A 70,083-nucleotide genomic window follows, 5' to 3' on the forward strand; every position below is an offset into this window, starting at 1 on the left:
AGTCTAGAAGGGGGGAGACAGACATCAAAACAAGTAGAGAGGCATCAGTATAAATAAATAGAACCTCTTTTCTCTCCCCCATCCCCACTCCATCTCTCTCTCACTGTCTCTCGCCCGTTTTCTCTCTTTCTCTCCATCTCTGTCTCCCTCTCTTCCCTTTTTCTTTTCCCCCTCTTCCCGTCCCCCTCTGCATCTATATAAGCTAGATATTTGAAGTGAAATTGACTGGAATCAAATGGACATTCCTGCTCCCGCCTTCCGAGTGGGACAGGGAGAGGGGCTGCTGGAAATAACAGGCGACGTCTGAACTAGCCAAATACAGCGCCCTTTTTAGCGCGCATTTGTCGACCTCATTCACTCATTCAATCGTATTTATTGAGCGCTTATTGTGCGCAGAACACTGTACTGAGCGCTTGGGAAGTACAAGTCGGCAACATATAGAGACCCAACAACGGGCTCACAGTCTCCAGGCTGTTGGAGGTTTTGTTTTGGTGGGTTTTTTTAGTTTTTTAATTTATATTTCAAACACTCCAGAATTCGTGAACGGCGACACTTTGGAACTGGGTAGCAAGTCAGTGTAGAGGCGGGAATTGGGGGGCGGGGGGAGACCAAAGGGTCGGCGGTGATTTCGACCCCCTGCAGCCTCGAACTTCCCATTTAGGATCCGGATTTTTCCAAGTCCCGAGAAGAGGTGCTCAGGCCCTTGAAGGGCTCCACCCCCGAATAAAGCAAAAGGAAATGCGGATTTTCAGGTGTCCCGTGTGCGACCCGGGGACACGGGCTGTACACGCCAGGACTCTCCGGAGACTGGGCGAACGAAAGGCGAGCGCGGGAAGGTGAAGGGGGAGGCACAGTCAGCTGCTGCTTCTGGAAAACGTTCAATAAACCTGCACCACCGTTCAGAAAGAGGAAAGAGATCATTTAATATCAGTTTCCAAAATTGTCAGGGCCTGGGCCGCGTCCAGAGCAGATAATTTGGATCCGGGAGGGGCCGGGGAAATGGAAAAAAAGGAGCTGGACTAAGAGCATCTTCAATCTTGGAACCCACAAGCTTTTTATCCGGGGCATCCGCTGGGGTAGTGATCCTGGGTCCCGCCCACTGAGCCCTAAAAACATTTTGAGAATAATAATAATAATAATACTGGTATTTGTTGAGCGCTTACTATGTGCCAGGCACTGTTTTAAGCGCTGGGGTAGATACAAGGTAATCAAGTTGTCCCACGTGGGGCTTACAGTCTTAATCCCCATAATAATAATAATTATTATTATTATGGCATTTGTTAAGCGCTTACTATGTACCAAGCACTGTTCTAAGCGCTGGGGTAGCTACGAGGTAATCAAGTGGTCCCACGTGGGGTTTACCAAGCACTGTTCTAAGCGCTGGGGTAGCTGCGAGGTAATCAGGTGGTCCTACGTGGGATTTACAGTCTTAATCCCTATTATTATTATTATGGTATTTGTTAAGCGCTTACTATGTACCAAACACTGTTCTAAGCGCTGAGGCAGGTACAAGGTAATCAGGTTGTCCCACGTGCGGTTTACAGTCTTAATCCCCATCATTATTATTATTATGGTATTTGTTAAGCACTTACTATGTGCCAGGCCCTGTTCTAAGCGCTGGGGTAGGTACAGGGTAATCAGGTTGCCCCACGTGGGGTTTACAGTCTTAATCTCCATTATTATTATTATTATTATTGTATTTATTAAGTGCTTACTAGGTGCCAAGCACTGTTCTAAGCGCTGAGGTAGGTACAGGGTAATCAGGTTGTCCCACGTGGGGTTTACAGTCTTAATCTCCATTATTATTACTATTATTGTATTTATTAAGTGCTTACTAGGTGCCAAGCACTGTTCTAAGCGCTGAGGTAGGTACAGGGTAATCAGGTTGTCCCACGTGGGGTTTACAGTCTTAATCTCCATTATTATTACTATTATTGTATTTATTAAGTGCTTACTAGGTGCCAAGCACTGTTCTAAGCGCTGAGATAGGTACAGGGTAATCAGGTTGTCCCACGTGGGGTTTACAGTCTTAATCCCTATTATTATTATTGTTGTCGTATCTGTTAAGCGTTTACTCTGTGCCAAGCACTGTACAAGGTCATCAAGTTGCCCCACGTGGGGCTCACAGTCTTAATCCCCATTTTACGGCTGAAGTAACTGAGGCACAGAGAAGGTAAACGGCTCGCTCAAGGTCACACAGCAGGCCAGTGGCGGAGTCGGGATTAGAACCCACGTCCCCCGACTCCCAGGCCCAATAGCTGCGTTTTGGGGAGGGGGAGGGAGGTGTCCTGCAGGGGGTCGCCATCCCCCCGGAGCTCGGATGGAGGGGGTGGGGGTGGGGTGGGAGAGGGATGGGAAAGGAGGAGCGGTCGAGTTGGGCTCAGTGGGGGGATTTGGAGGGGGGGAAGGCCCGGTCGTAGTTCTTGGGGGCCCGGGTCTGCCCCTCTCCCGGCTCCGCTCCCGCCAACCCACCCAATCCCGGCTGTACCAAGGATCTCCAAGCGCCACTAGGACAGTTCTCGCTCAGTGGGTCTCCAGGGGTGTCTGAGACCCCCGTGTCTCTACGGCTCCAGAGCCCGTGTCTATGCGGACATCCTATCCAGCCAAATCCTTTTAGACTGTGAGCCCAATGTTGGGTAGGGACTGTCTCTATATGTTGCCAATTTGTACTTCCCAAGCGCTTAGTACAGTGCTCTGCACATAGTAAGCGCTCAATAAATATGATAAAAAAATCCATCAAAATCAATCAATCAATCAATCGTATTTATTGAGCGCTTACTGTGTGCAGAGCACTGTACTAAGCGCTTGGGAAGTACAAGTTGGCAACATATAGAGACAGTCCCTACCCAACATGGGCTCACCAGGCACTTCCCCCACCCACCCACCTCGAAAATTCCCGAGATCCCCTCCCTGTCTTCCCCTGACCATTTTTTCCCTCCTCCTCTTCTCCCCCTTCCTCTCCCCCATCCTCTTCCCCCCAATTTAAACTCGGCCAGGGTCTTCACGCCGAGACGAAGCCGAGGATTGCAGGTGAGCCCACTGTTGGGTAGGGACCGTTTCTATATGTTGCCAACTTGTACTTCCCAAGCGCTTAGTACAGTGCTCTGCACACAGTAAGCGCTCAATAAATACAATTGATTGATTGATTGATTGACGGTATCAGCCACGGACTACAATATCCATTCATGCATTCATTCAAACGTATTTATTGAGCACTTACTGTGTGCATTCATTCATTCATTCAATCGTATTTACTGAGCGCTTACTGTGTGCAGAGCACTGTACTAAGCGCTTGGGAAGTACAAGTTGGCAACATATAGAGACGGCCCCTACCCAACAGTGTGCAGAGCACTGAACTAAGCGCTTGGGAGAGTAATAATGATAATAATAATGATGATGGTATTTGTTAAGCGCTTACTATGTGCAGAGCACTGTACTAAGCGCTTGGGAAGTACAAGTTGGCAACATATAGAGACGGTCCCTACCCAACAGTGTGCAGAGCACTGAACTAAGCTCTTGGGAGAGTAATAATGGTAATAATAATAATAATAATGGTATTAAGCGCTGACTATGTGCAAAGCACTGTTCTAAGAGCTGGGGGGATACAAGGTGATCAGGTTGTCCCACGTGGGGCTCACAGTCTTAATCCCCATTATACAGATGAGGGAACTGCGGCCCAGAGAAGTTAAGTGATTTGCCCAAAGTCACACAGCTGACAAGGGGTGGAGCCTGGATTTGAACCCATGACCTCTGACTCCAAAGCCCTTGCTCTTTTCACTGAGCCGCGCTGCTTACACATTCCCTGCCCACGACGACATTGATATAAATAAATGAATAAATGACATAAACAGGTACGTACATATGTGCTGTGAGGATGGGAGGGAGGATGAATGAAGGGAACAAATCAGGGATGAATGAAGGAAGGAGGGCTGAGGACGGCTTAGTCAGGGAAGTCTTCTAGGAGGAAGTGTGCCTTCAATAAGGCTTTAAAAAGGGAGGACAGCGATTTTTTTAATGGCATTTATTAAGCGCTTACTATGTGCAAAACACTGAGCAATTATCTGGAGGATATGAGGAGGGAGGGCAGTCCCGGCTTGAGGTAAAATTCAGCATGGCTTAGTGGAAAGAGCCCGGTCTTGGGAGTCAGAGGTCATGGGTTCAAATCCCACCTCCACCCCTTGTCAGCTGTGTGACTTTAGGCAAATCACTTCACTTCTCTGTGCCTCAATTACCTCATCTGTAAAATGGGGATTAAGACTGTAAGCCCCACGTGGGACAACCTGATCACCTTGTATCAATCCCAGTGCTCAGAACAGTGCTTGGCACATAGTAAGCGCTTACTGTGAGCCCCACGTGGGACAACCCGATCACCTTGTATCAATCCCAGTGCTCAGAACAGTGCTTGGCACATAGTAAGCGCTTAACAAATACCATTATTATTATTATTATCGAGATAGACGAGATCGAGATATGGCAAGAAGGTTAGCACTAGAGGGACGATTTGTGCGGGTTGGGTTGGAGTGGGAGAGTAGGGAGGTGAGATAGGAGGCGACAAGGATTAAGTACTTTAAGGCCAAAGGTGAGGAGTTTTTGTTTGATGCTGATACAATACCCTCGCCTGTCTGTGTAAGGTCACCGCAAACCTAACGATTCTGTCCCAATGTCGCGATAGAAAAAGTAATAGTGGTATTTATTGAGCGCCTACGGAATGTAAAGCAGATACTCTGAGCTTGGTAAATTACAACAAAAGAAAAGGATACGATGCCTGCTAACGAAGGTTTTATAATGTAATGGGGATTCAATCCCTACATTTCATATTATTAACTCCACTTGGCACAGGAGCACAGGAAAGTCCTCAAGTGTGGGAGAACGGGAACAAACGGGAAGTCGATTGAAATAAATTAACGATCTCTCACGATCCTGTCTTGTGCTAAAACAGGACGTTCTTCGAGGTATTTGAACAAATCCAACGATGTCACGTAAGGTCTATATTAAGCATCAAATGATCAAGCTCCAATCGCGACGCCCGAGAATGCAGTCATTTCACCGAAACTCTCTCTCCAACCTTTGGTTGGGTTGTCCCAATCCATCGATTGCATTTATAGAGCACTTTCTGTGGGCAGAGCACCGAACTAAGCCCTTGGGAGAGTACAATAGTTGGTGGAATCGTTCCCTGTCCATAACGAGTTTACAGTCTAGAATGGAAAACAAGCATTCATAAAAATAAATAAATTACATATATGTACATAATAATAATAATAATGGTATTTGTTAAGCGCTTACTATGTGCAAAGCACTGTGGGATACAAGCTGATTAAATTGTCCCAATGGGGGCTCACAGTCTTCATCCCCATTTTACAGACGAGGGAACGGAGGCACAGAGAAGTGCAGCGACAGGCCCAAAGTCACACAGCTGACAAGTGGCAGAGCCGGAATTTGAACCCATGACCTCTGCCTCCAAAGCCCGTGCTCTTTCCACTGAGCCATGCTGCTTCTCTAATAAATGTGAGCCCCAGGGGGGACATTGCTTCTCACGTAGTAAGCGCTTAACAAATACCATCATTATTATCATCATCATCAATCGTATTTATTGAGCGCTTACTGTGTGCAGTAAGCATTATTATCATTATTATTAGTGTGTTCTTGTGGTAACGATGATTTTCCTTGGACATTGAGGTGAGTTCAACAACTGGGCGAGACTGAACCCAGCCAGTGTGAGGGGCCTGGGAATATCTTAAAAACGGGCAAGGTTTCCAGGAAAGGAGAGGAGACGGAAAGCTCGTTGTGGGCAGGAAATGTGTCTGTCCTTGTGCTCTCCCAATTTTTTAATAACGAGCAGCGGCCAGATAAACGAGATTGCGGTACAGCGAGTTGATTGGCGTTAAAAAAAGCGAAATGTGTAGGCTGTGTTTCATCGTTACTCTCGATGAAACGCGGGCGGGCTACCGTGTGCTACGACCTTTGCTATTTTTCCGGCTGTCACGAACTGTAGTAAGAACAAATCTCCGTCTTCTGGGGAAATCTGCCGGCGGTGACTGAGAGTTCTTGTTTCCTTATCAACGGTTGACCCAGAATTCACCCCCCGAGAAGGAAAAAATGTTTGCAGAGGACTCTGCGAGGAGGAAAGAAACCAACCACAGCGCAGCAATCAGGCTGCCATGTAACAACATCCCGAGAAACACATCGATAATTAATAAGTAGCTCCTCCTGCGCTCCGGAGGCGGCAAGGAACGAGGAGTTTGAAGGAGTTCAATCAATCAATCAATCAATCAATTGTATTTATTGAGCGCTTACTATGTGCAGAGCACTGTACTAAGCGCTTGGGAAGTACAAATTGGCATCACATAGAGACAGTCCCTACCCAACAGTGGGCTCACAGTCTAAAAGGGGAGTTCTAAAAGTTCTAAAAGTTCAGTCTAAAAGTTCAAGTTTAGGGGGGGAGGAGGAAGAGAAAGAGGGAGAGAGGGGGAGGAGGGAAAGAATGAGGAGGTGAGGAGAAGGAGAATCAGGAGGAAAAGGAGAGAAAAAAGAAGAGGAGGAGGAGGAAGGTGGGGAGGAGAAGAACTACTGAAAATATTCCTTGCCTGGAGGAATAATTTGCTCCGGTTCGATTTGATTGGGATTCTTTCCAGGAGTGACCTGGGTGTTTCAGACACTTCCTTCCGGGCTTGAGCAGTGGAGCGTCTCTCCCAACACCCCGGCTGGAGCCTAAAATCAATCAATCCATCAATCGTATTTATTGAGCGCTTACTGTGTGCAGAGCACTGTACTAAGCGCTTGGGAAGTACAAGTTGGCAACATATAGAGACAGTCCCTGCCCAACAGTGGGCTCGCAGTCTAAAAGATCGTCCCACTTCCCGCAAATCAATCAATCAATCAATCAATTAACCGATCAATGGTATTTATTGAGCGGATATTGTGCGCAGAGCTCCGTATTAAGCGCTTGGGAGAGTACAACAGGGGTGTAGACACGTTTCCTGCCCACAAGGAGCTTACAGTCTAGAGGGAGACATGTTACTATAGTGATGCCTATTTACTTGTTTTGATGTGTACATACCTATAATTATATTTATTTATATTGATGTCTGTTTACTTGTTTTGATGCGTATATATCTATAATTATATTTATTTATATTGATGTCTGTTTATTTGTTTTGATGTGTACATATCTATAATCCGATTTATTTATATTGATGCCTGTTTACGTGTTTTGATGTATATATCTATAGTTCTGTTTATTTATATTGATGCCTATTTACTTGTTTTGACGTATATAGCTATAGACCTATTTATTTATATTGATGCCTGTTGACTTGTTTTGATGTATATATATATCTATAATTCTATTTATTTATATGATGCCTGTTTACTTGTTTTGATGTGTATATATCTATGGTTTTATTTATTTATATTGATGCCTGTTTACTTGTTTTGATGTGTATATATCTATAGTTCTATTTATTTATATTGATGCCTGTTTATTTGTTTTGATGTGTATATATCTATAATTCTATTTATTTATATTGATGCCGTTTACTTCTTTTGATGTCTGTCTCCCCCCGCCCCAAACTCTAGACTAGGAGGAGCAGCGTGGCTTAATGGAAAGAGCCCGGGTTTGGGAGTCAGAGGTTGTGGGTTCTAATCCTGACTCCACCACTTGTCAGCTATGTGACTTTGGGAAAGTCGCTTCACTTCTCTGTGTCTCTTTTACCTCACCTGTAAAATGGGGATTAAGCCTGTGAGCCCCACGTGGGACAACCTGAATACCTTGTATCTACCCCAGCGTTTAGAGCAGTGCTTCGCACATAGTAAGCGCTTAAAAAATTCCATCATTATTTAATAATAATAATAATAATGGCATTTGTTAAGCGCTTACTATGTGCAAAGCACTGTTCTAAGTGCTGGGGAGATTACAAGGTGATCAGGGTGTCCCACGGGGGGGCTCACAGTCTTCATCCCCATTTAACAGATGAGGAAACAGAGGCACAGAGAAGTGAAGTGACTTGGGGGGGATACAAGGTGATCAGGTTGTCCCACGTGGGGTTCACAGTCTTCATCCCCATTTTAATAATAATAATAATGGTATTTGTTAAGCGCTTACTATGTGCAAAGCACTGTTCTAAGCGCTGGGGGGAAACAAGGTGATCAGGTTGTCCCACGTGGGGTTCACAGTCTTCATCCCCAATTTAATAATAATAATAATGGTATTTGTTAAGCGCTTACTATGTGCAAAGCACTGTTCTAAGCGCTGGGGGGATACAAGGTGATCAGGTTGTTCCACGGGGGTCTCACAGTCTTTAAGCCCTGTGTGGGCAGGGATTGTCTCTATTGCTGAATTGTATTGTCCAAGCGCTTAGTACAGTGCTTTGCACACAGTTAGCTCTCAATAATTACGATTGAACGAATGAATGAACGTTAATGGAAATAAATCTAAAGTCTAGGCCTTGCGGTGGCTGGAATCCCCCAGGCCGGGGGCACCCCGAAATAGGTCGAGCTCAGCCCCGTTGCTAGGGTGACACCGCCCCCTGCTGGACGCGGCTCTTCCTGACCTGACCCTTGTCCCTGACCAGCCCCGCAGGATTCCCGAGACTCAGTCTCCAGACACTACGGAATGAAATTCCCCAATCCCGCCCCTCCCCTTCCTCCCTTCAAGGCCCTACTGAGAGCTCACCTCCTCCAGGAGGCCTTCCCAGACTGAGCCCCTTCCTTCCTCTCCCCCTCATCCCCCTCTCCATCCCCCCATCTTACCTCCTTCCCTTCCCCACAGCACCTGTATATATATATATATGTATGTTTGTACATATTTATTACTCTATTTATTTATTTTACTTGTACATATCTATTCTATTTATTTTATTTTGTTAGTATGTTTGGTTTTGTTCTCTGTCTCCCCCTTTTAGACTGTGAGTCCACTGTTGGGTAGGGACTGTCTCTATATGTTGCCAACTTGTACTTCCCAAGCGCTTAGTATAGTGCTCTGCACACAGTAAGCACTCAATTAATACGATTGATTGATTGATTGATTGGGGAGGGCAGCTTTCCCCGGCCCGGGAATAATAGCAACAGCAACAATAATAACAATAATAATAATCATGGTATTTGTTAAGCGTTTACTATGTGCCAAGCACTGTTCTAAACACTGGGGTAGATACAAGGTAATCCACCACTTGTCTGCTGTGTGACCTTGGGCAAGTCACTCCTTTGTGCCTCAGTTACCTCATCTGTAAAATGGGGATTAAGACTGTGAGCCCCACATAGGACAACCTGATTACTTTGTATCTACCACTTGTATTAGAAACCATAATAATAATAATAATAATGTTATTTGTTAAGCGCTTACTATGTGCCAAGCACTGGGTAGATAACAAGGTAATCAGGTTGTCCCACATGGGGCTCACAGCCTTAATCCCCATTCTATAGATAAGGTAACTGAGGCACAGAGAAGTTAAGTGGTTTGCCCAAGGCCACACAGCAGACAAGGGGTGGAGCCAAAATGGAGAAGAGGGTGAGCCCCGGGAACCTCTTTAGTCATTGTCTAAACGCTGCTTCTCCCAATGCTGTCTTTCCTCGACGGAGGGGAAGGTGTCGTTCGATGGAAGATCTCTGTTTTTCTCCCGGCGAGATCTCCTGAGAGATATTGGAGCGGGAAGGTTCAACAGGGGGACGGCAGGTCCCTGGAACTACCCTGGGAAGTCCAGGGAAGATAACTGGCACGTTGGGATGAAATGGTAAAAGGAAAGGAAGAAAGTAACATACTTTATTAGTTGTAGTAGTAATGATAATAATAATGGTATTTATTAAGCCCTTATTAGTTTCCAGGTACTGTACAAATATCTGGGGGGAAATATAAGCAAATTGGGTTGGACACGGTCCCTGTCCATTCAATCATTCATTCAATCGTATTTATTGAGCACTTACTGTGTGCAGAGCACTGAACTAAGCGCTTGGAAAGTACAATACGGCAATAAAGAGAGACAATCACTGCCCACAACGGGTTTACCGTCTTTTTTTTGGGGGGGGGGGTGGGGGGGGGGGGGGGAGACAGACATCAAAACAAACAGGCATCAAGGTAAATAAATGGAATATATGTTGCCAACTTGTACTTCCCAAGCGCTTAGTACAGTGCTCTGCACACAGTAAGCGCTCAGTAAATACGATTGATTGATTGAATTATGGATTTATGCATATATACATAAATGCTGTGGGGCGGGGAGAGGGGGGAAGAGAAAACGGAGCGAGCCGAGGTGACGTGGAAGGGAGGGGGAGCTGAGGAAAAGGGGACTTAGTCTGGGAAGGCCTCTTGGAGGAGGTGAGCCTTCAGTAGGGCTTTGAAAGGGGAAGAGTGATTGTCTCTGTCCCACATTGGGCTCACAGTCACAACCCACATTTGACAGATACGGTAACTGAGGTACAGAGAATTGAATTGACTTGCCCAAGGACACACATTTAAGAAATTGAGTATATGAAACGGGAGGTTTGGGAGCATTTTTTTTTTCATGGAGGGGGCTAGAAAGCAAGGGGAGGGAAATGGGGGAGGAAGGGGGGAAACAGCAGGGAGGAGGAGAAAAATAGGGGCAGGAGACAGGGTACGGGGGAGAGGGGCAGGGGAAAGAGCCTTTTGCCAGTTTTCACTTCGTCTCCGGTTTGGAGATCAAGGCCAGGCCAGCTGGGGAAGGAGTCCCGGGCGGGGCCCCGGGTGGGTTTATAGGGGCGCTTTCATTTCTGGAATGGACCCAAGGAAAGGCGGAAACCGGCCGGGCCTGGCCTTGGCTGGAGAAGGGCGGGGGGAGTCGTTGGAACATGGACCTGGGACTCGAAAAGAACTGGGTTCTAATCCTGACTCCACCACTTAATAATAATAGTGGTATTTGGTTTTTTAATGACATTTATTTAGCGCTTACTATGTGCAAAGCACTATTCTAAGCGCTGGGGAGGTTACAAGGTGATCAGGTTGTCCCACGGGGGGCTCACAGTCTTAATCCCCATTTTACAGATGAGGTAACTGAGGCCCAGAGAAGTCAAGTGACTTGTCCAGAGTCACACAGTTGACAATTGGCGGAGCCGGGATTTGAACCCATGACCTCTGACTCCAAAGCCCGGCCCCTTTCCACTGAGCCAGGAAACGCTTACTATGTGCCAAACACTGTTCTAGGCGCTGGGGTAGATACAAGGTAATCACGTTGTCCCTTGTGGGGCTCATGGTCTTAATCCCCATTTTACTGATGAGGTAACTGAGGCGCAGAGAAGTTAAGTGACTTGCCCAGAGTCACACATCTGATAAGTGGCAGAGCCGGGATTAGAACCCACGACCCCTGACTCCCAAGCCCGTGCTCTTTCCACTAAGCCACGCTGCACTTGTCTGTTGTGCGACCTTGGGCAAGTCCCTTCACTTCTCTGTGCCTCAGTCACTTCGTCTGTAAAATGGGGATTGAGACTGTGAGCCCCATGTGGGACAGGGACTGTGTCCAACCTGATGAGCTGTAAGTACCTAAGAGCTCAGTACAGAGCCTGGCAAATAGCGCGTAACAAATACCATTAAAAATAGTCATTCACCTTATCAATCGATCAGTGGTATTTATTGAGAGCTTACTGTGTGTAAAACACTGAATTTGGCGCTGAGTCTTAGCCACAAGGGTGAAGTTAGTTATCACAACTGCGGAAGCACCTTGGAAGACTGCTTTTCCAAGGCAACCCTCATTACTGAGATTCAAGTCAAATTTAGGTTTAGTCTCTTAGCTCTTGAAGTGCCTAGACGCTCAGACGTGTCATTGAGTCGTCTAATCACCAATAAATTAAAATCATGGAAGCGCACCTAGCCAAGCAATTGTCTGTTTTTTACAACAATGGCTTAGGCTCCTTATATTGTTTCTCACTGTTTGCTTTAGTTTAGTTGGAGCGGAATTTATCAGCCTCCACTTGTACGAAACCTAGTATTATACTTCAGATACAAAGTGTTGAGATAATAGACTGGTGATGCTGAAAGTTCTGGGATAGCGCATGAACAATTAGGGAACGTCCCCTCTATCGCCTCCGAGAGAAACTAACACCAGGCAAGAAGACGAAAAAAGCAGAATAAGCCCGGAGCTAGGCACTTCAAAGGAAATGCTGCAGATAAACTGGTTTACTGTCCGGGTGGATGGAGAATTCCCTTGCCACTGTGGGAAAAAGAGGGATACCAATACAACGTAGCCTATATTTTTCGAAAACACGGGGCCCCCCAAATGCTTCTTGTCTTGGCAAGTTTCTGCTAGAGGTTAAATGCCTTTTATTGCAGGATGTATTCCGTGCGCTTCAGTGAAAGGTTTCCTGAATTGTCTCTCGGTCGGGTGCTCCAGGGGGAGGAGGTGGGAGAGAGAAGAAAGAGGAGGAGGAAGAGAAGGAGAAGGAGCAGGAGGAAGAAGAGGAAAAGGAGGCAAAGGAGGAAGAGGAGGAGGAGGACGAAGAGGAAGATCATTTGATTCTGAAGCAGAATAAACTGGCAACCCAACTTCTTGTGCCATTTAGAAATATCAGAAGTTGGGGTTTAGAAAAAAAAATAGAATGGATTTGCCCTCTATCAGAGGTTTAAAATATTATTTTGTTAAATAACAATAATAATATTTGTTAAGAGCTCGCTATGTTCCAAGCACTGTTCTAAGCACTGGGGTAGATATAAGGGCAGGTTATCCCACGTGGGGTTTACAGTTTTAATCCCCAATATACAGATAAAGTAACTGAGGCACAGAGAAGCTAAGTACTTGCCCAAAGTCACACAGCTGACAAGTGGAAGAGTCTGGATTAGAACCCAAACCCGTGCTCTTTCCCCTGAGCCACGCTGCTTCTCATAAGCTTTTTGAGCTAGTACATCTAATACGTAAAGTGCTGGGTACCCTTTGGGAGAAACGAACTCCGCAAGCAGTGACTGGTGTTATTATTCTAACAGTTCTCCTTTGCTCTTTTTGTTTGTAGATCGATTATTTTATTTTTATTTTGATTTACCCCTAGCCTCATTTTTCTATATTGATAAGCGCTTAGTACAGTGCTCTGTGCACAGTAAGCGCTCAATAAATACGATTTAATAAATGAATGATTCTGTTCTTATTGTATTATTCTTTTTCCTCCTTTGTCACCATTCCCCTTTCCTACCTATATTCTTAGACTGAGGGCTGTAGATAACCCTAGATGTGATGATGACAATTTATATTTGTTATGCACTTTGTTTAAACATGACATTACTGAGTTTAGCAAATATCACCATATTTGACATAACGTCTATTAACTTAAAAAAGCCATCAATGCTCTGGTCCTTCAATCAATCAGTCAATCAGTGGTACTTATCTGGCACCTGTAGAGCTATGTGCTAAGCGCTTCGGCTCTCATCACTGTTGTCACTGCCTGTAAAGAAGACTAATTCCGGGTATTACGAAGGATTGTTTTAAGGTCAATACTGGAAAGATGGACCAGGTTTTCATCTCCCACTTGGATAAAGAAGGACTCTTCCGGCTGGAAAAGTAGACAGGCTAGTGGAGTCGGGAGGCCTGGTTCAGGGCCTTATTGGGCTCCCCCGAGAAGGGTTTATGATGCAGCCCAGGCCCGATCCCAGCCCCAGGCCCAGCCCCAATCAATTAATCAATCGTATTTATTGAGCACTTACTGTGTGCAGAGCACTGTACTAAGCGCTTGGGAAGTACAAGTTGGCAACATATAGAGACAGTCCCTACCCAACAGTGGGCTCACAGTCTAAAAATCTAAAAATCTAAAAAGTCTCACAATCCCCAGGTCCAGCTCAGCCCCAATGCAGACGAGTCCCGGCCCAGTTCAACCCAGTCCCGCCCAGTCCCGGCCCCAGCTCCAGCCTAGCCCCGGGAGGGGGCCTCGATTTCTTTTCATTTCTAATACCCCCCAAAATATGCAACCTACGAGAGACTGAGCCCTGGTTTTTTTTTTTTTTTGCATTTTCCAAGGCCCAGGGCAGGAGACTTCGCTCTGGACTTGCAGCCAGCTCGGGGCGGCGGGGGTGGGGGATTGGAGAAGGGGGCAGAAGGCGGGTGCAGGAAGGGGAAGAACTTGTAATCGTTTGCAGTGGGACAATGCCGACTTTTGAACCTCTAACCATTAAGCAAACAGACCTTGCGCTCTTTGCTCCACTGCCCAAACAGGGTTTATTGACAGACGTTTCGCAGCAACGCATAGCAACGGAGGTGGCGGCCCGTCCTGGGACGTGTGTGTGTGTTTGTGTGTGTGTGTGTGTGTGTTTGTGTGTGTGTGTATGTGTATTGGGGGGGTCGGAGGCCTCGGGGGTCCGGAGAGGAGACCATCAGGGGGTCCGGAGTAACTCTCTCCAGCCTGTCCCCGCTCCGACCTGTGCTCCCGCCATCCCTCACCATGTCCTGATTAATAATATTATAATAAAATGATTATCATTATGACATTTGTTAAGCACTTACAATGTGTCAAACGCTGTTCTAAGCGTCGGGGTAGATACAAGGTAAGCAGGTTGTTCCTCGTGGGGCTGAGCCTTAATCCCCATTTTCCAGATGAGGTAACTGAGGCACAGAGAAGTTAAGTGACTTGCCTAAGGTCACACAGCAGACAAGTGGTGGAATCGGGATTAGAACCCCTGTCCTCTGATTCCCAAGCCCGGGATCTTTCCACTGTGCCACGCTTCTTCTCAGAGGTGGGCTCGTCCTCCCGCCCTCCACTCCCCAACCTCCCCCAGGGGCCCATTGCTGGACACTTTCTCTCCTCAGGCGGTAAGGGCGACCAGACCAGCCTGGAAGTCCTTCCAATCCGGGCGGGACCCTGCTCCGGTTAGACCTTACCCCCACCTGGGGCAGGGCCGGAGGAGCGAGGCCAAGGAAGGGCCGCGCCTTCTTCCCCACGGAACAGTGTGGCTTAATGGAGAGCGCAACGGCCTGAAAGTCAGAAGGAGCTGGGTTCTAATTCTGACTCCACTGCTTTGTCTGCTGTGTGACCTTGGTCAAGTCACTTTGCTTCTCTGTGCCTCAAATGGGGATTAAGACTGGGAGCCTCATTTGGGACATGGATTGTGTCCAAACTGATTAGCTGATATCTACTCCAACGCTTAGTATGGTGCTTGGCATATAGCAAGTGCTTAACAAATACCACACCCACAAAAAAAAGACGAAAGCTTGGCTCTTGCCTCCACTCCGGACTCTGTTTCCTCTTCTGTCCCCGGCCTTGATCCCTGACTCATTTTCCACTTCTGTCCCCAGTTCTGGAGGCTGCCTGGAGTTGACTGAGGGATTGCCCCAGTCCGATCAGACCCCCAAGTCCGGACAGCTTGTTGCTGAAAGCAATAAGTTGGGCAACAACAGTGTGCTAAGCCCTGAGGTAGATACAAGATAATCGGATGGGGCACACATCCTACCCCCTCATGGGGCTCATCATCTATGAGAGAGGTATCTTAGCCCCATTTGACAGGAAGAAACTGAGGTCCAGAGAGGTGGAGTAATTTGCCCAAGGTCACCCAGCTGGCCTGGGACAGAGCCGAGGCTGGATAATAATGATGGCATTTATTAAGCGCTTACAATGTGCAAAGCACTGTTCTAAGCGCTGGGGAGGTCACAAGGTGATCAGGTTGTCCTACAGGGGGCTCGCAGTCTTAATCCCCATTTTACAGATAAGGTAACTGAGGCCCAGAGAAGTTAAGTGACTTGCCCAAAGTCACACAGCTGACAATTGGCAGAGCCGGGATTTGAACCCATGATCTCTGACTCCAAAGCCCATGCTCTTTTACACTGAGCCACACTACTTCAGGCACCTCCTACCATGGGCCATTTGTGGGGCGGGGGGAACAACCATCTCCCCCTTCCCCAGATTTTTCCAACTCTGGATCCTGGCTGAAATACTCACATTTTTAAATCAAAGAGTCAAAGTCCAGAAAAGACACGGAATCTGAGTTCCAGTGAGAATCTTCATCTCACTCAGTTTCTTCTTTAAGAAAATATTTAAATGTCAAGCTCCCTCCCCCGCCCGCCCCATGGTTCTCCCCATCCCCACTCTCCAGGGCCTCAGTGGTTCCAGGAACCAGCCCCTCATCCCATTCCTTTCGGGCATCGGTGAGTCCTGCCGCACATCGGCCGTGCTCCAGATCACCTGGCCCCAACAGTCATTCCCCTGAGAAGTCAGAATCACAGCCTACTCCAGCCGGCCGACCACCGTGACTTTTCCCTGGACTGGCACTGCCCAGCTCAGTCCAGTTGCCCCCAGCCTAGCTGCAGTTGCCAATCCAGCCACAGATGAGTTGGTGCTGGAGATGGGGAGGTCTGGGCGACAGGGACTGTCCTGGACAGGGGCCTGGTCCTGGATTGGCAGAACAAGCTAAGAACAGGGGGGGTTAGGAGGTGTGTGTGCTTGCGGGGTGGGGGTGTTGCAGCTGGATCCATGAGCTGAAGGCCACTCCAGACCTTCTCCGGCCACTCTGGAGTACGGGCTTCCCTGTGGGTCAGCCTCCCTATGCCCCCTCGCCTCACTTGTCCTCAGTCTCTCTTCCCAGAAAAAAAGGGGGTGGGGGACCTTTTTGTCTCTCTCTTACTCCCAGCTGGGGTTCCCCCAATGCTTGTGGCTGCTGCCATGGTGACTTGGGAGGATCACTGGGTGACAGAGGGGCCTAGCACCCCGAGTGGCCCAGGCCCCGAGCCTTGCAGGGAGGACACTGGGCTCAGGGGCTCTGGGATGCTGGACATGGCATCTGGCTGTGACTGTGCTTGTGGCTGCTGCAGTTGCTGCAACTTCTTCTTGTTCATCTTCCTCTCCTTGGCCCGGCGGTTCTGAAACCAGATTTTTACCTGGGAACGGAGAGAAGAAGTAGGTAGGTGGGTCAGGAGGCGAAGGAGAGACATGCTGAGAAGCCGCATGGTCTAGTGAAAAGAGCACAGGCCTAGGAATCAGAAGGACATGGCTTCGAATCCTGGATCTGCCACTTGTCTGCTGTGTGGCTTAGGGCAAGTCATTTCACTTCTCTGGGCCTCATCTGTAAAATAGGAATTAAGACTGTGAGCCCAATGTGGTGTAGGAATTGTATCCAACATGATTTGCTTGTATTCCCCACCAGAGTTTAGTACAGTAGAGTAGAGTACTACAGTACAGTAGAGAAGCAGTGTGGCTCAGTGAAAAGAGCATGGGCTTTGGAGTCAGATGTCATGGGTTCAAATCCCTGCTTCTCCAATTGTCAGCTGTGTGACTTTGGGCAAGTCATTTAACTTCTCTGTGCCTCAGTTCCCTCATCTGGAAAATGAGGATTAAGACTGTGAGCCCCACGTGGGACAACCTGATCACCTTATATCCCCCCAGTGCTTAGAACAGTGCTTTGCACATAGTAAGTGCTTAACAAATACCATTACTATTATTACTATTATTATTACAGTGCCTGGTACATTGTAAGCACTTAACAAATGTCACAGTCATTATTATTGTTACCAGTATGGCTGGAGCCAAGTTCCCCAAGTCAATTTCCCTCTCCCCACTAAGGGGTATGTCTCCCAAATCCTACAGAGATTCTCTCTCGGGCTGAGCTTTCAGGGCCAGGGGATTATCCCACTCCTCCCTGACTCCTTCTAAACTCAGTTCCAAACCACTCAAGTAGGATTTCTCTCCTCCCCAACTCTCACCCTCTCCTGCAAGGGGCTAATCCTGCAGGGAGGCAAGTTGGAGAGGGAAGGGGCAAGGCTGCAGGCCAGGGCTATTGGTCGACACTATGGCTCCTCAAGTCCAGACCCAAGTATCTCCCTGCAAAGGGCCTGAAAACCCCCCGGGTGAGCTCCAGACAGTCAAGTCAGGACTGAAGTTCATTTCTCTGTACCCAGACCCTCTCCCCCCTCAGCTCATCTTCCATATCTGGCAAAAACAGTCAAGAGAAAGGACAGAGGGTGGGTGGAAGTTGGAAAACCAAAGAAAGGAGAGAGGAGGGGCTTTAGAGATGCCCCCTCATCTACTTTAGTGAGGCCTAATGGAAAGAATCCAGGCCTGGATTCTAGTCCCAGCTCCACCGATTGTCGGCTGTGTGACCTTGTTAAGTCATTTAACCTCTCAGCCTTAGTTTCCTCAACTGTAAGATAGGAAGTCAATGCCTGTTCTCCCTCCCCCTTAGACTACCAGCCCCATGTGGGACAGGGACTATGTCTGAACTGCTTATACTGCATCTAAACTTGGCACATAGTAAGTGCTTGATAAATACCACAATTATTACTGAGGGCAGGGAATGCATGTACCAACTCTATTGCATTTTACTGTCCCAAGAGCCTAGTGAGCACTCAGTATTTTTTTATGATATTTGTTAAGCGCTCACCCTGTGCCAGGCAGTATACTAAGCACGGGGGTAGTTACAGGCTAATCAGGTTGGACATAGTCCATGCTCCACTAGGGGCTCAGAGGAACAATCCCCCTTTTACAGATAAAATAACTGAAGCACAGAGAAGTGAAGCGACTTGCCTAAGGTCACAAAACAGACAAGTGGAGTCGCACGGATTAGAAGCCAGGTCTTTCTGACTCTCAGGCCTGAGCGCTTTCCACTAGACCACACTGCTACAGCTTGGCACATAGTAAGCACTAAACAAATACCATAATAATAATAATAATTATTGATTGGGAGAGAGTCGGGCAGTCGAGGGGGCTGTCCAAGGAGTCAGGAAGGGGAGGAACGGAATCGATTCTCACCTGCCTTTCGGAGAGGCCCAGCAGAACCGCCAGTTCGGCCTTCCTGCGGATAGTGATATAGCGACTGAAATGAAACTCCTTCTCCAGCTCCAGACGCTGGCGGTCCGTGTACACGACTCTGTATTTGTCTTTAGTCCGGGTTTTAACTGCAGGAGACGGAGGGGCAGGGCAAATCAGGGGGGAGACCCCCGCGGGTCAACATCCCTCCAGGGTAATGACAAACTTCTTTCACGCTGGCGGTCGCTTCCCCCTCCCCCGTGGTGGTGGTGGGGGGCTGGCATTCATTCGATTGTATTTACTGAGTGCTTACTGTGTGCAGAGCACTGAACTAAGTGCTTGGAAAGTACAATTCAGTCATAGAGAGGGACCATCCCTGCCGGTTTCGCTTGATCGAGGGTTGAACCGATTTCAGGGCCGGGGTCTGAACGCCTCGGACCCACCTCCCAGCCACTTTTATTCATTCGTTCAATCGTATTTATTGAGCGCTTACTGTGTGCAGAATGCTGTACTGAGCGCTTGGGAAGTACAGGTCGGCAACATATAGAGACGGTCCCTACCCAACAACGGGCTCCACATCCTCCACGCTTCCCAGATTTCCTCCCCCGACCCCTCCCCAATTTCCCTCCCTCGATCTCTTTCCCAGCTCACTTCTCCCAACCTCCTCCTCAGTTTCCCTCCTCCACCCCCCGACCCTTTCATTATCATTATTATTATTATTCCCTCGCCTCCCGCTTCGGCCCATCCCGGGGGTTACACCGAATTCAGGGCGGGGGTCTCCGCGGACGAACCCACCTCCCAACCACCTCCTCCCCCACCAGCCCACCCGCAGCCTCGGATCCCACCAGAGGAAGGGGCTGGGCCACGACCGGTCCTTTCGCTAAAGGAGGAGGGGCCTGGGGGGAATTTTAGCGGCCCGAATAATCCCGATTATAGGGGGCTTAATCTTGGGCTTTGGAGTCATTTATTCATTCATTCTTTCAGTCGTATTTATTGAGCGCTTACTGTGTGCAGAACACTGCATTAAGCGCTTGGAAAGTACTAATCAGCAACATAGAGAAGCAGCGTGGCTCAGTGGAAAGAGCACGGGCTTTGGACTCAGAGGTCATGGGTTCAAATTCCGGCTCCGCCAACTGTCAGCTGTGTGACTTTGGGCAAGTCACCTCACTTCTCTGGGCCTGTTACCTCATCTGTAAAATGGGGATTAAGACTGCCCCCGTGGGACAACCTGATCAACTTGTAACCTCCCCAGCGCTTAGAACAGTGCTTTGCACATAGTAAGCGCTTAATAAACGCCATTATTAAAGAGCCTAAGACCAACGGCTAATTGTGGGAAGGGGAGGTAGGAGGCGGGGGAAGGGGGACTTGAGGGGGCTGAAGGCGAAGACGAAGCAGCCTGGGAGAGCCGTGGTCTAAGGGGTTCGGGTAGCCCCCTCCCCACTCCCTGTCGCCCCAAGAACCGGCCCTAAGACAGGTGAGTTTTTCAGGCAAAAACTCCTCACTCTCAGCTTCAAGGCTGTCCATCCCCTCGCCCCCTCCTACCTCACCTCCCTTCTTTCCTTCTCCAGCCCAGCCCGCACCCTCCGCTCCTCTGCCACAGCTAACCTCCTCACTGGGCCTCGTTCTCTCCTGTCCCGCCGTCGACTCCCGGCCCACATCCTCCCCCTGGCCCGGAATCAGTCAATCAATCAATCAATCAATCGTATTTATTGAGCGCTGACTGTGTGCAGAGCACTGTACAAAGCGCTTGGGAAGTACAAGTTGGCAACATATAGAGATGGTCCCTACCCAACAGTGGGCTCACAGTCTAGAAGGGGGAGACAGAGAACAAAACCAAACATACTAACAAAATAAAATAAATAGAATAAATATGTACAAGTAAAATAAATAAATAGAGTAATGCCCTCCCTCCCCACATCCGCCAAGCTAGCTCTCTTCCTCCCTTCAAAGCCCTACTGAGCGCTCACCTCCTCCAAGAGGCCTTCCCATTCCTCTCCCCCTCCTCCCCCTCCCCATCCCCCCACCTTACCACCTTCCCCTCCCCACAGCACCTGTATATATGTTTGAACAGATTTATTTATTACTCTATTTTACTTGTACATATGTACTATTCTATTAATTTTATTTTGTTAACATATCTTGTTTTGTTGTCTGTCTCCCCCTTCTAGACTGTGAGCCCACTGTTGGGTAGGGACCGTCTCTATATGTTGCCAACTTGGACTTCCCAAGAGCTTGGTACAGTGCTCTGCACACAGTAAGCGCTCAATAAATGTGACTGAATGAATGAAAGGCGAGGCCATTCAGGGGTCCGAGCAGGGGGTCTGGGCGAAGATTATCCGCGGGGGAAGGGCCTCCCCAGTCCCCAAACCCACCCAACCACAGAGGCCTTCCCCCCTCTCCCCCGGCCCCCAGCCTGATCTTATCCCAGGAAACCTCTTTCAATTAAACCGTTGGACTCGTCCCCCGAACAGATGGCTGCGGGGGCCTTTGACAGAAAAGCAGGGTGGGTCAGTGGCAAGAGCCCGGGCTGGGAGTCAGAAGGTCCTGGATTCTAATCCCGACTCCGCCACTTGTCTGCTGGGAGACCTTGGGCAAGTCACTCAACTTCTCTGTTCCTCAGTTACCTCATCTGTAAAGTGTAAGCCCCACGTGGGGCAACCTGGTTACCCTGTATCTACCAGCGCTTAGAACAGAGCTTGGCACATAGTAAGCACTTAACAAATACCATTATTATTATTATTATTATTATTACTATTATTATCATTATTATTATTATTATTATTATTATGTATTCCTGGCAGCCAGGGCGCCGTCATCCCAGGCCCATCCCGTCCTGTACTGGGCACGGCGGAGCACGGTTCCCACGGGGCTCCGCCGCGGGGATATAATAATAATAATTCAATCGTATTTATTGAGCGCTTACTGTGTGCAGAGCACTGTACTAAGCGCTTGGGAGAGTACAAGTCGACAACATACGGAGACGGTCCCTACTCAACAACGAGCTCACTGTCATAATGATGGTATTTGTTAAGTGCTTACTATGTGCCAAGCACTTTCTAAGCACAGGGGTAGATACAAGGTGATCAGGTTGTCCCACTGAGGCCCTTGTACTCGTATCCCTGGCATCCCAGGGAGGGCTGGGAAGGTGGACATCAAAGGGATGCTGGGCACCCTCACCCTGGCCCCGTCCTTCCCAGCGGCTCGGAACACCTGCCCCCCCCCCCCCAAATCCCAGCACTGTAGGCTCCCCAGGATGGCAGAGACTAGTTCTGACCCTGTGTGCCCCGCCACGCTGGCAGAGAGACCAAACCCAGTTCTGTGTGCCTCCCTAGGCTGGCAGAGAGACCAAACCCGGTTCTGTGCGCACCCCTAGGCTGGCAGAGAGAACAAACCCGGTTCTGTGCGCCCTCCAGGCAAGCAGAAAGACCAGTTCTGACCCTAGTTCTGACCCTGTGCACCCCCCAGGCTGGCAGAGAGACCACCCCGGCTCTGCGCACCCCTCAGCCTGGCAGAAAGACCAAACCCGGTTCTGTGCGCACCCCTAGGCTGGCAGAGAGAACAAACACGGTTCTGTGCACCCTCCAGGCAAGCAGAAAGACCAGTTCTGACCCAGTTCTGACCCTGTGTGCCCCCCAGGCTGGCAGAGAGACCAAACGCAGTTCTGTGTGCCTCCCTAGGCTGGCAGAGAGAGCAAACCCGGTTCTGTGTGCACCCCTAGGCTGGCAGAGAGGCCAAACCCTGTTCTTTGCGCACCCCTAGGCTGACAGAGACCAAGCCCTGTTCTGTGCGCCCTCCAGGCAAGCAGAAAGACCAGTTCTGACTCAAGTTCTGACCCTGTGCGCCCTCCAGGCTGGCAGAGAGACCAAACCCGGTTCTGTGTGTCCCCCAGGCTGGCAGAGAGACCAAACCCGGTTCTGTGTGCCCCCCAGGCTGGCAGAGAGACCAAACCCAGTTCTGTGTGCCTCTCTAGGCTGGCAGAGAGACCAAACCCGGTTCTGTGCGCACCCCAAGGCTGGCAGAGAGACCAAACCCTGTTCTGTGCGCCCTCCAGGCAAGCAAAAAGACCAGTTCTGACCCTAGTTCTGACCCTGTGCACCCCCCAGGCTGGCAGAGAGACCAAACCCGGTTCTGTGCGCACCCCTAGGCTGGCAGAGAGAACAAACCCGGTTCTGTGCGCCCTCCAGGCAAGCAGAAAGACCAGTTCTGACCCTAGTTCTGACCCTGTGCACCCCCCAGGCTGGCAGAGAGACCACCCCGGCTCTGCGCACCCCTCAGCCTGGCAGAAAGACCAAACCCGGTTCTGTGCGCACCCCTAGGCTGGCAGAGAGAACAAACACGGTTCTGTGCACCCTCCAGGCAAGCAGAAAGACCAGTTCTGACCCAGTTCTGACCCTGTGTGCCCCCCAGGCTGGCAGAGAGACCAAACGCAGTTCTGTGTGCCTCCCTAGGCTGGCAGAGAGAGCAAACCCGGTTCTGTGTGCACCCCTAGGCTGGCAGAGAGGCCAAACCCTGTTCTTTGCTCACCCCTAGGCTGACAGAGAGACCAAGCCCTGTTCTGTGCGCCCTCCGGGCAAGCAGAAAGACCAGTTCTGACTCAAGTTCTGGCCCTGTGCGCCCTCCAGGCTGGCAGAGAGACCAAACCCGGTTCTGTGTGTCCCCCAGGCTGGCAGAGAGACCAAACCCGGTTCTGTGTGCCCCCCAGGCTGGCAGAGAGACCAAACCCAGTTCTGTGTGCCTCTCTAGGCTGGCAGAGAGACCAAACCCGGTTCTGTGCGCACCCCAAGGCTGGCAGAGAGACCAAACCCTGTTCTGTGCACCCTCCAGGCAAGCAAAAAGACCAGTTCTGACCCTAGTTCTGACCCTGTGCACCCCCCCAGGCTGGCAGAGAGACCACCCCGGCTCTGCGCACCCCCCAGGCTGGCAGAGAGACCAAACCCGGTTCTGTGTGCCCGCCAGGTTAGCAGAGAGACCAGCCCAGGCTCTGTGCGCCCCCCAGCCTGGCAGAGAGACCAGTTCTGACTCTCTGCGCCCCCCAGGCTGGCAGAGAGACCAAACCCGGCTCTGTGCGCCCCTCCCCAGCCTGGCAGAGAGACCACCTCCACCTCTGTGTGGCCCTCGGACTGGCAGAGAACTGTCCGGGCTAGTTCTGACGAGGGCCAGACAGAATAGTTCTGACCCTGGGTGCCCCCCAAGCTGGCAGAGAGATCAGCCACGACTCGATGCCTCCCGCCCCCTCCGCCCCGCAGGCTCCGGTCTCCGGATAGCGGAAAGGGCAGGGTGGGGGGCTTCGGAGATGCCCATCTTCGAGAAGCCCCCCTTCTCACTCACCGCCCCCCCCCCGTACCTTTCCAGATCCTGGGTCTGGAAAGACCCTCGACCCTCCCAGCCGAGCCGGGCCAAATGCCCGTCGGCAGCCCCCTCATCAAGGGGTGAAGCCCACCGAGCCCCAGGCCCCCGGCTCCGGGGGCCAGAGCGGTCACCTCAGCAGCCGCCCAGGGGCCCTCCGGGAAAAGCGCCCCCGGCCCCCCATACCGCTCACCCCGGGGTCGAGCCGTCCAGCAGCCGGCGACCTCCGACGCCCCCCGCCCCGTCTCCGGCCCCCCGTGCCCCCCTGCGTTGCTTCTCGCCATCGAAAAATGGGGGCGGGGGCGGTCTGGGGGCTGGATTCCTTACCCTGCTGAGCCCCCGACCCCACTCGGAGACCCCCACCCCCTCTGCATCCCCCAGCCCCACTCAGCGACTCCCACCCCCCTGCATCCTCCAACCTCCCTCAGAGACCCCCACCGACTAAGCGCTCCCCACCCCCTCTGCATCCTCTAACCCCATTCAGCGCCCCTCACCCCCTCGGCGCCCCCTCCGTGCATCCTCCAACCTCCCTCAGCGCCCCCACCCCCCTGCATCCTCCAACCCCACTCTGCGACCTCCAATCCCACTCTGCTTTCCCCTCCTCCTCTGCATCCCCTAACCCCACTCAGCGACCCCATCCCCTCAGCGACCCCTCCCCACTCCGCTCTCCCCACCCCCTCTACATGCTCCAACCCTACTCAGCGACCCCCACCCCCTCTACATCCCCCAGCCCCACTCAGAGACCCCCATCCCCTCCGCATCCTTCAACCTCCCTCCGAGACCCCCACCCACTGTGTTCCCCACCCCTTCTGCATCCTCTAACCCCACTCAGCGACCCCCACCCCCTCAGCGACCCCTTCCCACTCCGCTCTCCCCTCCCCCTCTGCATCCCTCAGCCCCACTCAGCGCCCCCCCATCCCCTCTGTATCCTCCAAGCCCACTCAGAGCTCCCACCCCCTTGCATCCTCTGGCCTACCCCCATCCCCTCTGCATCCTTCAACCTCCCTCAGAGACTCCCACCTACTAAGCGCTCCCCACTCCCTCTGCATCCTCTAACCCCACTCCTCTCTCCCCACCCCCTCAGCGACCCCTTCCCACTCCGCTCTGCCCTCCCCTCTGCATCCCCCAGCCCCACTCTGCGACCCCCATCCCCTCTGCATCCTCCAGCCCCCCTCAGCGCCCCCACCCCCTCTGCATCCTCCCTCCAACCCCACTCAAAGCCCCCCACTCCCCTGCATCCTCCAACCCCCCTCTGCGACCTCCAACCCCACTCGGAGCCCCCCACCCCCCTGCATCCTCTAACCCCACTCTGCGACCCCCATCCCCTCAGCGACCACCATCTCCTCTGCATCCTCCAGCCCCCCTCAGCGCCCCCCACCCCCCTGCCTCCTCCAAGCCCCCTCAGAGCCCCCCACCCCCCCTGCATCCCCCAGCCCCACCCAGCGACCCCGGGTGCCCCTCCCCGAAGCCCCTTCCCCCGTTGAGGCGGCCCCCTCCCCTGCCTCCCCCCCCCCCATCCAGGCCCCCCGTCCGCTGACCGGGTCCCGCCGTGGGGGGCTGCGGAGGTTTGCGGCTCCAGTCCGGCGGGGCGGGCGGGGGTCCTCCTCCGGCGGGGGGGAGCTGCCGGTCCTGGGCGGGGGTCAGCAGGCCGGGGGCCGCGGGGTAGTCGGCGGGGCCTCCGAAGGGGGCGTAGCCGCCCCAGTCGTCGCGGAGGGGCGCGCCCAAGGGCCCGGGCCAGGCGGGGCCGGGGGCGCCGGGCGCGCCCACGTGGTAGCCGCCGAAGTCCGGGTAGGGCGAAGGTGCCCCCGCCATGCCCGGCGGGGCCGGTGCCAGCCCCAGCCCCAGCCCCAGGCCCAGGCCCAGGCCCAGCCCCAGCCCCGCGGGGCCGCGCCCCGGCCCGGGGTACACGCTCATGGCCCGCTCCCGCGGGCAGCTCACGTACATGCTGCCCCGCGCCCCAGCCCGCGGCCGCGCCCCATGCTGCCCGACGCCCTCCGGCCAGGGCGGGGGGACCCTCCGACACCGAAATCCGCCAACGGCACCGGCAGCGGGGAGGACGTTGGGGGACCCCGGACGGGACGCCTTTCTCCTCCTTCTCCTCTCTGAGTTTCTGTCTTTCGGGGAGGGGTTCCCACTTTTTCTTCCTCCTCCTCCTCCTCTTCTTCCTTCTGTGCCTCCTCCTCCTCCTCCTCCTCTTTGGGTTTCTCTCCTTCGGGGTGGGGTTCCCACTTCTTCCTCCTTCTCCTCCCTTCTCCCCTTCTTCCTTCTGTGCCTCCTCCTCCCTCTCCTCCTCCCTCTCCTCCTCCTCCTCTTTGGGTCTCTCTTCTTCGGGGTAAGGTTCCACTTCTTCCTCCACCACCTCCTCCTCCCTTTTCCTCTTCTTCCTCTGCTCCTCCTACTTCTCCTCCCTCTCCTCCTCCTCCCTTCTCCACTTCTTCCTTCTGTTCCTCCTATGTATCCTCCCTCTCCTCCTCCTCCTTCTCTTTGGATTTCTCTCCTTCGGGGTGGGGTTCCCACTTCCTCCTCTTCCTTCTCCTTCCTTTTCCTCTTTTTTCTTCTGCTCCCCCCCCTTCTCCTCCTCCTTCTCCTCTTTGGATTTCTCTCCTTCAGGGTGGGGTTCCCACTTCCTCCTCTTCCTCCTCCTCCTTCTTTTTCCTCTTTTTTCTTCTGTTCCTCCTACTTCTCCTCCTTCTCCTCCTCCTCCTTCTATTTGAGTTTCTCTCCTTCGGGGTGGGGTTCCCTCTTCTTCCTTCTCCTCCTCCTCCTTCCCTCCCGTCTCCTCTTCTTTCTTCTGCTTCTCCTCCTCCTCTTTGGGTTTCTCTCCTTCTAGGTTGGGTTCCCACTTCTTCCTCTGCCTCCTCCCTTCTCCTCTTCTTCCTTCTGCTCCTCCTCTTCCTCTTCCTCCTCCTCCTCCTCTTTGGGTTTCTCTCCTTCGGGGGGGGGGGGGGTTCCCACTTCTTCCTCCTTCTCCTCCTCTCCCTCTTCCCTTCTCCTCTTCTTCCTTCTGCTCCTCCTACTTTTCCTCCTCCTCCTCTTCTTTGGGTTTCTCTCCTTTGGGGTGGGGTTCCCACTTCTTCCTCCTTCTCCTCCTCTTCCTCTTCCCTTCTCCTCTTCTTCCTTCTGCTCCTCCTACTTTTCCTCCTCCTCCTCTTCTTTGGGTTTCTCTCCTTCGGGGTGGGGGTCCCACTTCTTCCTCTTCCTCCTCCTCTTCTTCCTTCTCCTCCTCCTCTTCCTCTTCTTCTTCCTCGCTGGGCTGTCTCGCCGGAGAAATTTCAGCCACTGAGCCCTTGGGCGCGTGGCTCTTCCATGATTAGCTCTCGTTTACAAAGCTCTGTTAGTAGCCACGCAGACACCATTGACAGGAGACCTCCAGGGGCTGGGGCCCGGGTAACTGTCCCCCCCCACAAATCAGATTTGCATTTAAAAAGATAAGGAGGGAGCGAGGGAGGGGGCACGGTCTTGATCGCAGCTAAATATTCAAACCTTTTATTGTTTAAGAGCTTCCTCCTTTCAACCCCGGTGCACTTTAACCTCCAATCAAAGGTTCAAAGAATCGAGTCCAGAAACTTGAAAAAGACGAGGAAGGAGGGCCATATCTCCCTGGGGTTCGGGGCTGAGGGAATGGAGGTCCCGGCGAACTCGAAGATAAAGCAGCGTGGTTTAGTGGAAAGGGCCCGGGCTTGGGATTCAGAGGCGTGGGTTCAAATCCCGGATCCGCCACTTGTCAGCTGTGTGATTTTGGGCAAGTCACTTAACTTCTCTGTACCTCAGTTACCTCATCTGTAAAAATGGGGATTAAGACAGTGAGCCCCAAGTGGGACAACCTGATTATCTTGTATCTCCCCCAGCGCTTAGAACTGTGCTTGGCACATAGTAATCTCTTAACAAATACTATCATTGTTATTATTATTATTATTGAGAGTCAGAGGTCGTGGGTTCTAATCCCGGCTCCGCCCCTTGTCAGCTGTGTCACTCTGGGCAAGTCACTTCACTTCTCTGTGCCTCAGTTACCTCATCTGTAAAATGGGGATGAAGCCTGTGAGCCCCACGTGGGAAAGCCTGATATCCTTGTATCTACCCCAGCGCTTAGAACAGTGCTTGCCACATAGTAAGCGCTTAACAAATTATTATTATTACTAAGTGTCGTCGAATCGTTTCCGATTCAGAACGACTCCATGGATATACTTTCTCCAGAACGTCCTGTCCTCTGCTATAACCCGCAACCTTTCTAACGGTTCTTCCGTTTTCGCTGTTCTGGAAGCAGAGTGGCTCAATGGAAAGAGCACGGGCTTTGGAGTCAGAGGTCATGGGTTCAAATTCCGGCTCCGCCAACTGTCAGCTGCGTGACTTTGGGCAAGTCACTTCACTTCTCTGTTCCTCAATTACTTCATCTGTAAAATGGGGATTAAGACTGTGAGCTTCCCGTGGGACAACCTGATCACCTTGTAATCTCCCCAGCGCTTAGCACAGTGCTTTGCACATAGTGCGCGCTTAATAAATGCCATTATTATTATTATTATTATCTAGCTGCCAGTCTCCTCTTCCATGTTTTTCTTGCACTCTAGCATTAGTATCTTCTCTAGAGAATTAGTCCTCCTGACTATGTGTCCAAAATATGCTAATCTAAGTTTCCAAATTTGTCTTGGCAAATGCAATTATTATTATTATTATTATAATGAAGCCGGGGTGGCGGAGCCCGTTGGTGATTTCGTTTCCGGTGGCGTTGAAAGCATCAGGATGCATTCAGTGTAAGGATCCAAAAATCATCAAGAAGGGAATTTGGGCCGACAGCTCTCGGCCCAAGAACGCTGGAGGAGTTTAAAACGTACCAGAGGCACAGAGCAAACCCCTTCCCACGGAGCAAAGCCCGGTGTGGGCAGGATTGTCACTCTTTATTGCTGAATTGTACTTTCCAAGCGCTTAGTACGGTGCTCTGCACACAGTAAGCGCTCAATAAATGCGATTGATTGATTGATTGATTAGTACGGTGCTCTGCACACAGTAAACGCTCGATAAATACGATTGGATGAATGAAGAACCTTCCCCAGGCGGGCCTGAGGCGGACAAGGCAGGATGGAGCTTAGCACAGTGCTCTGCACACTGTAAGCGCTCAGTAAATACGATTGAATGAATGGGGCAGGGCCGCGCGAGCAGGGCAGGGAGGCGCGGTGGATCAGGCGCGTTCTACCGAGATATGCGGAAGATGTGAACTAGACAATGGGAAAATTGATTGCAACAAGACGGCGCCGGGTGGGGAGGGAGGAGCTGCCCGTTAGCGTGTCTGCGAGAGGACCACCCCCCATCCCAGTGAGGATGAGGAGAGACGTCCCTTTCGGACAAGGAGAGGGTCTTTAGGGCGGGAAGGTCATGGGTTCTAATCCCGATTTTGCCACTTGTCCGCTGTGCGACCTGGGGAAAGTCTCTTAACTTCTCTGGGCCTCAGTTACCTCATCTGCAAAACATGGATTGAGATTGTGAGCCCCACGTGGGACGGGGACTGTGTCCAAATCAATTTGCTTGCATCCACCCCAGCGCTTAGTACAGTGCCCGCCCCACGGTCAGCGCTTAACAAATACCATCGTCGTTATTAGAGAAGCAGCGTGGCTCAATGGAAAGAGCACGGGCTTGGGAGTCAGAGGTCATGGGTTCTAATCCCGGCTCTGGCACTTGTCAGCTGTGCGACTTTGGGCGAGTCGCTTAGCTTCTCTGTGCCTCAGTTACCTCATCTGTAAAATGGACTGTGAGCCCCACGTGGGACAACCTGATTACCTTATATTCCCCCCTAGCGCTTAGAACAGTGCTTAATAATAATAATAATGACATTTATTAAGCGCTTACTATGTGCAAAGCACTGTTCTAATAATAATAATAATGATAATAATGGCATTTATTAAGCGCTTACTATGTGCAAAGCACTGTTCTAAGCGCTGGGGGGATACAAGGTCATGAGGTTGTCCCACGTGGGGCTCACAGTCTTCATCCCCATTTTGCAGATGAGGTAACTGAGGCCCGGAGAAGTGAAGTGACTTGCCCAAAGTCACACAGCTGACAAATGGTGGAGTCGGGATTTGAACCCATGACCTCTGACTCCAAAGCCCGGGCTCTTTCCACTGAACCACGCTGCTTCTCCTTGGCACATAGTAAGCGCTTAACAAATGCTATTATTATTATTATTATTATTATTATTATTATTATTATTATTATTATTATTATCCGCCCCGGTGCCAAGGAACAGAATTCTCTTCTGTGTGTCAATTTGCTCATCCTCTTCTTCCTCGGACCGTCCACGTCTGTGAGAAGAGCACAGACACAATCGGCTCTTACGTTCCTTCCATGCGTTATTAAGAAAAGATGCTTTTCAGCCTCAGCTCTCTACCTGGAGCGAGCAACGCGGGAAGAAAAACGTTAAAATAAAACGATACACGCTTCCACCTCCGTCACGTCTCTCTTCTCTGTTTCCCCTGCCTGTCTATATTTATTTATTCTTCTTTATTCTTCTCTCCTCCCCAACCTCAAGTTGTAAATATGTTTATGTCTGCCTCCCCGTTTGGAGGGTGAGCATCGTGTGGACAAAGAGCGTGTCTTGTGCACACTTCCTGGACTGTCAATATATTCTGTTATCACTGCTGTTATTCTCTGACAGATTTGGAGACTGGCAGCGCTTTGAAAATTAGGCTAAAGTTCTGTTTACCAAAAGAAAAAGAAAAATATGGGGCGGGGGGCACTAGGGCTCTTGATTCCAACAGCTCATTTTCTCCCGACTTGGTATCAATCTGCACGATGCGCTCAGGCGCGCCCTTTTTCTTAAAAAAAAAATGGCATTTTTTAAGCGTTTACTATGTGCCAGGCACTGTACTTAGCACTGGGTTTGAGACAAGGTGTGGATACGCTGTTTAGAGAAGCAGTGTGGCTCAGTGGAAAGAGCACGGGCTTGGAAGTCGGAGGTCATGGGTTCTAATCCCGGCTCCACCACTTATTGGCTGTGTGACTTTAAGCAAGTCACTTTTAACTTCTCTGTGCCTTAGTTACCTCATCTGTAAAATGGGGATTAAGATTGTGAGCCCCATGTGGGACAACCTGATCACCTTGTATCTCCCCAGCGCTTAGAACAGTGCCTTGCACATAGTAAACACTTAACAAATGCCATCATTATTATTATGCAGTCCATGTCCCACATGGGGCTCCCGGTCTTAACCTGCATTTTCCAGATGTGGAAACTGAGACCCAGAGAAGTTAAGGGACTTGCCTAAGGTCACACAGCAGACAAGTGGAGGAGCCATCCCGGTTCCTTCTGACGCCCAAGCCCGTGCTGTATGCACTGGGCCATGTACTTCCCTCTAAGGATAGGAAATGAAGCGAATGGAGCGGTCCACCAGGATGCTCTTGGGAGCCGAGGGATGCGGTTTCCAAGGCAACCAAGGTTGTTTCCCTGGCTTCCAGCAGCGTGGCTCAGTGGAAAGATCACGGGTTTTGGAGTCAGAGGTCAACATATTTATTACTCTGTTTATTTATTTATTTATTTTACTTGTACATTTCTATCCTACTTATTTTATTTTGTTGGTATGTTTGGTTCTGTTCTCTGTCTCCCCCTTTTAGACTGTGAGCCCACTATCGGGTAGGGACTGTCTCTATGTGATGCCAATTTGTACTTCCCAAGCGCTTAGTACAGTGCTCTGCACATAGTAAGCGCTCAATAAATACGATTGATTGATTGATTGATGATGAGTTCAAATCCCGGATCTGCAAATTGTCAGCTGCGTGACTTCGGGCAAGTCACTTAACTTCTCTGTGCCTGAGTTACCTCATCTGTAAAATGGGGATGAAGACTGTGAGCCCCCCGTGGGACAACCTGATCACCTTTGTAACCTCCTCAGCGCTCAGAACAGTGCTTTGCACATAGTAAGCACTTAATAAATGCCATCATTATTATTATTCTAGCCTCTCCCACCCCTTCCCAAGGACACTGCCCAAGGAAGAACAGCCTCAGGGGACTGACTTGCTTGGCCATTTGACTTCCATGCCCGGCTTCCTGTGCAGGGCGGGACTGAGGCGGGACTGAGGCATGGCCCTGGGTGTTAGAAGGTCATGGGTTCTAATTCTGACTCCACCACTTGTCTGCTGTGTGCTCTCGGGCAAATCACTTAACTTCTCTGTTCCTCAGTTACCTCATCTGTAAAATAATGATAATAATAATGGTAATTGTTAAGTGCTTACTCCGTGCCAAGCACTGCTCTAAGCGCTGGGGGTAGATACAAGGCTATCAGCTTGTCCCACGTGGGGCTCACAGTCTTCATTCCCATTTTACAGATGAGGAAACTGAGGCGCAGAGGGGTTAAGTGACTTGCCCAAAGTCACATAGCTAACAAGCGGCGGAGTCGGGATTAGAATCCACGACCTCTGACTCCCAAGCCCGGGCTCTTTCCACTAAGCTACGCTGCGCTAAACGCTGAAATGGGTACAATTTCATTCGATTAGTCACAACCCAGGTTATTACAGAAGAAGACGGGGACATAAAACGGATAGCAGCACTAGACTGCCAGGCTAAAAAATAATTGAATACATGATTGAATACATGTAGGCAAACACAGAGGTACTAGGCAACAGATGTGGGAAAGCTGCGGGATGCTTATTATTTATTATCATTCCTTGTACTTATTGTATTTATTGTACTTATTATTGCATTCTCTCAAGCGCTTCAAACAGTGCTTTGCATATAATAATAATAATAATGGTATTTGTTAAGCACTTACTATGTGCCAAGCACTGTTCTAAGCGCTGGGGGTGATACAAGGTAATCAGGTTGTCCCACGTGGGGCTCACAGTCTTCATTCCCATTTTGCAGATGAGGAAACTGAGGCACAGAGGGGTTAAGTGACTTGTCCAAAGACACGCAGCTAACAAGTGGCAGAGTCGGGATTAGAATCCACGACCTCTGACTCCAAAGCCCGGGCTCTTTCCACTAAGCTATGCTGCGCTAAGCCCTGAAATGGGTACAATTTCATTCGATCAGTCACAACCCAGGTTATTACAGAGGAAGACGGGGACATAAAATAGATAGCAGCACTAGACTGCCACCCTAAAAAATAATTGAATACATGATTGAATACATGTAGGCAAACACAGAGGTACTAGGGAACAGATGTGGGAAAGCTGCGGGATGCTTATTATTTATTATCATTCCTTGTACTTATTGTATTTATTGTACTTATTATTGTATTCTCTCAAGTGCTTCAAACAGTGCTCTGCATATAATAATAATAATAATTTGGTATTTGTTAAGCGCTTACTATGTGCTAAGCACTGTTCTAAGCGCTGGGGGTGATACAAGGTAATCAGGTTGTCCCACGTGGGGCTCACAGTCTTCATCCCCATTTTCCAGAGGAGGTAACTGAGGCACAGAGAAGTTAAGTGACTTGCCCAAAGTCACACAGCTGATAAGTGGCAGAGCCAGGATTAGAACCCGTGACCTCTGACTCCCAAGCCCAAGCTCTTTCCATTGAGCCACGCTGCTTCTCTATATAGTAAGTGCTCGGTAAATACCAGTGATTGATCGATTTGAGGGACAGCTAGAGGAGGACTGAGGGCAGAGCTAGGGAAAAGCTGGGAAGAGTTTGGGAAAAACTGGAGGGAGAGCTGGGAGAAAACTGGGGGAGGGCTGGGGGAGAGTTTGAGGAAAGTCTTGGTAAACCTGGGGTAAAGCTTGGGGAAAGAGTTTGGGAGAGAGCTGGATGTGGGGGGAGGGCGTTGAATTGGATAATAATAATTATAATTATGGTATTTGTTAAGCGCTTACAATATGCCAAGCACTGTTCTAAACACTGGGGTAGAAACAGGGTAATCAGGTTGTCCCACGTGAGGCTCGCAGCCTAATCCCGACTCAACCACTTGTCAGCTGTGTGACTTTGGGCAAGTCACTTCACTTCTCTGGGCCTCAGTTACCTCATCTGTAAAATGGGGATTAAGACTGTGACCCCCCCACGTGGGACAACCTGATGAACTTGTATCTACTCCAGCGCTTAGAACAGGGCTTGGCACATGGTAACTGCTTAACAAATACTGTTATTATTATTATTGTTATTATGTAACTGAAGTCCAGAGAAGTGAAGTGACTTGTCCAAGGTCACGCAGCAGACAATCGGAGGAGCCGGGATTAGAACCCACGACCTCTGACTCCCAAGCCTGGGCTCTTGCCACGAGGCCACATGTCTGCTGTGTGACCTTGGGCAAGTCACTCAACTTCTCTGTGCCTCAGTTCCCTCATCTGGAAAATGGGCATGAAGACTGTGAGCCCCACGTGGGACAACCTGATCACCTTGTATCTCCCCAGTGCTTAGAACAGTGCTTGCACATAGTAAGCGCTTAACAAATACCATTATTATTATTAGGCCCAGAGAAGTTAAGTGACTTTTCATTTAATCATATTCATTGAGTGCTTATTGTGTGCAGAGCACTGTACTAAGCGCTTGGGAAGTACAAGTGGGCAACATAGAGAGATGGTCCCTCCCCAACAGCGGGCTCCCAGTTTAGAAGGGGGAGACAGGCCATAAAAAGCGCTTAGTCCAGTGGTCCGCATTCATTCATTCAGTCGTATTTATTGAGTGTTTACTGTGTGCAGAACATTGGAGTAAGCGCTTGGGACTTGTCCAGGGTCACACAGCAGACAAGTGGCGGAGCCGGAATTAGAACCCACGACCTTTGACTCCAAGCCCAGGCTCTTGCCACTAAACCTCGCTGCTCCTGGATGGTCTGTCTACATATGTTGCCAACTTGTATTTCCCAAATCAGCCCCACATGGGACAACCTGATTACCTTGTATCTACCCCAGTGCTTAAAACAGGGCTTGGTTCATAGTAAGCGCCTAACAAATACCATTATTATCTTCTAGATTGTGAGCCCGCTGTTGGGTAGGGACCGTCTCTATATGTTGCCAACTTGGACTTCCCAAGTGCTTAGTACAGTGCTCCGCACACAGTAAGCGCTCAATAAATATGGATTGAATCGATGAATGAATGAATGGTCAGGGCTTCGCGCTGGTTGGGAAAGGACTGGTCTAATCCCGTCTCTATATCTTGCTAACTTGGACTTCCTGAGTGCTTAGTACAGTGCTCCGCACACAGCAAGCGCTCAATAAATACGGACTGAATCGATGAATGAATGAATGGTCAGGGCTTCGCGCTGGTTGGGAAAGGACTGGCCTAATCCTGTCTCTGTATGTTGCCAACTTGGACTTCCCAAGTGCTTAGTACAGTGCTCCGCACACAGCAAGCGCTCAATAAATACGGATTGAATCGATGAATGAATGAATGGTCAGGGCTTCGTTCTGGTTGGGAAAGGACTGGTCTAATCCCGTCTCTACATGTTGCCAACTTGGACTTTCCAAGTGCTTAGTACAGTGCTCCGCACACAGTAAGCGCTCAATAAATGCGGATTGAATCGATGAATGAATGAGTGGTCAGGGCTTTGCGCTGGTTGGGAAAGGACTGGTCTAATCCCGTCTCTATATGTTGCCAACTTGGACTTCCCAAGTGCTTAGTACGGTGCTCCGCACACAGCAAGCGCTCAATAAATACGGATTGAATCGATGAATGAATGAATGGTCAGGGCTTCGCGCTGGTTGGGAAAGGACTGGTCTAAGCCCCTACAGCTTGGCAGAGTCGGCGAAGATATCTTCGAGGCGCAGGTGACAAATCTTCTTCACCTCGTCCATGGCGGTGGCCAGCTCCTGTTTGGGCGGCTGGCGGGCCCGGCGGGCCAACTCCCGCAACACGGTGGCCTTATCGCTGAGCCGGGCAGCCATCACGAAGGGAAAGTTGAAGCGAGCTCTGTACTGAGCGTTCAGCTCGGCCAGTTGGCGCTTCTCCTCGGGCTGCAGGGCCGTGAGGCCCGCTTGACCCTGTTCCCTCTGCGACTCTTTGGTCAGTGTCCCCCTTTGCAGCTCTGGGCCGGCCAGGTCCGGATGGCACCGTAGGATGCCCTCCTGTCCTGAAGGGAAGAGAACACTTTAATGAACACCCCCATCCCACCCCCTCTGGATGTCAGCCGTGCCCCTAGTCATTCACTCAATCCTATTTATTGAGTGCTTACGCAGTACATTTATTTATTACCCCATTTATTTATTTATTTACCCCCCCCCCCCCTTTTAGACTGTGAGCCCACTGTTGGGTAGGGACTGTCTCTATATGTTGCCAATTTGTACTTCCCAAGCGCTTAGTACAGTGCTCTGCACTCAATAAATACGATTGATTGATTGATTTTACTTGCACATATCTATTCTATTTATTTTATTTTGTTAATACATTTTGTTCTGTTCTCTGTCTCTCCCTTCTAATTAATTACTTAATGATGGCATTTGTTAAGCGCTTACTATGTGCAAAGCGCTGTTCTAAGCGCTGGGGGGGACACAGTGGGATCAAGTTGTCCCACTTGGGGCTCACAGTCTTAATCCCCGTTTTTCCAGATGAGGTAACTGAGGCTCAGAGAAGTTAAGTGACTTGCCCAAGGTCACACAGCAGACTTGTGGTGGAGCCAGGATTCGAACCCATGACCTCTGACTCCAAAGCCCGGGCTCTTTCCACTGAGCCACGCTGCTTCTTTTAGACTGTGAGCCCGCTGTTGGGTAGGGACCGTCTCTAGATGTTGCCAACTTGGACTTCCCAAGTGCTTAGTACAGTGCTCTGCCCACAGTAAGCGCTCAATAAATATGATTGAATGAATGTCCTGCAAGGAAGAGACCACCCCCATCTCACCCCCCTGGACGTCAGCCGTGCCTCTGTTTCCCCCCACCCCCGGGCCCCCTACCCGTTGTTGGGTAGGGATTGTCTCGTATTTGTTGCCGAACTGTTCTTTCCAAGCGTTCAGTACGGTGCTCTGCACACAGTCAGCGCTCAGTAAATACGATTGATTGAATGAATGAATGACGGGGGCGGTGCTGGGGAGATCAAACGGAAAGCCCATTGAGTTGGAAACTCCCCGAGGGGAGGGACCATGTCTTCTACTTCCAGTAGTGCCCACTACAGCGCCCAGAAGGAGCCTAGTACAGTGGTTGGACATGTAGAAGCCTCCCAGTCAGTGCTCTACTACCCCTACTACTACTAAACTGTGGTATTTGTTAAGCGCTTACTATGTGCCAGGCACTGTACTAAGCGCTGCGATAGATACAAGGTGATGAGGTTGTCCCCCGGGGGGCTCACAGTCTTCATCCCCATTTGACAGATGAGGTAACTGAGGCACAGAGAAGTTAAGTGACTTGCCCTAGGTCACACAGCAGACAAGTGGTGGAGGCGGGATTAGAACCCACGTCCTCCGACTCCCAAGCCAGTGCTCTTGCCACTGAACCGTGCTGCCTTTCAAAATTATTCATTCAATCGTATTTATTGAGTGCTTACTGTGTGCAGAGCACTGTACTAAGCACTTACTTGTTAAACACTTACTATGTGCCAAGCACTGTTCTAAGCGCTGGGGTAGATTCAAAATTATTCATTCAATCATATTTATTGAGTGCTTACTGTGTGCAGAGCACTGTACTAAGCGCTTATTTGTTAAACACTTACTATGTGCCAAGCACTGTTCTAAGCGCTGGGGTAGATTCAAAATTATTCATTCAATCATATTTATTGAGCACTTACTGTGTGCAGAGCACTGTACTAAGCACTTATTTGTTAAATGCTTACTGTGTGCCAAGCACTGTTCTAAGTGCTGGGGTAGATTCAAAATTATTCATTCAATCATATTTATTGAGCGCTTACTGTGTGCAGAGCACTGTACTAAGCACTTATTTGTTAAACGCTTACTATGTGCAAAGCACTGTTCTAAGCGCTGGGGTAGATACAAGGTAATCAGGCCGTCCCATACGCGGCTCACAGTCTTCATCTTCTAGACTGTGAGCCCACTTTTGGGTAGGGACCGTCTCTCTATGTTGCCAACTTGGACTTCCCAAGCGCTTAGTCCAGTGCTCTGCTCACAGGAAGCGCTCAATAAATACAACTGAATGAATGGATCTCCATTCTCCAGATGAGGTCACTGAGGCACAGAGAAGTTAAGTGGCTTGCCCAAGGTCACACAGCAGACAAGTGGTGGAGGTGGGATTGGAACCCACGACCTGTGAGTTTAGCCCTTTTTTGATGCTTTAAACTAAGGGGCTGAATTTGAGTTATTCCACCGTCCAGGACAGAGGACGCAGGTGACTTGAGGCGCTCCCAGGGTGACCAGAGGGGATCGGGAAGGGCAGAACCGGGAATTCTGGGTTGGATCAATGGAGAAGCAGCTGGGCTGGTTTTCCTGGGGCTCTTCGTGCCCCACCTGCACCGTCTTAAGAAGAATTAGAGGCCACACGTGTTTCTAAGATGGGCTCTTTCTTCATGTCTCCTTCACTAGAAACATCCAAGTTTACCTCTTTCCCGCAACCGAGAGGCAGGACGGCCTAGTGGATAGAGCAGGGGCCTGGGAGAGAGAAGGACCTGGGTTCTAATCCCGCTCTGCCACTTGCCGCCTGCGTGACCTTGGGTAAGTCGCCTCACTGCCCTCATCTGTGGAATGAGGATTAAGACTGGGAGCCCCACGTGGGACAGGGACTGTGTCCCGGGGGGATTAGTTTGTAGCCTAGTCAATCGTATTTATTGAGCGCTTACTGTGTGCAGAGCACTGTACTAAGCACTGGGAAAGTACAATTCAATAACAGGGACAATCCCCGCCCAACAGCGGGCTCAGAGTCTAGAAGGGGGGAGACAGACATCAAAACAAGTGAACAGGCATCAACAGCATCAATATAAATAGAATTATAGATACATACATCAACAGCATCGATATAAATAGAATTATAGATACATACACATCATTAATAAAATAAATAGAGTGAGAAATATGTACATAAGTGCTGTGGGGAGGCGGGTAGAGCACAGGGAGCGAGTCGGGGCGATGGGGAGGGGAGGAGGAGCAGAGGAAAAGGGGGCTTTAGGCCTGGCATATACTGGATACTATGGGATGGAGAGACTAGGTATTCAAACCATAACATCCTTGCTCTTTAGGAGCTAACACATAATTATGAAACTGAAAAATTGAGAGCCCTGCTAAACCGATAACACCGTAAAACTGAGAAACTATGTTGAGTTACATAAGATGACAACGGGATGGGCTGGACGCCATTTTGAATTTCCTTTCCATCCTGATTAAAGCTCATCTAAAAAAGTAGTGATCATGAGGACAAAATCATTAAATGTGTATCTACCTCGGCTCTTGGTGCCGTGCCTGGACAATAATAGACGCTTAACAAATACAAAAAAAAAATAACCAACAGTTTCAGAACTATTGGGCAATGTTGACTTTGGTCGTTGCTGCAGCGGAGTACAGTTCTCCCTTCCCTTCTGCGTCTCTCCCCTCTTGACGTGGGCCAAGAGGAAGGGAGCCAGGTGTCCTGGGCCCAGAGAAGCTTCCTCCTCCTCCTCTTCCTCTGCTCCTTTGCTTCCCGAGCAAAGAGTCTCCGGATTCGAGGGCATTGGAGCTGATTGGGGAGGGATGTCTGGGGCTTTGGGTTTCTAGGCCGCGGAAGCAGCTCTTCCCACCCTGGACTTCAGAAGAAAAAATCTGTCACCACCTCCGGTTCCCTGCGCCTTTCTCTTGTCCGCTCCTTGAGGGCAGGGAACCAAGCCCTCTCCTAATGATGGCATTTGTTTATTTATTTATTTTATTTGTACATATCTATTCTATTTATTTTATTTTGTTAGTATGTTTGGTTTTGTTCTCTGTCTCCCCCTTTTAGACTGTGAGCCCACTGTTGGGTAGGGACTGTCTCTATATGTTGCCAATTTGTACTTCCCAAGCGCTTAGTACAGTGCTCTGCACATAGCAAGCACTCAGTAAATACGATTGATGATTTGTTAAGCGCTTACTATGTGCAGAGCACTGTTCTAAGTCCTGGGGGAGGATACAAGGTGATCAAGTTGTCCCACGTGGGGCTCGCAGTCTTAATCCCCATTTTACAGATGAGGTAACAACTGAGGCCCAGAGAAGTGAAGTAACTTGCCCAAAGTCACACAGCTGACAAGTGGCAGAGCCGGGATTTGAACCCGTGACCTCTGACTCCAAAGCCCGGGCTCTTTCCACTGAGCCGCGCTGCTTCTCCTCCTAAGGTTCAGTACAGTGCTCTGCGTCCAGGGCCTCGATGAAAAATCATTGACTGATTGAACATGGCTCTGTCTGGCTCTAGTCTCTACCTCCTTCCCCTTATTGTCTTTTTTCAGGCGTAGCTTTGGCGTGGTTGCCGCCTCCGCAAGCCACACCGGTGGCACAGCCTTTTCCTCCTCCTCCTCGAGAGATCAATCGTAGTAGTATAATAATAATAATGGCATTTATTAAGCGCTTACTATGTGCAAAGGACTGTTCTAAGCATTGGAGAGGTTACAAGGTGATCAGGCTGTCCCAGGGGGGGCTCACAGTCTTAATCCCCATTTTACAGATGAGGTAACTAAGGCACAGAGAAGTTAAGTGACTTTCCCAAAGTCACACAGCTGACAGTTGGTGGAGCCGGGATTTGAACCCATGACCTCTGACTCCAAAGCCCGTGCTCTTTCTACTGAGCTACACTGCGTCTCCAAGCATGTACTGAGCGCCTAAAGCACGGCCTTACACCCTGCGAAGCCAGCAGGCAAGCTTGTACTTCCCAAGAGCTTAGTACAGTGCTCTGCACACAGTAAGCGCTCAATAAATACGATTGAATGAATGAATGATAGGGAGCACACAGTCTCTGTCTGTCGCTCTGTCTCTCCCTGACTTGCCAAGGCACTTAACTTCGCTGTGCCTCAGTTTCCTCATCTGTACACTGCGGGCTGTTCTCTCTCCCACTTAAACTGTGAGCCCCTTGTGGGACAGGAACCATGTCCCTAATGCTTAGAGTGTTTGGCACACAGCTGTTAATTATTATTATTATCAGTATCAATAATAATATTTATGAGATTCAAGTTCCTCATCTGTAAAATGGGAACGATACCGTTCCTCTCCTTCCCTCTTAGAGGGGAAGTCCCGCGTGGGGCAGGAATAGAATCCGATTTGCGGCTACCCCAGCGTTTAGTGTACAGTGAGCACTCAGCAAATGCCATCACTGTCAAAGGCAGTGACCGTGTCACTGGGGTTGTGTCATGGCATAATGGATAGAACACTGCCCTGGGAGTCAGAAGGTCATGGGTTCTAATCCCGCTCCACCACTTGTCTGCTGTGTCACCTTGAGGAAGTTGCTTAACTTCTCTGGGCCTCAGTCACCCCATCTGGAAAATGGGGATTAAGACTGCGAGCCCCACATGGGACAACCTGATTATCTTGTATCTACCCCAGTGCTTAAAACAGTGCTTGGTTCATAGTAAGCGCCTAACAAATTCCATTATTATTATTATTATTAACAGTGATTGAGTCTGTAGTCCACACAGCTCTTAGGGTCAATCAATCAATCAATCAATCAATCGTATTTATTGAGCGCTTACTGTGTGTAGAGCACTGGACTAAGCGCTTGGGAAGTACAAGTTGGCAACACATAGAGACAGTCATCATCATCATCATCAATCGTATTTATCGAGCGCTTACTATGTGCAGAGCACTGTACTAAGCGCTTGGGAAGTACAAATTGGCAACATATAGAGACAGTCCCTACCCAACAGTGGGCCCACAGTCTAAAAGGGGGAGACAGAGAACAAAACCAAACGTACTAACAAAATAAAATAAATAGAATAGATACGTACAAGTAAAATAAATAGATAAATAAAATGATACCCAGGGGAGATTTGCTGCCTAATTCGAAGCCGTGATTTATTAGAGGCCCGGGATCTTTTAGACTGTGAGCCCACTGTTGGGTAGGGACTGTATATGTTGCCAATTTGTACTTCCCAAAAGCTTAGTACAGTGCTCTGCACATAGTAAGCGCTCAATAAATACGATCGATGATGATGATGATGATTGGGTTGAAGGCCCAGTGCTTACCTGAGCGGGGCAGGGAGTCGATAAAGTCGCCCAGGCGCCTCTCAAAGTCCGCGGGGCTGGAGAAGGGACGCTGCCCCCAGACCGCGGCCGCCGCGAGGGGACACTTCTCCACCACGTTCCCGAAAACTTCGATGAACTCCCCAAAGTCCATGGCGTTGACGGTTCGCATGTCCATGGCACTGGCCACTCGGGTGTCCAAAGCACCGGCCACTTGCGTGTCCGCAGCTCTGGTTTTGTGCATGAACGGCTGGGCAGGCCCTTGCCCTCCCAGGGTGAAGGTGACTCAGAGAACTTATGCAATGGACAAACTGGAGGTTGAGACACGTCACCGGGCCTGAGGCCGTCCCAAATTCATTCGATCGTATTTATTGAGCGCTTACTGGGTGCAGAGCACTGTACTAAGTACCATTCGGCAACAGAAAGATACCATCCCCTATCCAACAACAGGTTCACAATCTAGAAAGGAGAGACAGACAAGAAAACAATACAAGTAGCCGGGCGTCAATACCATCAAAATGGATAAAGATAATTATAGATATATGCACAGCATTCAGAAAATAGAGTAATAAATATGTACAAATATACACAAGTGCTGGGGGCAGGGGAAGGGGGTAGAGCAGAGGGAGGGAGTCAATCAATCAATCAATCAAGCAGCGTGGCTCAGTGGAAAAAGCCCGGGCTTTGGAGTCGGAGGTCATGGGTTCAAATCCCGGCTCCACCACTTGTCAACTGTGTGACTTTGGGCAAGTCACTTCACTTCTCTGGGCCTCAGTTCCCTCATCTGGAAAACGGGGATGAAGACTGTGAGCCCCACGTGGGACAACCTGATCACCTTGTAAATTCCCCAGCGCTTAGAACAGTGCTCTGCACGTAGTAAGCGCTTAATAAATGCCATTAAAAAAAAATCAATCGTATTTATTGAGTGCTTACTGTGCACAGAGCACTGTACTGAGCGCTTGGGAAGTACAAGTTGGCAACATATAGAGACGGTCCCTACCCAACAGTGGGCTCACAGAGTCGGGGCGATGGGGAGGGAGGAGCAGAGGAAAAGGGGGGCTCAGTCTGGGAAGACCTCCTGGAGGAGGTGAGCTCTCAGTAGGGCTTTGAAAAGGGGAAGAGAGCTAGTGTTGGCGGATGTGAGGAGGGAGCGCATTCCAAATTGCTGACGAGTCAGTGGTTTTAGTGGGGGCGAAGGGCAGGGCAACCTCTTTTACGATGCCATTCGCCTTTTGAGAAGCAGCGGAGCTTAATGGCAAGAACTCGGGCTTGGGAGACAGAATAATAATGAATAATTCCGGTATTTGTTAAGCGCTTACTGTGTGCCAAGTACTGTGTGCCAAGTACTGTGTGTACTTGTTGAGCCCCTTCCTTCCTCTCCCCCTCGTCCCCCTCTCCATCCCCCCATCTTACCTCCTTCCCTTCCCCACAGCACCTGTATATATGTATATATGGTTGTACATATTTATTACTCTATTTATTTATTTATTTATTTATTTTACTTGTACATTTCTATCCTATTTATTTTATTTTGTTGGTATGTTTGGTTCTGTTCTCTGTATCCCCCTTTTAGACTGTGAGCCCACTGTTGGGTAGGGACTGTCTCTATGTGTTGCCAATTTGAACTTCCCAAGCGCTTAGTACAGTGCTCTGCACATAGTAAGCGCTCAATAAATACGATTGATTGATTGATTGATTGCCAAGCATTGTTCTAAGTGCTGAGGTAAATACAAAATAATCAGATTGTCCCATGAGGGGGTCACAGTCTCAATCCCCATTTTACAGATGAGGGAACGGAGGCCCAGAGAAGTTAGGTGACTTGTCCGAGGTCAGTAATCAGATTGTCCCATGTGGGGCTCACAGTCTCAATCCCCATTTTACAGATGAAGGAACTGACGCCCAGAGAAGTTAGGTGATGATGATGATGATGATGGCATTTGTTAAGCGCTTACTATGTGCAAAGCACTGTTCTAAGCACTGGGGCAGATACAGGGGGATCAGGTTGTTCCACACGGGGCTTACAGTCTTCATCCCCATTTTACAGATGAGGCAACTGAGGCACAGAGAAGTTAAGTGACTTGCCCAAGGTCACACAGCTGACAATTGGCAGAGCTGCGATTGACTTATCCAAGGTCACACAGCAGACAGGTGGCAAAACCTGGATTAGGACCCGTGGCCTCTGACTCCCAAGCCCGTGCTCTTTCCAGTAGGCCACGCTGCCCTTCAAAGATGTGGGTTCTAATCCCGGCTCCGCCGCTTGTCCGCTGGGTGACCCTGGGCAAGCCGCTTCCCTACTCTGTGCCTCAGTTACCTCATCCGTAAAATGGGGGTTAAGACTGTGAGCCCCACGTGGAACAACCTGCTTCCCTTGTATCTACCCAGGCGCTTAGAACAGTGCCTGGCACACAGTAAGTGCTTAACAAATACCATCATCATCATCATTCTTCGACTTTAGGATTTCTGTCTGCAGCCGTTGAGGGGCTAAGGATGAAATGAACGTTCGTTGTGGGCAGGGACTGTCTCTATTTGTTGCCGAATTGCTTTCCAAGCGCTTAGTACAGTGCTCTGCACCCAGTAAGCGCTCAATAAATACGATTGAATGAATGAATAATGAATGAATGAATGAATGGAGAAACCTGGATCTTATCTTAGGGCGCCACCCAGTGGCCACAGCTCGACACAGCCTGTTCATTCATTTAATCGTATTTATTGAGCGCTTACTGTGTGCAGAGCACTGTACTAAGCGCTTGGGAAGTCCAAGTTGGCAACATCTAGAGACGGTCCCCATCCAACAGCGGGCTCACAGTCTAGAAGGGGGAGACAGACAACGAAACAAAACATATTAACAAAGTAAAATAAATAGAATTAATATGTACAACTAAAATAAATACACCAATAGAGTAATAAATTACTCTATTGCCACTAGGCTTCTCTAGTGAGATAGGGCGCTAATTAATCAATAGAGTAATAAATAGAGTAATAAATTACTCTATTGCCACTAGGCTTCTCTCATCATTATCAGATGATGATGATGATATTTGTTCAGCGCTTACTATGGGCTAAGCACTGTTCTAAGCGCTTGGTGGGAATACAAGGTCATCAAGTTGCCCCCCGTGGGGCTCACAGTAGGTATTTGAGTGCTTATTGTGTGCAGAGCACTGTACTAAGCGCTTGGGAAGTCCAAGTTGGCAACATCTAGAGACGGTCCCTACCCAACACCGGGCTCACAATCTAGAAGGGGGAGACAGACAACGAAACAAAACATAGTAACAAAATAAAATAAATAGAATAAATATGAACAAGTGAAATAAATAAATCGAGTAATAAATTACTCTATTGCCACTAGGCTTCTCTAGTGAGAAGGGGCGCTAATTAATCAATAAAGTAATAAATAGAGTAATAAATTACTCTATTGCCACTAGGCTTCTCTCATCATTATCAGATGATGATGATGATATTTGTTCAGCGCTTACTATGGGCTGAGCACTGTTCTAAGGGCTTGGTGGGGATACAAGGTCATCAAGTTGTCCCCCGTGGGGCTCACAGTAGGTATTTGAGTGCTTATTGTGTGCAGAGCACTGTACTAAGCGCTTGGGAAGTCCAAGTTGGCAACATCTAGAGACGGTCCCTACCCAACACCGGGCTCACAATCTAGAAGGGGGAGACAGACAACGAAACAAAACATATTAACAAAATAAAATAAATAGAATAAATATGTACAAGTAAAATACATCAATCAAGTAATAAATTACTCTATTGCCACTAGGCTTCTCTCATCATTATCAAATGATGATGATGATGATGATGATGGTATTTGTTCAGCGCTTACTATGTGCCGAGCACTGTTCTAAGCGCTTGGTGGGGATACAAGGTCATCAAGTTGTCCCCCGTGGGGTTCACAGTAGGTATTTGAGTGCTTATTGTGTGTAGAACACTATACTAAGCGCTTGGGAGAGTACAACAGGGAACGTGTCTACCACCTTCTAGACTGTGAGCCCCTTGTTGGGTAGGGACCGTCTCTATATGTTGCCAACTTGTAATTCCCAAGCGCTTAGTACAGTGCTCTGCACACAGTAAGCGCTCAATAAATACGATTGAATGAATGAACTGTTATATTGTACTCTCCCAAGTGCTTAGTACAGTTCTCTGCACACTGTAAGCACTCAATAAATGCGATTTGTTGATTGTGCAAGTCGCTTAAACTCTCCGGTCTATTTCCTCGGCTACAAAAAAGGGGTGAAATACCTAGTTTGTATGTGATCTAATTATCTTGTTTCTATCCCAGAGCTTGCCATGTAGTAAGCATTTGATTATTATTATGACTTTTGTTACATGCTTACAATGCATAAAGCTCTGTTCCAAGCACGGGGGTAGATACTAGTTAATCAGATGGGATGCGGTCTTTGTTTCATGGGGGGCTCAGCCTCTAAGTAGGAGGTAAGAGTAGGATTCCCATTTTACAGATGAGGAAACTGAGGCACAGAGAAGTCAAGTGACTTGCTCTAGGTCACACAGCAGACAAATGGAGGACCCAGGATAAGAATCCAGGTCCTCTGACTCTCAGGTTCAGGCTCTTTCCACTCAGCCACGCTGCTTCTTGATGACCTGTATATATGTTTGTACATATTTATTACTGTATTTATTTATTTTGCTTGAACATATCTATTCTATTTATTTTATTTTGTTAGTATGTTTGGTTTTGTTCTCTGTCTCCCCCTTTTAGACTGTGAGCCCACTGTTGGGTAGGGACTGTCTCTATACGTTGCCAACTCGTACTTCCCAAGCGCTTAGTACAGTGCTCTGCACACAGTAAGCGCTCAATAAATACGATTGATTGATTGATTGACATCACGATTACGGAACTCAGCTTCCTTCCTTTGAAGGGTTCGGTGGGCTACCAGGAGGCGGTCGAATTTGTCTTCGGGATTTGGCCTTCCCCGATTAAGAGGCTTTCCCTGATTAAGCCCTCTCTCCCCCAGCTCGCTCTCCCTTCTGTGTCCTCAGTGAACTCGGATCTGTGACCTTTGGGTATTTGATATTCACCCCAACACTTTCGTACATATCTTTCAATTACATATTACAAATCATTTATTCATATTCATGTCTGTCTCCCCCTCTAGATTGTAAGATCGAGGGGGCAGGGAACACGCTAATTCTGTTGTACTGTACTCCATCAAGCACTTGGTACAGTGCTCTCCACATAAAAGGGCTCAATAAATATCACTGATTGAGTGATTGGCATTTTGATGTCATTTCTTATGCAGCCCTGGGTGTGCTGAGAAGTTTTCCCCCCTCCCCACTTGCCCTAGTTCCTCCTCAGAGTTCACTTCCCCCTTCCCGCTACTTCTTTCTGGATCCTCATCGGGTCTGGTTACGGTTGAAGTCCTGTGGGGAATCAACAGGAGCTGCTGAGCAGACACTGCCATCCAGAGAGAAGCTTCCTAGCTCTGTGATTTCAGGCAACCCATCCGAGACAAGCATTTTATTTTAAAATACAGTAAAAACTTTATGATTTCTCTCCCTCCCCCACCACCCAAAGTGCGCTCAGAGGATGGCTAAAACCCTGCCACAACCCAAAAAGGCAATTTACAATAAAACACGGCTCAAAGGCACGGTAGCTTCCAACTAAAGCGCCTGTGACTTCGAGGATTTACAAGCTGGAAAGTCTTTCTGGTGAGATTTCCGCGCTCATCCGTGTGAGAGAGCTCTGGCTGCAGGTGCCTCTGGTGAGAGACTTCGTTCCTTAACGTCGAACTCCAGGCTTGTGAGCAGTGTACAGTGAACTTACAAAGATTTCCTTCAACGGTTGATGGAGATTCCCAAATAGGAGCAGCTGCAAATCTCTTCCTTTCTAGGGATGACATGGATGATTCTCTGGCACCAGCCTGGGACACCCGTTTCCCTCTCTATGAACCTTCACCCCGAGGCTGGAGAGAGGCAGGGGCCAGACAGCCTGTTTTGGTAGCCAGAAGCTTGTTTAGAAATGCAGCTGTCCATGTTTTGGTACACCTGCGTGTGGAGGCGGGAGAAGGAACGGCGGTCATTTTGGCTTTGTCAATCCTGTACCTTAAACTCCTGGGAGCCTGGCTCCATTCCAGAACTGGAATGCCCCCCATCTGCCCCCGGGTCCCTGGAGAAGGCTAACGGGAGGGGTCACAACCGTCTATGGTGGATGCAAGGGTTTGGGACTCCTTGAGACTCCTTGAGTCTCCTTGATACTCCTTGAGACTCACCGTGCCTCGTTCTCACCCGTCCTGCCATCAACCCCCGGCCCACGTCATCCCCCTGGCCTGGAATGCCCTCCCTCTGCCCACCCGCCAAGCCAGCTCTCTTCCTCCCTTCAAGGCCCTACTGAGAGCTCACCTCCTCCAGGAGGCCTTCCCAGACTGAGCCCCCTCCTTCCTCTCCCCCCCCTCCCCCTCTCCATCCCCCCGCCTTACCTCCTTCCCTTCCCCACAGCACCTGTATATATGTGTATATGTTTGTATGTATTTATTACTCTATTTATTTATTTTACTTGTACATATCTATTCTGTTTATTTTGTTAATATGTTTTGTTTTGTTCTCTGTCTCCCCCTTCTAGACTGTGAGCCCACTGTTGGGTAGGGACCGTCTCTATATGTTGCCAACTTGTACTTCCCAAGCGCTTAGTCCAGTGCTCTGCACACAGTAAGCGCTCAATAAATATGATTGATTGAGGCTCCCCCACACAGGTCTGTCAGAGGGCTGCACCCATAATTCCCTGGGACACTTGGTTCTGGTGAATTATAATAATAATAATAATAATGGTATTTGTTAAGTGCTTACTATGTGCAAAGCACTGTTCTAAGCACTGGGGAAGTTACAAGGTGATCAGGTTGCCTCACGGGGACCAGTCTGGTCCTCCTGCTGCTGATGGCAGAGGGTTCCCCCCATTCCTGCTCTGAACGAGGAAATTATCTGCGTAGGCAGACCCAGCTTCAGATGTGTAGCAAGCCGAGCGCACCTGAGACTACTTGAAGCTTTTGGCCCATTTCCCCGGCCAAACCGGGCCAAATTAGTAACCCTTATTTAACTGACCCCCAGGGAGGGCTCCTCCCTACCATGAACATTCCCTGATTGCCCAAGGCCACCCAGCAGACCAGGAGCTCTGGATCCTAGACCTCATAAGAAACCGTGGTGTTTCAGGCCTCTCAGACAGCCACGGAGGTGATGCATACAGAGTTTCTGGAAAGGGTGGAGTGGCAACTCATTAATAGATTGATTGGCCTCCTCTCCCCATTTCCTAGCCTGAGCACTCCAAAGTGGGGAGGGGCTGCATAAGAAATGACCTGAAAAACACCGGCTTCGGCTGGGAAGGGGGTTGGTGGAGGCTACAAGAAGGGACTAGGGGACCGTCTTCTAAAACATGCTTACCTCTGCTTCTGCATTTGCCAGCTGGCAACCCAGGAAGGAGGTCAGCTGGGAAAAGGGGGGTCGCTTGCTGGAGTCGGATGCCCAGCAGGCCTGCATGACCAGGTACCTGAAGAAATGGGGACACAAGGTGGGGAGAGGTGAGTGAAGCTAAGGATGATTTCTATGTCTGTCTCCTCCAATAGAAGGCAAGCTCCTTGTGGGCAGGAATCGTGTCTTGCACTCCTGTTGCACTTTCCAAGCATTTGATTCAGTGCACTGCTCGATAAACACCGTTTGTACTCCTAGTACCTACCAATAATGGAGGACTGGATCGGGGAAGAGGCTGAGGTGAGGCAGGGAAGGGATCCATTTTGTAATTTTTGTCTTTTGAAGGGGAATCATGTGGTGAGCTGGATTACACTGGGGTGGTCCCCAAAACAATGATGATAATGATGGTATTTGTTTACTGTGTGCTAAGCACTGCAGTAAGTGCTGGGCTAGGTACAAGATAATCAGGTTTTACACAGTCCCCATCCCACACGGGGCTGACAGTCTAAGTGGGAGGGAGAACAGGGATTGCAGCCTCCTTTTTCAGATGAGGAAACTGAGGCACCAAGAAGTTCAGTGACTTGCCCAAGGCCACAGAGAAGGCAAGTTATGGAGCTGGAATTAGAGCCCAGGTCCTCTAACTCCCAAGCTCATGCTTAATCTACTAGGCTATACTGCTTCCTCCTGGGACATTTGCTGGAGACACCAAGGTCACAGACCGTTTGCAAATCCTCCTTTCAATCACTCACACTTCTCCTGTGGCATAGAAGGGCGGGTCCATCTGAAATCCACTTTGAATGAGCCTGTAGAAGCTTGTATCCACTTGGATGCCGGGGTAAGGATTGACACCTGGAAAATATTTGGGGAGTCAGGAACGAGAGCAGCCCAGTAAATGGAGCCCTGGAAATTCTTGGCCCAGGGGGTGGAGTCCGACATACCGAGAGAGAATATTTCCCACAGTAGTATTCCAAAAGACCAGACATCACTCTTGATTGTGTATATCCCTTCAAACAGGCTTTCAGGGGCCATCCACTTCACCGGTAAACGAGCCTACGTGATGGCAAAGAAAAGAGTCTGAATGGTGACTTTCACCTGTGGCATGGGGCCACTGATCTTAGAGAAGGCATTTATTAAGAGTTTACTCTGGAAAAATAACAATAACTGTGGTATTTGTTGAGCATGTACCGTGTGCCAAGCACGGTTCTAAGCGCTGCGGGAGATCTGAGATGATCAGGTCAGACACAGTTCCTGCCCCAGATGGGGCTCACAGTCGAAATTGGAGGGAAAAGAGGTTGGAATCCCCATTTTACAGATGAGAAAACTGAGGCGGAGAGAAGTGACTTGCCCAAGGTCACAGAGCAGGCAGGTGGCAGAGTCAGGATTAGAATCCTGGTCCTCTGACTCCTGGGCCAATGTTCTTTCCTCTAGGTATATATCTTCTAGACTCTGAGCCTGCTGTTGGGTAGGGACCGCCTCTATATGTTGCCAATTTCTACTTCCGAAGCGCTTACTACAGTGCTCTACACACAGTAAGTGCTCAATAAATACGACTGAATGAATGAATATCTTACACTGTTATTTAAGCACTAACTCATGTACTTAGTCCTTTTTCCTTCTTCTGCCTCTGTGTAAATCAATAATTATGGTATTTGTTAAGCGCTTTTTTTTGTGCTAATCACTGAACTACTCTAGTACTTCAATGTCTGTCTCCCCTGCCGGACTATAAGCTCCCAGAAGGCAGGGGTTGTATCTACTAAGTCTATTTTACTCTCCCAAGTGCACACTACAGTACTCTGGTACACAGCTGGTGCTCAGGAAATACCACTGATTCACTGGGCCAAGTACTGTTCCAAGCTTGGGAGTAAATAAAAGATGAGATTGGACAATCCCCATCTCACCTGGGGTTCAGGGGGAGGGAGAATGGGTAGTTTACCCCTATTTTACGGGTGAGGAAACTGAGGCCCACAGCTGTAGAGTGCCCTGGCAGTAAACAAGTTTATGGACTTGACTCACATTGCCTCTGACCACGTAGTTGGAATCGTTCAGGATATCCCTGGCCAGTCCAAAGTCACATATCTTCACCACTTTCCCATGTGTCACGAGGATGTTCCTGGCGGCAAGGTCTCGGTGGACACACTGAAGAGAAAGAACAAATGTTATGCGGGGCCTCGGAGATTTTTCAGGGTCGATCGAGGTTATGTGCAGTGAGAGATAAGAGAGCGGATCAATCTCCTGGTTTTTCTGATTTTTAGCCTTAATAAAAGCACATCTCCTCCAAGAGGCTTTCCCCGACTAAACCCTTATTTCCTCTTTTCCCATTCCCTTCTGCGTTGCTCTTGCACTTGGGTTTGCACCCTTTATTCATCCCCTTCCTCAGTCCCACAACACTTATGTACATAACTTTAGTTTGTGTATTTACTTATCTATCTTTTTATTTATATTAATGTCTGTTTCCCACTCTAGACTGTATGCTTGTTGTGGGCAGGGTATGTTTTTACAAGCTCTGTTATACTGTTCTCTCCCAAGCACTTCGTACAGTGCTCTGCACGCAGTAAATACATTTGATTGACTGATTTTCTAGTTGTCCTAATGGTATTTATTGAGCACCCAGTGGATGCTCAATAAATATTGTTGTGACTACTACTATTAAGGGCACCATTCTAGACCCTGAGTGATAATAATGAGGATGAAGATGGTTAATATCAGATTAGGCATCTACTGGTCAGGTAAAACAGAAGATTCAAGCAATTTTCCGAGTGATCTGAGAGAGTACAGATAAGATTTCGGGAGCTCCAGAAGTGTCAGAGCCAGTTTCTCTCTCCGAATCCTTTCTCCTGGGTCGGTTCCTCTCTCGCCGAGGGAACGTACCAACTTCAATTCGAGAAATTCCATTCCTCTGGCAACTTGGTACGAGAAACAGAGGAGATCTTCATACGTGAGCACGTTGAAATCCTCCTCCTCGTCCTGCTTTTTTCTGTTTTCATAGTCAGGATCTCCTGGAAAATAAAAACCAGCAGGCCGGGCCCATGATGTGGTCAGTGAGGCGGGGGGCAAGAGGGTGTGGAGGTCTGAGTTCTCACTATACGTCCGGTGAGACGTTCCCTTTCCTCCTGCTGGGCCCTTCAACCTTTAGCAGTGTCATCCCGCTCTCAGAGGCACCCAGCTCAAGTTCCCAAGCCCTCCACACCCGCACTACTGCACTTTTTGGATATCAGAGAATTGTTATTATGGTATAATGCGGTGATGATAATTGCAGTATTCATTAAATGTTTACACTGTGCCTAGTAGTATATTAAAGAGCTGGCTCCCTGTTTGATCGCAAACCAGACTAGGTTGGGCCCAGGAAGTTGCTTGCAGGACAAAAAGCAGCAGTTGGGGACAACCTGAGGTGTGGACAACCTTCCATGGGTTAATGGAAAAATGCTCAGGCCTGGGAGTTAGAGGACCTGGGCTCTAATCCCACCTCCACTACTCGCCTGCTGAATGACCTTGGGCAAGTCACTTAAGTCTCAGGGCCTCAGTTTCCTCATCTGTAAAATGGCAATTCAATACCTCTTCTTCCTCCTCCTTAGACTTAGCCCTTTGTAGGAAAGGGACAACGTCCAATCCGATTACCTTATATCTTCTCCAGGGCTTAGTATAGTGGTTGGCACATAGTAAGCGCTGAGCAAATATCATCTTGCAGTGGAGGCCAGCAGGACTACATGATTATAGCATTATGGGGCACAGAATAAACCATCACCTTCATTCCTCAACCGCTATTTGTGAGACAACCACAACCGCCCTTTACCTTCAGAATAAAATGGAATCCCATCGATCAAATCAAAATTGTCATTCATCAGAACACCTTCAAAGTCATGGGTTCTGTGGAAAGAAGCAGACTAGCATTAGCACCTAGTTTCCTCCTCCTTTTACAGGAGGGTTTCCTGAATCTCAATCACACGGGACTTGAGAGCTAATGACCCGCACTGGAGGTGGGTTGTGGGGCTGGAAGTTTGTCTTGTGCTAATAGGAGCTGCCGCTGATGAGGTGGGCTTCATTCAGTCATATTTACTATGTGCAGAGCACTGTACTAAGCGTTTGGGAGAGTACAATATAACAAGCAGACATACTCCCTGCCCACAACGAGCTTAGAGTCTGGAGGTCTATAAGTGGCTGCCTCTCCAATCCAAACTTGGGCCTCATTTCACATTAGACTGGGGAGAGTTTGCTTCATATGCCTAAGGGTTTGAGAAGAAGAGAGTCGAAAAATCAACACTGCTCCAGTTCCAGAAAGAGTTCACTCATCATCCAAAGTTCTCATTACGCCCAAGGAATTTGCTTCGGCGCTCTCCTTTATGCCATCCCTGGGAGTTGATAATGGAATCTCCCTTGTCAAGATTCTGCATCGCCTGGCACTTGGATTCATTTCCTCTATTAACCCCTCCCTCAGCTCCACAACACTATGTACCTATCCATGATTTATTTATTTATATTCATGTCCATCTCCCCCTCTAGACTGTAAACTCGCTGTGGGCAGGGAACGTGTCTACCAACTCTGTTATACTGCATTTTCCCAAGTGCTTACTATAGTGCTCAGCTCTTGGTAAGCACTCAATAAATATGATTGATGATTGGCAGGCAAGTCTCAGATCTGAGACTTCAGGCCTGAGAGCCTGCTCAGAGAAGCAGTGACGGTATTTATTAAGTGTTTACTTTGCTCAAAGCACTGTACTAAGGGCTGAGAAAGAAGTACATGGATGGAAGGAGTTGATTTCAGTGGCAGAGGCTGGCACGGTGTCACTCAATCTGTGTTCCCTGCCCATTGCGATCTCGCTGGGGTCCAGAATACAACGAACAAGTAGGTGGGCAGGGATGCAGCACACTGCAAAGGACATACTCCATCTCCACCCACGTTAGCCAGTTCCAGTCAGAACTGGGTCTAGAACCCAGGGCACCTAATTCCCAGAGCAGGGCTACTCCCAGGGGACAGATAAGTGAAAGGTATCAAGCAACAGTACTAATTGAGAGCCTTACAGCTTGGAACACTGTACTAAGTGCTTGGGAGAGCGTCATAAATGCAGGCAACATGATCTCTGCCCTCAAAGAGTTTACCCTGTTGGCAGGTGACTTCAATTTCACAGAGACATGGGCATGGGTGACCTTTTCAGGGAGCCTGGGGTAGAGCCTGAGATTGAAACCAAGACTTTTTCCTTTCGGTCCAAGATTGCTTTTTCATTTAGGTGGGAGGAGGTTCCCCCAGAATCCGTGAAGGAAGGGCATTTTATGGACAGAAGTCATTTTTTGTGGGTTTGTGAAACACCTCCAGTGTTTTACCTGGTGCTTGAATGTAAGTGGAGGCGGGGGTAAAAACTGAAATTGTGTTGCTTGAAGATCTCTGTCCAGGTCCTGTGAAATTTTTCTCTTTTGCTTCTTAAGTAGTTTAGAAGATCACCATAGCAACAGTATTCAAATATTAAGTAAATTGGTCCTGAAAAAAGTTACAGTTTTAGTTACGGAACACATCATTTGCCCTCGGCATACTAAAAATGTAGACTAACGGCAACATCCTGCAATGATGATAACAATGATGGGATTTTTAAGCACTTACTAGGTGTCAGGTGCTGGAGAGAAACAAGATAATTAGATTGGACACAGTCCCTGGTCCACAATCCAAGATGGAGGGAGAGCAGGGATGTTATCCCCATTTTACAGATGAGCAAACTGGGGCACAGAGAGGTTCAGTGACTAGGTCACCGAGAGGGCTAGTGGGAAATCTGGGACCAGAACTTGGGTCTTCTATCAACCTCTTGTTCTGCCCACTGGGCCCTGTTACTTATGGAGAGCTACCTTCTCCCCAGGAGCTGTCCTGCCCGGGCCTGCCGAGAATGCAGCAAAACACACTGAGAAGTAGAAGAGGAGAGCGAACTTCCTCTCTCCCATGCCCTTTCCCTCCCATTCCCTCTCCTTCCCATCCTGCACTCCTTTTTTTTTTAAAAAAAGTATTTTACTATATGCCACGCATTGCAGTAAGCACTGGGGTAGATACACGCTAATCAGGTTGTTCTGAAGAGGGTTACAGTCTTAATCCCCTTTTTACAGATGAGGGAACTGAAGCACGGAGAAGTGAAGTGATTTGCTCAAGGTCACACAGCAGACAAATGGCAGAATCGGGATTAGAACTCAGGTCCTTCTGAATCCCAGGCTTATGCTCTATCCACTAGGCTATGCTGCTTCTCCTCTCTATTCCCTCCCAGGGTGCTTCTGCTTGCGAGGGCTCCCCCTTCTAGACTGTGAGCCCGCTGTTGGGTAGGGACCGTCTCTATAAGTTGCCAACTTGTATTTCCCAAGTGCTTAGTACAGTGCTCTGCACACAGTAAGCGCTCAATAAATATGATTGAATGAATGAATGAGTGAATAAGAAAGTGTCTACCAACTCTGTTGTACTGTATTCTCCCAAGCGCTTGGTACAATGCTCTGCACACAGTGGGTGCTCAATAAATAGCACTGATGATGGTAAGGGAAAGTGCTGGCCACCACTCTGGGAATTGCCTTGCCCTGCAATACCATCAGATGGCATGGTGGGCCCATAGGGAATGCCCACAGTGCCCAGTCCTGCAGGGTACAGGGAGACCCATGTTCCCTTCTCCCACGAATCCACAGGGGCATCTAGGGTGGCCAAGGCCAGCACTCAAGTGCACTGATGAGCAGCATGACCTATGGAAAGCGCATTCATTCATTCATTCAATCATATTTATTGAGCACTTACTGTGTGCAGAGCACTGTACTAAGCGCTTGGGAAGTACAAGTTGGCAACATATAGAGATGGTCCCTACCCAACAGTGGGCTCACAGTCTAGAAGGAGGAAACAGAGAACAAAATAAAACATATTAACATGCCAGGGGAGTCAGGAGACTGGTGTACTAATACTGGTTCACCATTTGTCTACGGTGTGACTTCTCTGTGTTTCGGTTTCCTGGACTGTAGAAATGTGGATAAGATCCCTGTTTTCCTTCCTCCCTTGGAGAGTAAGCCCCATGTGGGACAGGGGAGGCACCTGTATGCTTCTGCTCTAGCTCATCATCTTCATTTAGTTACAGTCTGTTAGTGCCGTTAAAGTGAAGATATTTCACGTTGGTAACATCAAGGGATAATTATAGGAATAATCTGACCCCGCCTACTCCCTCTTAGAATTTACCTGAAGCATCACCTCTCTTTTTCCATTATGGCCCAGGGTGGGTTTAGCTTTTTCAAATATTAAGTGGGCACTTAAACCTAAATAGCATCCTAGATTGAAGGCTAGTGCATCCTGCCCAGCATTCAGCCTCTGCTGGTTCCCCCAGGGAGATGGTGGCCAGTGCCCGTCATCTCCAGCTTCATGGGTAGCCACAGACTTACTTCCCTAACTTTTCCCTCAAACAAGTCCTCTGGATGTTACACCATACATGCATGAACCCTCTAAATTCCTCCTGAGCTCTCACTTTACTCACTGATAAGCCATGACAGACCAGAAGTACCCCCCACACCCCACCAAGGGATTGTCAGCAAGAGGACCCCCACAGCTCTTTGGACAAGATGGGTTGTCGTCCCTAGCCAGCTCATTGGCAAAAACTGAAAAAATTTAAAGGGACCTAAGAGCTTCTGGTTCTATATCAATGCCGGACGAGGGACGGACCAGAAGAAAAGCTGATTGTCAGGCATAAAACTGGACAGACGGTCACCGTAGTTATGGATCTACTGTTTGAAATTTAGAAGCCTTCTCGAATCCATTACAATTTCATGCAGGCACGACTTTCTGCTTCTTATCACTGGTGAAGCTGAGGCTCTTCTGTTTGTCTTACCCTACCACCTCCAGCCTTCTGTGGCTCCCTGAGGCTGCAGGACTTGGTCACAAACAATTCCATGTCCATTCTAGCTATTTGCTTCAGGCTTCTGAGGTCTTATCTAGGTCTCCTCTCAATCTTCGTCTCTGGGGACTGGAAACCCCTAATCCGCTTGCCTCTCCTTGTTCAGAAGCCGCTATAGCCCGTGGCTATCTGGGCGACTTGGCTCTGCCTCTTTCCTAGTGCCGCTATGTCCTTCCCGAGCTGTGGAAACTGGCATTTGGGTGGCATTTCTCCGGCTGATGTTAGCCAGAAGCATCCGTGCCAGGGCCGCTTGATTACCTGAGAGGGTGCAGGCCCCCAGCAGATTCACGATGTTCTCGTGGCTGCCAATGTGGGTCATCATTTTGAGCTCCGACATGAGAGCTTCTTTCTCTGAACTGTCTGGCTTTTCTGTCGATGAAAGAAACACAGCACAGGAATTTAAAAATCCCAATATTTACTGTATGTAGGAGACTGTATGCTCCTTGAGAACAGGGGATTGTGTCTATTTTCCTAAGCGCTTAGTACAGTGCTCCGCACATACAAAGTCTGCTATAAATAGCATCCTCAGCACTCGTGAACATGGGCACTTTTATCTATTAGCAATTCTTATTTGTACAGTTGCTATTCAGCTCTCTCATCCTGATACATTTGCGTATACTCTTATATTACAAGAGTGAGGCAGGATGGAGCGAGAGAGGCGGCAGGGAGAAGAGGCCAACCAATTCATCTTCCCTGATGAGCCTGGCATCAGACCAGTTCGGGAGAAATCAAATAGTCCAGGGGTTATCTCTTCAGACTCGGACAATGGGGAGGGAAACTGGGAACTGAGCTCCTTGGTTTCTGCTGGAGCATTCGGTCACGGAGAACCAGAGCCAAGCTGAACCTGGCAGACTTTCAGGGACAGGGGCCACCTAAGAACCAGAAGACTACGCAACATGGGAGAATCAACAAGCCATTCAACCACTCCTCAATATATACTTATTCTGGACAGAGCAAAGCAAGGTTTTAAATGCTTGGGAGGGTACAACAGGAATAAGACACGGGGGAGATAGACATAAAATCATTTACGGCTAGAAGCAAGAAGAGACTGGAAAGATATATTTGTGGATAAGCGCTTAAATAGCAGGGTATGGAAATAAGAGGCTGTGAATGCACAAGGGCTGTGGGAGAAGTTGGTAGCATTTAATCTAGGGAGAAGAAAAATGAATCGGGGAAGGCCTCATGGAAGTGGTAGCATTTCATAAGGGCCTACAAGAGTGGTCTGGAGGGTTTGAAGAGGGAGGGGGACTCCCGGGGGGAAAGGGCAGAGAATGCAATGAGCCATTGCTGGTCTTTCCCCCTACCTTTCAGCATTTTGACGGCCACCTGGATCGACACTCCCGTTTTGCTGATTCCATACGCTGTAGCGTTCACCACTTTGCCAAAGGCGCCAGAGCCAAGCACTCGCCCTGGAAGGCAAACAGAGCGGGTGAGTCCTTCAGTTTTGTTAGAGCAGAAGCTTTTCGTGGGCAGGGAATGGGTCTCTTTCTTCCGCTGTACTTTCCCAAGCACTTAGTAAGTACCATTACTATTGTTAGTCAGTGAGTCAGTCAGTCAATCGCATTCATTGAGCGCTTACTGTGGGCAGAGTAATGTACTAAGTTCTTTGGAGAGTACACTATAACAATATAAAAGACACATTCCCTGCCGCCCAACGAGCTTAGAGTCAAGAGGGGGAGACAGACATTAATATAAATAAATAAATTACAGATAGAATAAATTACAAATATAAATAAATTACAGATTTGTACAGACCTACTATTTCTATTTCTATAACTACTACCTCTACTATGACTTCTGCTGCTGTACAACTAGTACATTTATTTCTACTCCTAATGCTGCTACTACAACAATTATTACTGCTACTGCTGCTACTACTAAAATCATTATTACTACCCTAATATTTTTATGATATTTTTAAATTGCTTATTATGTGCCAGGCACTGTACTAAGCACTGGGGTAGATACAAGCTAATCAGGCTGGACAAAGTCCATGCCCTACATGGGGCTCCCAGCCTTAATCCCCATTTTACAGATGAGGTAACTGAGGTGCAGAGAAGTGAAGTGACTTTCCCAAGGTCACAGCGCAGAGAAATGGCACAGTCAGGATTACTACAGTATATCCTACTATTACTATACTATTAGTACTATAGTTATCATTTACTATTATTGCTACTGCTGTTCTTACTACTGCTGCTACAACTATTTCTTTGTGGCCAGAGGATAACTGATTGATTTACACCAGGGTTGTCTCACCAAATTCCAAGTTTTCTCTCGGGAATTCCCACTTGAGGTCATATTCGAACTCCCTGAAGTCAATGTAGAAATACTCATTATCCGCAGGGCCTGTCATCTGAATCATTTGCAGTTGGCTCTCATATCTAAGTTGCTTCAGAGACGGAAAGGTGAATTAGTTCAGAAAGTCGAGTTTTGTGAAACAGGGAAGCCAAGACCCACACGGACTTTGGTTATTTTTACCTTTTTGAATTTGTGAGAGATTACTAGCAGTAAAACTGCTATAAATGGAAGACAAAATCCAATTGTTGCATAGAATGAGTTATTGTCTTGGATGACAGAAATGGCTTCTGCAATAAAAAATGTATTACAAGGAATCTATCAGAATCTCTGTTCAAAGTTAGTTATACACCAGCATATTCAAGCTAACATCCCCGTTGTTGTCAGATCCCACAAACATCCTCAGTGTGTCCCCACCCGGGATAATGTTCCTATAAAAGACAAACTTGAAGTCTTTTTCCCCTCAACTGTCTGAAAATGCACCCCAAATCTGCCGGAATGGGTGTCTCCTCTGCATTTGGATGGAAGGAAGGTTCGCCTGACAACGCGAGCCTATCTGAATTGAGTGTGCAGTGGTGTTGAGAGGAACAGTTATGAGCATGCGAATGGAGTGAGCACATGCGTGGTACGCACATGCTCATGATTTCGCTCATGTATTCTGCCAAGCCCATTCGGGACCTGATATCTGAGGTGTCAGGGGATTGAGGATTCCAAGATGGATGGGCTGTACTCTTAAAATGGTCCCCTGGAGTACAGGGGGTCTTTTGCCTTTGAAACAGATGTAGGCCAGATGTGGGGCTGATTCCAGACAGGAAAGAGGAGGGATCGTAGGAAGATTGAGCCTTCTCTCTTCTTTCCAGAGAACTTGTGTCAATGTGATCATTACTTCTCTCACTACTGGCGATTAGGTCTCCACCACTGAGCTCATGATAATAATTCCTTACATTCGCACAGCTTTTTTGTTTGCTTTTATAAAGCGCTTTCACTCAGTTGTCTCATTTTATCCTCACAGCATCTCTGAAAGGCAGGGAGAGGCCAGGTTTATCATTATCATTCCATTTTCCTAATGAGGAAACTGAGACCCAGAGGGATTGAATGACTTAGCCAAGGCCATACAGTAGGCCAGTGGCACAGTGAGGACTAGAATCTGGTCTCCTGATTCCCAGGCCCATGACCTTTCCCTTGGACCATGCATTCATTCATTCATTCAGTCATATTTATTGCGTGCTTACTGTGTGCAGAGCATTGTACTAAGCGCTTGGGAAGTACAAGTTGGCAACATATAGAGACGGTCCCTACTCAACAACGGGCTCACAGCTGTTCCCAGGATTTCCTGTGCAGCCCTCTGGGTCTCACAAGCAGCAGTAACTAGGCAGCCTAGAGGAAGTAGAGGACTGAGGATTGGCTCAGTTGACCTCTCCAGGAGGCTGTCTGATGATTAATTCAGGGAGCTTTGGGCCTGAACTTTAGGGAACTTTTCAAGGAATTTTCACGACTAATTCAGGGGATTTTGGCCAAATTTCAGGGAGAATTTTGGGTCCAAATTATGCAAAGCCAGTCCCTGATTTCTCCTGCCTTGTGCTCAATCGTGAATCGGTAACCCGGCTTAACTGGGAGGTGGGGACCAATTCGTATTGGCTCTTGGTCACAAGTAGGCTCGATGGTACCTGGGGAGTTGAGAAACCTTTGGCAGGATGAGCCCACGGAATTGTGGGCACAGCACTCGAACCAGAATCCTCTCTCCCGTTGGCTCACGTTCATCGTGCTGCCTGACGCCCATGGTCCCAGTGCCGTGCCGCCCACTCTGGATCTCTCCTTCCAAACCCTGTCGGTGGCTTCTTCCGTGCAGCTGGAAAGCAACGGCACATCAAAGACCAGACAGGACCAACCCAGGAGTCCCGGCGGATACAATGGGGCCAAAGAGATCAGCAAAAAAGCCAGTTCCAAAGCTCTGGAAGTATTCACTGGGGGTGATTGGGGACTGTGTGGACAAGGCCTTGGGGTGGCCACTTGCCCAGCTTTACAGCACGGGGTTGCTCCTGATTTCAGCCATTCTGTTCCTTGGCCAGAATCCCTGTCACCCTCCGCCTCATCTCCCGCCGCCAAGTCCCATTTTATTATTCATATTAATGGCTGTCTTGCCTTCTAGCTTGTGTCTGTTATATTGTTGTATTGTACTCTCCCAAGTGCTTAGTACAATGCTCTGCACACAGTAAGCACTCGATAAATACGATGGTCTGACTGATCGTGGCTGGGAAATGGCACCTGGGTTAGTGGGGCCCCCCACAGTAGGGGGAATGAGCAGCTGTGGAGAGGGAGAGGGAGGAGTCTGGGGTCTCCCCTAGAGCAATGGTCTAAGCCTGGATCGATTTGGTCACAGCTGGGCAATACAAGTGCCTAAATCAGATCTCAGATTCTCTAGACTTCTGGGTTCAAATATTAGAATGCAAAAGTAGGGCTGTTTTGGAAGATTCTTAAAGATTTATCATATACATGGACACTCATATGCTCACAGGAGAGAGGGAAGAGAGAGGGGAGAACAAAAAGAGGGCAGAGAAAAAGAAGGAGAGAGACCAGGGTAGTATGGGACCAAGAGGATTTATTCACTTGAACTATCTATTTTTGGTCCCTCATATCCCTGAAGTATATGGTTAACAATTCACTCCTACAATCCCATGCTGACTTTAACACTGTTTTAGGACAGAAAGCAGCACCAATCTCAGGGAGCAAAGTCACAGCTCAGAAGAGATCCCAGCGTGCCAAAGGAGTAGAAGGAATGTGAGTTGGGATCAGTTTTCTTCATCACCTCCACCCACGGGAGAAAAATTTCCTCATCAGTGACCTAGTCATTGGACCAGAAAGCCCCTCATCTACTCAGTCACCTGTGGATGCGTCTGGGAGATGTTACAGGCTGATGTTAACCTTTCTGTTTCATGAACCATTAAGCCATTGGCCACTCACACGCATGCTACTGTTAGAATCAGTTCCTCCGCCACAAGAGAAGAAAATATCTTTACTGTATTTACTTGGGAGAGTCCTCTGAGCATTTCTTCCAGACCCAAGATGGTGATGGGTAGCCGCTGGAGTAGCAGGAGACCTGGGTTGCTGATACTTGCATTGTTACCTGTGGTTTTCCTGTAGTAATGATAATAATGATGACATTTGTAAAGCACTTACTAGGTGCAAGGCACTGTTCTAAGCACTGGGGAGGATACAGGGTGATCAGGTTGGCCCACGTGGGGCTCACAGTCTTAATCCCCATTTTACAGATGAGGGAACTGAGGCACAGAGAAGTTAAGTGACTTGCTCAAAGTCACAAAGCTGACAAGTGGCGGAGCCAGGATTAGAACCCATGACCTCTGACTCCAAAGCCTGTGCTCTTTCCACTGAGCCATGCTGCTTCTCTCTCTCTCTCTCTCTCTCTCTCACACACACACACACACACACATACACACACGCACAAACACACACACTCTCTCTCTCTCTTTCTCACACTAGTACAGGCATTATTAGGGCTGCCGTGGTGCTTATCCAGGGATATATGCTAAAGCCCAATTCTAGCATTTTCCTGCTTTGTGACTTTGGGCAACCCACTTCACTTCTCTGTGCTTCAGTTTCCTCTACTGTAAAATGGGGATTAGGTACTTTTTCTCCCTCCCCAATTGACTGTGAGCCCCATGAGGGACAAGGATTGTATCTGATCTGATTGCATTGAATCTACTCTAGCGCTTAGTACTGTGTGTAGCCTGTGGTAAGTGCTTAACTACCACACAATTATTATCATAATTAAAACTTGTTTATACCCCAAATCAGCACTCTTGCATATCTAGCTATTCAACTGTACCTTGAGTGGGTGCTCAATTAATAGTAATAGTACCAATGATACAATTTCAACTTACTTCTCACAGACAGCGTAAATATTTTCGTGAAATGTGCATCACCATTTTCAGCATGGAATATGTATTCTCCTGGCTGATGCTTATGATCGCAAAATTGAGATATGCTGTTGGGAAAAACGTGGGGTTTTTTTAAGATTTAGATAGATTGTTGTCATTGCTGCTTTCATCTCTGGCTTCCTGCTCTGGTCATTCAGCTTCCTTGACAGTGTGTGTGATGTCATTAGCTGGGCAGTTAAAGATTTTGCCTTTTATGACTCTTTCCAGGCAGAAATAAAGGAAGAGACAGACAGGGTCAGTGTCAGATTTTTGGCTGTCCCAAGAACTTGCCTTTGTGGGCAGATAACGTGTCTACCAATTCTGTTATATTGTACTTTCCCAAGCAGGTACACTGCCCCAATACTGAATTTTTCTGGCATTCTTCTACCAGAGCAACTTCCCAGGTTCTCTAGCTCTGTCTGGGGTTTTCACGTGGCTGTCCAGGAACTGGCTGGGGTTTTCAGAGCTTCAAAGTTTCCCTGGGTTTCTAAGGCTGGTATGCTGGTGGGCATGACATCGGTAGTCAGGAAGTTGGAGTTTAGGAAATAACATCTTGGTGATTAAGACAATGGATTCTTTCAACCCCTCCCAAGAGTGTTCTGCTTTCTATCCCCTCCCCAAAGCCCCCATTCCTGTTAAATGGACAGGCTATTTTCACTTTTCATTTGGGGATCCCAGGCTGGGGTGGTGGGGGGTGGGTCAGAATCTCCCCAGAGGCTGTGTCACACAGGACAGGCTGTGCAGAGAGGGAATTTTTCTATAGAAAACCTTGCTTAGGCCTAAACCTGCCCAAAGCCCTCTGGAAACCAAGCACGGAGCGAATGTCAGCGGGGGTCCCCACTTAGTCACAGCCAGATTCTGGGCAGTGCGAACCTGAGGCCCTGTCTCTGAGGCGGGCACCTGACGTCTGCTCATCCCGATACTCTGGCCCTGACTCTCCTCCTCGGGCCTCACTCGCCTCAGGATGTGAGCCTGACTTGGGCAGGAAGACAGTATTCATTCATTCAATCGTATTTATTGAGCGCTTACTGTGTGCAGAGCACTGTACTAAGTGCTCGGGAAGTACAAGTTGGCAACATATAGAGACGGTCCCTACCCAACAGTAGAGCCTGGCAGGGTCCTGATGCTGGGATGGAGGGGTAGTAGCTAACAATAAGAAGCAGCATGGCCAGCTGGATAGAAGATGGCCTTGGGGGTCAGAAGGATCTGCGTTCTATTCCCGGCTCTGCCACTTGTCTGCTGTGTGGCCTTGGGCAAGTCACTTAACTTCTCTGTGCCTCAGTTACCTCATCTGTAAAATGGGAATTAAGACTGTGAGCCCCATGTGGGACAGGGACTGTGTCCAACTTGATTAGCTTGTATCTACCCCAGCCTTTAGAATAGTGCTTGACACATAGTAAGCACTTAACGAATACCATTATTATTATTAGTAGTAGTACTAGTAGTAGAATGGTAACAGTAACAATATTCATTCATTCATTCATTCAATCGTATGTATTGAGCGCTTACTGTGTGCACAGCACTGTACTAAACGCTTGGGAAGTACATGTCGGTAACATATAGAGACAGCCCTACCCAACAAGGGCTCACAGTCTAGAAGGGAGAACAGTAATAACAACTCTGATATTTGTTAAATATTTACTAGGTGTCAAGCATTATACTAAGCACTGGGGTATTTGATCCCCATTTTTGCCTACTGTGTGACGCTGGGCAAGTCACTTAACATCTCTGTGCCTCAGCTTCCTCATCTATAAAATGGGGATAAAATGCCTGCTTTCTTTTCTACCTGGATAGTCTGCCCCATGTGGGATAAGGACGGTGCGAGACCTGATTACCTTGTATCCAGCCCAGCACTCAGCACATAGTAATCACTTAATAATTACCACTGTCATTATTATTGTTACTACTATATTAAAGATGGATTAGGATTCCAGCACCAGTGAGTTAAGGTGCTTCCAGGAGCTGGCTCAGCCAGTGAGGCTTGCTAGCAGGCTGAATTAGATCTGTTCCCAACTCTCCTTTAGTCTAGGAGAAGTTTGGGATCCGAGTACTTTTTTCTCTTCCTCTCTGTTGTAGTTGATCCAGTCTGTAAGTTCTTTAATTTCATTTCACTGAAGGGGAAGGAGAAGTGGGGTCTGATACACGGTTTCACCACTGAAAACGGAGATTACCAAAGTCGACTGTCGTAGGTGAACTGAAATTCCTCATGCCAAGGGGCGGTGTTTCCTTAGGCCCACTGCTCTGCATCAACTTAGAAAGAAACATTTGGGGATTCCAAACATAAAAATGAGGTGACTCCTCAGTGGGCAGCCTCTTTGGGCTAAGCATTTAGACAAAGAAGCACTGATCCCTCTAGACAGTAAGCTTCTTGTGGGCTGGGAACATGTCTACCAACTCTATTATACTGTACTCTCCCAAGCACTTAGTACGGCGCTCTGCACACAGTAAGCGCTCAATAAATACGATTGATCTTCCCAGGTCAGCATCGGCTAAATCCAAAGCCGCTTAAATCCTTAAGGTCAGACAGGACCAAGCTCATTCAGATCTCTCCTCCGGAGACTGATGTTCGGAGCATTCAAGAGCTGACAGTGGGGAAAATGGGGAGAGACAGTCACAGTAGGGTGTCTCCTTTAGAGAGGCAGCATGGCCTAAGGGAAAGACAGTGGGGATGGGAGTCAGAAGGTATGAATTCGAGTCCTGGTTCTGCTAATAACCTACTGTGTGTCCTGGGGCAAGTTACTTAGCCTCTCTTTACCTCAGTTTCCTTTTCTGCAAAATGGGGGACAAGGCCCCTGTGCTCCCTCCTTCCCAGTGAACACAGTGTATGTGCTTAGTTAATATCGTTATAGCTATTACTGGACAGGAAATTTCCTGAGAGCCACTTGACTGAATGGAAACATACTTTTCTGGGAATTCTCTAGGAAAAGTCTGGGTGATTATGACCAGATTTAGAATTCAGTTCTGAGTTTGTGGGACGACTCTCAGGCTGAAAAGGAAGCTTGGGTGGGGAGATTATAACAATAATATGATATTCAAGTGGCCCTTCAGAGAAATAACTGATCTTTTCAAACCTCACAAACATAAATATATCATTGTCTTTAAGCTTAGAGGAATTTAAATTAGAAAATTGCAAAAAAGTCAGCAAGGACGCAGCATTTTGCCTTTATGGTTATTGACTCACTCATAATAAGGAAGTGAAAACTGAAAATCTTTTAGGTATTAAAGGTTGAGTTTTTTCATCAACAAAGAGCAGAAGACACGGGGTCTGAAAATGACTGATTCAATGTCCTCTTTATAGAGGAACTATACTTTGGGTAGGTGTGGTGCAAATTCATTCCATAGTGTTTATTGAGCGCTTACTGTGTGCAGAGCACTGTACTAAGTGCTTGAATAACGATATGGACTGTGGGGAGAAACTATAAGACTGTAGCTGCGAAGACAGAGTAAATCAGATCGAAGACGTCTATGACTTAGCTTTCAGTAATCCCACTGAAGATGAAAGAATTAAACAAACAATATCTGAAATTCATTTAAGCCTCTGCCCCCCCACTACACTGTAAGCTCCTCGAGGGCAGGAATCGTGTCTTCCAACTTCTTTGCACTCTCCCAACTAAGAGAAGAGAGTAATTAAGGGCAGTGAAGCCATTTCTTATTAACCTTAGCACTGAACAGGCCTATCAACGGATGGTTTACAGTTTTGTATCTACAGGATCACTTTGAGGAGGAGGAGAGCATTCAAAATACGATCGAAGGTTTAGAAAATAAAGACCCAGGATGAAAGGTTAGAGGAGCTTTGAGAACAGAATGCTGAAGGGAAAGTCAATAACCATCTCCAAGCCTGCAAAGGGTGAACTGAACTCCACATTCCTTAGGCTCCCTACATTTCTTAGAGATCAACTAGACTCCATCTGGTCCGAGGTCAGGGTTGGGGAAGATGAGCTTAAAATACACTGTGAGGGGCTTTAGAGAAGATGCAGGCAGGAATGTCCTCCTCACATGATAAACCTTGAAATAGTTATTAAGGGAGGCTGCAGTTCCTGGCAGAGAGAGGGTATCTTAAAATGGTTTTCCTCCTGCCGGCAGGGAGTTATGTGGGGTTCTTGCTGGAGATTGAAGCAGATCATGGACTCTCTAGCTTCCTTTCAGTTTATGATTCTATGTAAAGGAAAAAAAACCTATAAAACTTTAAGAACTTTTGGAAGGGATCTGGACCAACAGTAAGAATTTCTCAGGTATCTTAGAATTAAAGCACAGTGAAAAATGTCTTTCAAGTCTCTGCGTAAGGATTAAGGTCGGAGGCTAGAAAAAAGGTTAATCCTGTGGAGAAGGAAAAAAATACAACTTGGAAAAAAGGTGTAATTTCATCAATCTTAACTGAGGAGGCATACTGAAGGTCATGCGTAGCAAAGTCCAAATAGCATATTTAGAGGAAGTAACTAGCTAAATAGAAGAAGTGAATCTTAGAACACAAGCCTTAAGAAAAGTTTTTGTGTACTTTATTATCAATAGTTTTGATGGTGACAGTGGTGGTTGTTCTCTGTGCCTCAGTTCCCTCATTTGTAAAATGGGGATTAAGACTGTGAGCCCCCCGTGGGACAACCTGATCACCTTGTAACCTCCCCAGCGCTTAGAACAATGCTTTGCACATAGTAAGCGCTTAATAAATGCCATTATTATTATTATTGTTTAGGACTCTGACCACAACAATGGATTTTTCATACTTTCCTCTTCTCTCACTCCTTTCTGCATTACCCTGACTTGCTTCCTTTATTCATCCCCACCTCCTAGCCCCACAGCACTTATGCACATATCTGTAATTTATTTATTTATATTAATGTCTGTCTCCCCCTCTAAACTGCGAGCTAGTTGTGGGCAGGGGGTGTATCTATTTATTGTTATATTGTACTCCCCCAAGCTCTTAGTATGGTGCTCTGCACACGGTGAGCGCTCAATAAATATGATTGACAGACTGAGGATTTCTCAGAGAACCACCCATACACAGACTATGAGACAGGATAATGCAGAAACAAAATCTCTGAAGCAGACAGGCTTCACTTTCTGGGATAAGGACCGTTTTAGTTAGTTCGAACAAGCTGAGAAGCCATTAGTATTGCTGATTTGGTGAGACTGCTTGAATGAAGTTTGGCCAGCTGTTCAAAAGTGGGTTTGGGGCGAAATGAAGGGTTAAGGGAAAGAAGGACTTTTAAAAAGCTATTCCAGTTTTGTCCTTTTTTTGGCGGGGTTGGGGGCAATAGTCATGCATTGCCTAGTACTTTATTCCTTTTTAAAAAAGAGGAAGGAAAAGTTGAGTTTGATGTAGAGCTTAACCACTGATATCTGTAATAAACTCACAGTGAGTTTTGAACTCGAACAAAGCCCCCTGAAAATGACGCACATGAATTCTTGGAGCTGTTACACTGTCTCCTGGGGAGGCATTTTTCAAATTCAATCTCGGAATTCATCTGAATAGACGTTAGCTAGCAAAAGAACCAATGGTGGCACCACCCAAACATGCCTTCCTTGAACAAGTGGAAAGGATGTTTTGGGAAGAAAGGGATAACACTGTGGGAAACAGCAAATACAGAACTTTTTCAAGAGGCAGGTGAGGAGGAAATGAGTGAAGGATTAATAATAATAATAATGATGGCATTTATTAAGTGCTTACCATGTGCAAAGCACTGTTCTAAGCGCTGGGGGGGGGTTACAAGATGTTCAGGTTGTCCCACGGGGGGCTCACAGTCTTCATCCCCATTTTACAGATGAGGTAACTGAGGCACAGAGAAGTGAAGTGACTTGCCCAAAGTCATACAGCTGACAATTGGCGGAGCCGAGATTTGAACCCATGAACTCTGACTCCAAAGCCCGGGCTCTTTCCACTGAGCCATGCTGCTTCTGATTAGAGTTTTTAAAAGGTGCAATTTTATACTTTTTCTTGCTTTGGAAATTATGGGAAGTCCATGCCTTTGACTTTTGAACAGGAAAGCTAAATAGGCAATCATTCCCTAGATTCTTGATTCAGAATAAATGGAATAACATCCAGGCCGCTTTGCCAGAAAAATATGGACCCTTGTCTGCTGACTGATCAGAGGGAAATTTAATGCTAGAAAGCAATAATGATAAATGTGGTATTCGTTAAATGCTTTCTGTGTGCCAAGCCCTGTGGAAGATATAATATGACCATATTTGCTACCCATATGGCTCACAGTCTGCGGGGGGCAGAAACGGAGAACAGGTATTTCATTCCTACTTTACTGATGAGGAAACTGAAGCTCAGAGAAGTTGAGTGACTTGCCCAGGGAAACACAGCAGACAAGTGGAGGAGCCAGGATTAAACCCAGGTCTTCCGACACCCAGATCCATGCTCTTTCCATTAGGCCATCTCAGGGCATCCACTATGTAAATATTGTTTTGATCCCAAGTATTAGATTTACTCTGGAGAGAGGGTCAAAAATAGTCATTTTCCCCGGAAAAATCCACCCTGACATGTCCTTACCCCATTAGACTTGGCCAGAGCCTTCCCTGATGACTATTTCATTTAACTCATATTTTTTGTGGTACATATTGTAGCATAGGGGGTAAGGGCGGGG

At 48.5% G+C, this 70,083-nt stretch overlaps 3 protein-coding genes across 5 annotated transcripts in view; all 3 read right to left on the reverse strand.

The window, feature by feature from the left end:
• Positions 1-16,592: 16,592 nt before the first annotated feature.
• Positions 16,593-25,812, reverse strand: CDX2 (caudal type homeobox 2). The gene is made up of 4 exons (XM_038762173.1): positions 25,539-25,812; positions 19,481-19,534; positions 18,658-18,803; positions 16,593-16,790 (listed from the first exon to the last, which is right to left on the reverse strand). Exons 1-4 carry the CDS (start codon positions 25,810-25,812, stop codon positions 16,593-16,595), a joined length of 672 nt encoding a protein of 223 aa, XP_038618101.1.
• A 4,402-nt stretch (positions 25,813-30,214) lies between these two features.
• Positions 30,215-42,187, reverse strand: URAD (ureidoimidazoline (2-oxo-4-hydroxy-4-carboxy-5-) decarboxylase). 3 transcript variants are annotated; one of them, XM_038762013.1, is made up of 3 exons: positions 41,962-42,187; positions 35,699-35,982; positions 30,215-30,290 (listed from the first exon to the last, which is right to left on the reverse strand). In XM_038762013.1, the coding sequence occupies exons 1-3, from the start codon at positions 42,134-42,136 to the stop codon at positions 30,261-30,263; spliced, it is 489 nt and encodes a 162-aa protein (XP_038617941.1). In that variant the 5' UTR covers positions 42,137-42,187; the 3' UTR covers positions 30,215-30,260. The 3 variants fall into 3 exon arrangements, with proteins under 3 accessions (XP_038617941.1, XP_038617942.1, XP_038617940.1); XM_038762014.1 differs by lacking the exon at positions 30,215-30,290 and adding an exon at positions 30,325-30,376; XM_038762012.1 differs by lacking the exon at positions 30,215-30,290 and having other exon boundaries at positions 34,952-35,982; positions 41,962-42,184.
• Positions 42,188-47,506: 5,319 nt separating this feature from the next.
• The window catches only part of FLT3 (fms related receptor tyrosine kinase 3), a 39,149-nt gene continuing 16,572 nt past the window's right edge, over positions 47,507-70,083 (reverse strand). The window contains exons 10-24 of the mRNA XM_038761903.1: positions 63,461-63,564; positions 62,588-62,696; positions 61,229-61,410; positions 59,745-59,851; positions 59,523-59,655; positions 58,571-58,675; positions 57,525-57,635; positions 54,697-54,850; positions 53,171-53,244; positions 52,249-52,376; positions 51,394-51,516; positions 50,319-50,430; positions 50,130-50,229; positions 49,354-49,459; positions 47,507-47,967 (exon numbers count right to left, since the gene is read on the reverse strand). Of these exons, the coding sequence (XP_038617831.1) occupies positions 47,875-47,967; positions 49,354-49,459; positions 50,130-50,229; positions 50,319-50,430; positions 51,394-51,516; positions 52,249-52,376; positions 53,171-53,244; positions 54,697-54,850; positions 57,525-57,635; positions 58,571-58,675; positions 59,523-59,655; positions 59,745-59,851; positions 61,229-61,410; positions 62,588-62,696; positions 63,461-63,564 (1,741 nt within the window). The 3' untranslated portion in view covers positions 47,507-47,874. The remainder of the gene's footprint in view (positions 47,968-49,353; positions 49,460-50,129; positions 50,230-50,318; positions 50,431-51,393; positions 51,517-52,248; positions 52,377-53,170; positions 53,245-54,696; positions 54,851-57,524; positions 57,636-58,570; positions 58,676-59,522; positions 59,656-59,744; positions 59,852-61,228; positions 61,411-62,587; positions 62,697-63,460; positions 63,565-70,083) is intronic.

The sequence above is a fragment of the Tachyglossus aculeatus genome, chromosome 20 (assembly GCF_015852505.1).
Source record: "Tachyglossus aculeatus isolate mTacAcu1 chromosome 20, mTacAcu1.pri, whole genome shotgun sequence".
NCBI classification, from domain to species: Eukaryota; Metazoa; Chordata; class Mammalia; order Monotremata; family Tachyglossidae; genus Tachyglossus; species Tachyglossus aculeatus.

Coding starts and splice junctions, on each gene's coding strand:
- CDX2 (XM_038762173.1), bottom strand. CDS start 25,812: ATGGCGGGGGCACCTTCGCCCTACCCGGACTTCGGCGGCTACCACGTG. Junction 18,804..19,480: donor GGTGGGATCCGAGGCTGCGG/GTGGGCTGGTGG, acceptor CGTCTCCTGCAG/TTAAAACCCGGACTAAAGAC. Junction 16,791..18,657: donor TGGGCCTCTCCGAAAGGCAG/GTGAGAATCGAT, acceptor CTCCGTTCCCAG/GTAAAAATCTGGTTTCAGAA.
- URAD (XM_038762012.1), bottom strand. CDS start 42,136: ATGGACATGCGAACCGTCAACGCCATGGACTTTGGGGAGTTCATCGAA. Junction 35,983..41,961: donor CGACTCCCTGCCCCGCTCAG/GTAAGCACTGGG, acceptor TCTTCCCTTCAG/GACAGGAGGGCATCCTACGG.